General features: G+C 45.0%; 1 protein-coding gene across 1 annotated transcript; it reads left to right on the forward strand.

The window, feature by feature from the left end:
- The first annotated feature begins 10261 nt into the window (after positions 1 to 10261).
- On the forward strand, positions 10262 to 56507 carry LOC147426095 (chorismate mutase 1, chloroplastic-like). The gene is made up of 6 exons (XM_086498453.1): positions 10262 to 10571; positions 10940 to 11159; positions 54811 to 54897; positions 55529 to 55672; positions 55802 to 55894; positions 55972 to 56507. The coding sequence occupies exons 1-6, from the start codon at positions 10372 to 10374 to the stop codon at positions 56200 to 56202; spliced, it is 975 nt and encodes a 324-aa protein (XP_086354579.1). The 5' UTR covers positions 10262 to 10371; the 3' UTR covers positions 56203 to 56507.
- Positions 56508 to 64992: the final 8485 nt, after the last annotated feature.

A 64992-nucleotide genomic window follows, 5' to 3' on the forward strand; every position in this document is an offset into this window, starting at 1 on the left:
GTGTTCTCTCTGTTTAAAAGCATATATTTGTGAGACCGTATTGTGCTTAATCCCTCGTTTTGAGAATTCCTCAGCAAACTCTCTTAGCAAATGGTCAATGTCATGGAATCCCCCTATGTTCAGTGGTTGAAACCATGTCAATGCCGTACCTTCTAGAGTAAGACCAAATCCCTCGTATTGTGTATGGAAATCTGTTATCTGCTCAGCTCTTAAGACTTGCTTAAAGAGTGACACATGTGCATACGGATCTCCTGAACCACCATACTTCTTTGGCATACACTTCGCTACTTGAGATGGTCTCATACGTCTATGGTCTGCTACCAATCTCATTGCTCCTGTGTCTCGGCTAAAGCTTTCTCTAGCATCATGGACTTCATGGGTTACCCTTGTCGGTTCCCCTGCCCTGAATCTACTACTAGGAGGTAAATGTGATGGTTCCGCTTCGAACCTTGGACCTGGAGTGGTATATGTGGGGATTGGAACTGCACTACCTCGATTCGTATCCATTGACTCTCTGGAATGTAATGATCCCATTGGTCCGGGCTTCGAGTACTGAGGTTGACTGAAAGAGTCAGCAGCCTGAGTTCTTTGTCCTCCTGTCGTCATTGGGTTTTGCCTCCATTTGTTGGTGCTGGTCTTTGTGAGCTAGAAGTAACATAATACTGATGTAGTGGTCCCCCAAAGTATGTATATCCTTCTAATTCTTTCTTGCCCATTGTTGAGTATTGCCTCCCATACTTGTCGTAAGCGACAATTTTCACTTCCGATCCCTCTGTGTAGGTAAAGACATAAAGTCTTTTTTGGTCTGTCAACTCTCCGGTGTAGGGTTCTTCACATCTATAATAGAGATCTTGCTCCCCATTATTATATTTGTATAGCCCCACATAGATGTTATCAGTGTTGATCCTTGTAGTTTCATTCTCTCTTCTTAACCTCGCATCAGGGAAGTTCATTATTGGTGCTTTCTCCTCGAGTTCTTCATCTACTTTGGCTTTGGTGCCCATCAATCCCCACTTGTCCACAATGTTAGGGTTTAGGACTACCAAGTACATGGTACCCTCGTCATCTAGATATCTATCTCCGCTATAGCTCACAGGCACTAAGTCCTTGAACTCACTAGGTCTCTCCTCTATCTTTACACAATAGCGGTCCATTCCATCTTTGTAGATCTTGGCACCTTGCTCATTGTCGTACTGGTATTTTATGAACAATAGCTTCATTGTGGCGGAAGGGTTTGATGATCCTGCTGCCATATTTTCTCTGTTGTTCAGGTTCAAGTGTTCCAAGTGTTCGGTGAAAATCTCGTAAGATCTCTCCGAAGAAGTATCAGAAACACTTCCTTCAAAGATCGGCTCTAATGGTTGCACCCAACTTTGGTTTACACTTCCCTCGGTTGATATGACACTTGCTTGTTCCCCTTGTTTTGGTTGGTTATTCTGGAGGTTCCTGCCCGATCTCAAATTCATCAATTCCCCTAAAGGACTTTAACTTTTCCGTCTCGGCAATTTGTTTTCCCAAGTTTTTGTGGTCAGAATTGATCCAAACTGATTGATACTTGGTCAATTGTTTAATCTTGTCAGTTGGACAACTTCTGTTTCATCAAGTGAGAATTTTGTTGCAGTTATGCTGAAAAAGACATTATACGCGTATGATGTCTTTTTTCACAGATTTAGACTATTTTGGTTATGCTCACTCTCAGTAGCCCCCTTATGCTCTTTCCACTCACAAAATTCAGTTTGAACTCTGTTTGAGCAAGTTATGGCTAATTTAGGCTTTTCTTGGCAATTTTCCGCTTTTGACTTGTTTTGGGTCAATTGTGATCCAAATGGGATGAAACTTGAAATATAACCTCTAGACAGCTATTACAATGGATCTGTGTTGGCAAAGTATCAAAATATGTCCAAAATTAGGTCAAAGACATCATACGCGTATGATGTCTTTTTCATCAATTTGGGTCAAGACTTGATATTTATGCTTTCTACAGTGTTTGTAACAATCTTGTCAGGTCAGATATCAAAAATAAGCAGTGGATGTGCTAAAAGACATTATACGCGTATGATGTCTTTTGTCCCAGATTTTGACTATTCTTGGTTTTAAGCCTTCTCCAATGTTTATAATTGAGTTTCAAGTGTTTTTGTCAGGTTTGAATATAAAAACAAGATCTGAATCCAAAATTTTTTGTTCTTTGCGTTTCTTGGGCTCCGACTTGTCTTTTTGGGTTTCTTTGAGTGTTAATGCTCTTGTTTTAAGTTGAAATTAGGGTATAACCCCCCTTTTGAACACTCTGGTAAAGTCAAAATTTCTGTTTTGGTCTATGTTTGGTCATTTAGACATCATACGCGTATGATGTCTAAAGTTGCAGATTTCCAGTTTTTTGGCACAGAATCCTTCCTAAAGCTTCCTCTAGTGCTCAGCAACTCCCAGATACACAAAAAATTTCTCTGACTTTTGTTTATTGCAAGTTTCACTACTTACTCGACGGTTTAGTGATCTAACATGCAATCAACCATATCAAGCAAATACTCCAATGATTGCTAGCCCTAGATCAGGATCAAATGAAGTCCTACCTAAGCTATTCCTAATCATAAAATGGGTTTGGTAATTGTGATTTTAAAGAGATCCACTACCACTCACGGACTAGCAAATTCTTCTTCTATCAACAACTACTCAACACCAACAAAACAACAAACACATCTAAGCTAATCTAAAAATACTGTCAACACGGAAGACCCAGGAATACCCCACTTCCTAGTATCTCTCGAGATCTTCGGAGTCCACCACTCCTAGATCTTTTCTAACTAAAGTATACAAAGTAGTTTATACGACTCACCTCGTAGGATTAGTGTAAGGTCACCTACTTAGGGCTCTCGTCCCCGGCAGCGGCGCCAAATGTTAAGGCGGTTACGCCGCTAGCGGAAGCTAAATAGCGAGAACTCAACCAACAACAGAATTTGTCAGACGAGGACGGAGCTTGACCCGCAGGTGCATGGAAACAACTAGGTGGGTGTCAAATCACCTACTCGACCTTCTAATGACAATCACTACTAAGGAAATCAAATCTAAGTTCTAAAATACGCAAGTGACTGAAATCCGTACTACGAACGAATGCTATACGAAACAGGATCTAGAATCATTGAATCGATCTCAAACTCAAGGGGAAGTCTATACACTAGGTAAGAACAACACCCTAAAGACTTGAACAGCAAAATCAACCTATAATCACTCCGTGTGGTAAACGCGTATGAAGACAGGCCGAAAAATACAGGTGACCGAAACTTGACCCCGATGGTACTAATGCGTAGCTCTACTCGTTGTGGTTCTATAGATATGCTGCACGCTCCATTCCGACACACGAGTTGGAAGAAAACTCACACCGAAGCTCGTAGGAACTTACCACACATAGAAGCCGATAGCGCGCACTCTTGGTATCTGTGCGTAGCTCTCGCCGTTGCTAACACAATGGCGGTGTCGCTTCTCCAATGGCGGCTCCGTAGCTCGCGTAGCAAGTAGATAAGACTCTCTCTCTCTCTCTCTCTCTCTCTCTCTCTCTCTCTCTCTCTCTCTCTCTCAGACACAGTCACGGCGCTCCAAAAACTCACTTTGATTAATAAAATTGAATCCTCTTTTAGGTTACAAAAACTTTGGCTTATATACCTCAGCCTTGGAGGTGAGAACATCTCTAACTAATTACATCAGCGAGTGAAATTACTTCGGGATTACAAGCTGGAAACTCAATTGAGTCCCATTACTTAATGAATGGCTCAATTCAAAATCAATGTCGGAAAGACATTTATTACAATCAATGGTTACAAAAATGATGAGTGTGAGCAAAAATGTGGGTGTGATCCTCTGCTGGCTCAACAGTGGTTGACATGTGTTGGGACTGTTGCCAGAGAGAGAGAGAGAGAGAGAGAGAGAGAGAGAGAGAGAGAGAGAGAGAGAGAGAGGGGGGGGGGGGGGGGGGGGGGGGGGAGGGGGAGGGGGAGAGATAGAGATTCATACATCCATTTCTAGCATTGTATTAGTAATTGATTGCCCTCGCTTCCACTCATGCATGACTCTTGGACTCTCCCACCATGTGTACCCTATAATTGAGAGAATATTGTACATATGAGAGAGAGAGAGAGAGAGAGAGAGAGAGAGAGAGATCCATACATCCCATACCATAAATGTATTATTGATTGACTGGCCCCCAATACATTGTGAGAGATAAGCCCCCTTCACATAGAAGCATGACACAACTCTTGGAATCACCATTGCTTCCACTTGTGCACGACTTGTGAAGTCTCCCCCCATATAACAAAAACCTTATCTTTGCATTAGCATACTTAATAATACTACTTTTGATGTGTGTGCCTTTGAGATTTTCCTTCATCTTCTCGATCTTTGCATGCAAAACTATAGTTGTATTTGTGAGAATTGGTATGAAAGAAAGATTCAAAATTCCAAGACATGTTTTCATCACCCTCTTGGCTCACTTTCTTAGATTGAGGTGATAATTGGTGAGCATTTTCAAGGAAATGCATCCTCCGTGTCAACTCATAGAACCTAGTGGTATCATTAGAACTTTGATTTTTTCACTACAATAGGAGTGTGCAAGTAGTTCATGAGGTGCAATCACCCACCATGGCTGACAACAATGATGTTTCTGCATGTTTTCTCTTTGAGGACAAACTGAATTATGTCCAACTACCCACTTTGGGTATACATCATGTAAAATATTCTTGTTGCAAGGGGCATTTCAAACATTGTGTAGGGTTATGACATGAGACCGGATTCCTCCCCCCCTCCCCCCCCCCCCCCCCCCCCCCCCCCCCCATGTATAGCCTATAAGATATTGGCATGCCCAAGGGAATTGAATGACATTCAAAGAGGCCACAGATTACAATTACATCCCAAGATGTAATGATAGTACAATGCAACCATTTTGGGGTTGGAACCCATTATATCATGATAAATTTTTCAAAAATTACAAAAATTGAATCGCAAATACGATCGAGTAGATGTTACAAGCTTGGTTTACTCGCCACAACAATCTTGGAATTTTGCAATGCTATGCTAGGTTTGAGAGTTCTTGCCATCGCATCATCTCTGATTTCTCTAGGACACTACCTCCATTCGCTTCCGTGTACGGCCTTGTGTGAGACTCAGGGAACTTACCAATGTAAGACTGAGGGAAATGCCATAAAGGATTCTCCACCCTACTACCCATAATATATGCCCTTGGCCATCCATACTTAGAATCCCTGTCTGCACCTAGCAGCTGGCCCTTGGCATGGGTCCGTGACCCCCCCCTTGGTATTACATACTCTTGGTATTACATTACTCCCCCCTTGGAGAAGCGTTTTCATCCTCGAAAACAAAAGTGGTAAGTTCTTCTCAAGAACACTAAATTTTTCCACAATGGCACCTTCGGTCTAGCTATTCCAGTGACCAGTACATAGTTCAGTAAGAGGTTCAATGAAACAAGAGGAACATCTTGATTTTCCACATTGTTGTCCCTGTGCAATTGTTGATGTAACTGGCTTAAATCCAACATAGTGTGAGACTGAGGGAACTTACCGGTGTAAGACTAAGGGAACTTCCGTAAAGAATTCTCCGCCCTACCACCCATAATATAGGCCCTTGGCCATCCATACTTAGAATCCCTTGTCCGCACCTAGCAGCCGGCCCTTGGCCTGGGTCCATGACCCCCCTTGGGTTACGTATAACCTCAACAATTCTATACTTAGTACCCGACAATTTTTGGCCATTGAAATTGTTCTTGATACTGTGTGCTCAAAATGGTCAAACCAATGGATGTGACCAGCACCTAGGGACTCTGTCGCAACACATCATTAGGAAACAAGTGCCAATGTCAGTCCCAGAGACTCATATCTCTCCACGTGTGGAATATGTCTCAGAAGATGATGTCAAGAAAAGTGACATCTAGCAAGTACGAAATGTACTTGTGTGTGGAGATGATTACAAAGACTCAATGACATGAGCAAGAGGGACCCTCATATACTTTGCTTCACACTAGCTAAACCGAACTCCATGAGTTCTTGGACCATGTTGCACACCTTGTCACACTGACAACATGTGCCAAACAGAATGCTACCGTGTAGATCTGTAATTGTTGCAATAGGAGACGAACTCGTCATGATATCCTGATGAACATGTAAGAGAGAAAGTCACACTACTTTCCCAAAATGCTATGCTCTTACATGACCTTGTCATGTGATTGAAGAGCAAATACATCCCACTTGTAGAGTGTAACCAAACTTAACCAAATCAGATGCTTATGATGAGATTGAGTGTAACTAGATGGCCAGGGCATCTTTCCACTGGAAAGCTATATGACCAAAATTCCTTTGACTTGTAAACACTAAAAATAGAGATTAGTGAAGATATAGAAATGGGTGTTTCCTCGGCAATCCGAACCCCTTGGTTTGATCCTGGCAATCCAAATCCCTGGATGAGGGTCTGGAAGGAACTTATGACTACCCCTTGGAAGATTTTAAACGCCTTCTCTTGAAATTATAGTTGTAAAGAGGCCAATAAATGACCAACAACACATATAAAGTGATTTATACATCACAAGTGGGGTCATACCCCTATAAACTGTGCCCCTATAAATAAATCCAGTGCCTAGAAACACGAGATCCTTTCAAGTTGGAATTGTATTCACAATTGGATATGTACTAGACATAAAAGTGTATACCCTTGGGTTCTTGTGGATAGCCATATTGTTTGAAACACTTATCGCATCCATACACCGTGGTATAGAGAAGCCTATACGAATTTTACATCATCAAAAACTCAGCTTGATCTTTGTACTTAAAGTACGTGGTGCAAAAGTGACACCCATGCCATCCTTGCCTGTCCATTAGAAAGTGTTGTAAATTCAAATGGGTAGATCTAGTCAATCTTTAGAACAATCCCTGATGGATTACAAGCAGATGGCTCTTAGCCATTTTAAAATAGATAGCTAATAGCCCTTCGAAAATAGATGGCTCTTAGCCTTTGTCAATAGCCATCTATTTTTAAAGGGCTACAAGCTATCTATTTTGAAATGGCTAAGAGCCATTTTCTTGTAATCCATCAGGGATTGTTTTTTGAAGTGAGTATTCATTGGTCAATAGACCGAATACCATTCCTAAATAGATAGCTTGTAGCCCTTCAATTTGAAATTAGTATTCAGTCTATTGACATTGCCACCTTCTTGTTGAGAGTCAGAGCACCCTAGCTCATGACTACACACAACCAAAACATGCATCAAAGTCCTACTTAGAAGGTTATCATTAGTTTTTGAGAGAGAGAGAAAAGATGAAGAGAATGTTGGCTGAGGAACATTCCTTAAGTTATAATTGTGTGTACCCTTTGCGTATGATGTTGTGCATTGTATCCTTGGTTGGTAGCTTATCCTGTAAGCATACCACAATCTACTTATATGACACTCTCGTAGAGAGAGGTAACATAAGTCACATCCTGATCCACCTACCTTGTATGTGGTCGTGACTGTACTAGGGTGACTTAAGTATGGTACTTTGCCTGTAAATTAAGTTCCTGATTTAGGTTCCTTGTAGGGTTGTTGTTTGTTGACAACCACATGAAAAACATAAATACAAAATGTTTTAAAACATCAATAAATTATTTCGTCCTTGACAGAGTAAATAATGAGATGTAATTATGTCTACCTCACTAGCATGTCGTGCATGCAGAGGTGAAAGCCCTCGGCGACAATGACGGCCCCTACAGATTGAGCTGATACCATAAGTGCCTTGCACAATCGGCTATGGATACATCGCAATTCGTGGTTGTCAGGCGTAAATTGTGAGCTTATATCCTCACTTTGCCAAATCTCCACAACTGTGTGCCAACGTCGTTGAGTCAAAGTCAACAACAAGATATTGGCTTTGCATGAATACTGTCAAAGCACTTTGCTTTGTACAACAGAAAATCCTTTTCAAAAACTAAAGGTTTAAATACATAGAAATAGTAGAACTTGAAATTGTCTAACTTGATCGCCCCGATGTTATCAATTTTCTTGAACTCAAGAAATATTAGTTTGCTTGAGAGTGTATTTTAGTTCACTGTCTGGCATTGATCTGGCTCATAACCTCGGATTTTGAATGTAGAGTTGTCGTAAACCCCCTAAGTGTGGTTCATGCCAACACTCAGTAAAGTAACATATTGCTTGCAGACACATTGCGAAGTCTTCCCAAGTTTGTATGCTAATAGCATATTCCAAACTTTGGAATCCATTATTCAATATGCCCCAACTCGAAGCTTTGTTTCCTATACATATTGTTGTGCTCACAGCCAACAAATACTTCTGCTGTCGTACAAATCGCATGGTAAAGAGAATCAACCTTGTCAAACATGTACATATAATGGACCTGGTCTACTTATATAGTAGCTACTTAATGGTTGGTAAGGCTCAAAATCATTTTCAATTGTAATTGTTTATGGCCTATCACGGCCGTAGATAACTTGGAGCTACCAAAGGCTTACATATTGGTAGCACGATATTTTGTAACATTGCTAGCATGGTCTCAACAATAATTGACAACTCCTACAATAGTTCTTAGCATCAACAAACGCACATCTACTACCTTTTCTTCCAGCCGGTAAAGATTTACAACAATGCTCCTTAATGGATGACATATCATACAGTGGGGCCGTCATGGGCATTCGATATTGCGACATCGGCCCTAGTAATGGAAAAGTAGTGGCTATCACGACAATGACATTGGTATAGGAAACATCACCACCGTAGAAGCACATCCTCAACACCGTATGATAGGGCTTGTCACCGACATGCATGTAACGATTGACAATAGTCAATGGTTGATGGAAACATGACATCCCTTGTATCTTAACATCACGTGTTTGCCATACTCTAAGAGTTCATTTGCGCCTTCTTTTCCTAAGGGTATTTGAAATCAACTTTTGCATATGGAAGCTGTGACCTATCCTCCATGCTTTTGAGTTTCCCTAGCATCATAAGAATGAATAACAAAGATGGCGCTTAAACTTTTGCTCTTGTCTCACAAGATTCTTCAATAATCAATGCGCAACATAGCCTTTAGGATGTATGCCTCTAGCTACACCATGAGAATCAACTGTGGAGTATACCTACCAGGCTCCATTCTGTAAAGGCACTAGTCTTTGTAAACATTGTGTTTGCCGTGTGTTGGGACAGTAACAACTATTGCATTAGGTGTAATCACCCACCATGGCTGACAACACTGATGTTTCCACATGTCGACTCTCTGAGGACAAACTGAATGGGGACAACTATGAAATTTTTTAAGAACCTGTGAGAGGTAGTACCCACTTTGGGTATACATCATGCAACATGTTCTTGTTTGCAAAGGGCATTTGGAACATTGTGCAAGGTTGTGATATGAGACCAAGTTCTCTTGGTAAAGGTTTAAATGATGATGATAATGGATGATGATGCACACTCTAGTAATTCTAATGCTAGTTTTTTTGCATCTACTGATGAGCAGACATATTGGGATGCTAAAGATGCATGGGCTTATGTCTAAATTGTGCTTTCTATTAGGTATTCCATTATTCCACACACATGCTTAACAAAATAGAAAAATAGGCATGGGATAGGTGGGCGCCTTTGTATGGAGGGCCTAATCATACAAAATTTTCTTATCAAAGTTAGGAGTCAGAGTCACGGGGAGGATGGTATAAATTTCTTTCTTGAGAAGATTAAAGATCTCAAGGAGCATTTAATTGCCATTGGTTCCCTTGTGCACACAATTCTTGATGCATTGCCTTATTGGACTTTTGACTCTTCTTAGACCCTTGTGACAAACAAGAAATGTGATCATGTGAAGTTTGATGGTCTGACCGATTGGAAGACCGAAACACCTACGAGAAATTGAGCAACAATTAATATCAGGGGGTTATAAGGTATGGAAAAGCTCTTGTCTCTGTATTGTTGCAAGAAGAGACCCAACCTCAAAGGGCAACGCAACATGTTGCTAAACAAAAAATTGTGGCTGAAGAATACTGTAGTGTTGCTATCGCTAAATTCTAATGCTTCTTCAAGTAGTAGCCTGTCACAGATGCACAAAGCATAGGCCTACACACATCCCCGGGCCTCATTGGAGTTGAGGAGCTAACATGTGGCTTTGGCAATAAAAGTTGGTGCTCAGTGCTCATTGCTTTTGGAGGACAGTTTCACGTGTGACACGAAGCCATTTATCGCATTTTCAAACCAGCACTAGTACACTGGCGACTGGTCTAGCCTACCACATTGTTTCTTAAAGCAACGCGCAACCTTGAACACGGCAATGCGCAGAAACGCAGCACGGACCCCGACCTGAAGCGTTTGCTCACAGATCCTCCGACACCAATTACTCATTTATGGCTCTGAGATTCCCCCCTCTTCCCTCTATCTCTACACATCTACAGTCATCACCAGCCCCTGCCTCTTCTTCCTCCTCTTGTACTCGCTTGGCTGCTTCAATGGCATCCTTCAAGCACGAATATACTGCTCTTGCATGGGCTCCCATCCTGGCGAAGCCATCGCAAACGCCTTCTTCCAGCATTGGTGCTGCATCAGGGTATAGCTATGGCTTTTGCGTTTCCTTTTGCTTTTGCACTCAGGGTTTTTCCTTGAAACTACATTATGCACGGTGAATATCTTTTGCTTTTGCCCTCAGGGTTTTTCCTTGAAACTGCATTATGCACGGTGAATATTATGGTCCTTTGCGTTTGCATGGCGGCCCCCCCCCCCCCCCCCACACACACACACACACACACACACACACACACACACACACGTTTAGGGTATGCACGCGTCACACACAATTTTCTCAGTTTCAACGAGAGCGCTGGAGGCTTTTGTCATGCGTAGATTTGCATTTTCTAACGCATGTCTCGAAGCGGCTGGTTCTTAGGCCAGTTAATGTTATTCTGCTCTTAATTGCAGCCAAGTTGCCACTGCTATGGATGAGAGTGACACTTTGACCCTTGCAACCATTCGAGACTCTCTCATACGCCAAGAGGATAGCATCATCTTCAGCCTCATTGAAAGAGCTCAGTACAAAATTAACAACCGCACCTATGACGCCAACAGATTCTCTATTCCTGGATTTGAGGGATCTCTTGTAGAGTACATGCTTAAAGAGACTGAAAGCCTTCATGCCAAGGTGCGTTTTCAGATCTGAAAATTATCAATGCTTGGTTGGCCTTTACTTTCAGAAGTTGTTCGGCATTTTTAAATGTCAGAGGATGCTGCAATAGTGATCTTTATAATAGGCAATGAGCACTAGCAGCTGTCGATTTAGTGACATTGACTGTAGTACTTTTGTGAGGAGCTTCTTTGAAGATAGAAGTTGTCGTATGTAGTGATGAGTGTGGATGCAATTTATGACCCTTCAGAATTGGTCTTGCAATTTATGACCCATCAGAATTGGTCTTTTTGCATGAATATCCCGTCTGTACAATAGTATGATTAAAACTGAAGCTAGGGAGGCTTGAAATTTTTTTCCACTCTCTGTGGCTACATTTCCCTTACGCTTTCTACTGTACACATCTATGTATTCCCTTTTTTGTGACCATCAGGGTAGGTTTATATTAGAGTTAAATCTGTAGGTGATTTAGGTACAAAACGACCTGACAAAAATGTAACAAGAGAACATTTATGTTCAAAGATTTAAATAATTCACTTTACACTCTGAACTTAATTTTTGGTTCTACATAGAATTGAATAGTAAACTCTACGCTGATGCAGTGTACAATTTCAATTGAGAGCACTAATTTAATGGAACTGATGTTTGCTTGAATATATGTCTAATTTCACAGTACTACTTTGACGAGCTACAAAGTATTGTTCAAAATTTTGATCTTAGGAAAGTATGTGAAAATTATCTATTACACAAACAATTTGAGTTCCATTTTGAAGCATAGTGGAGAATTTGTTCTATGTGTGCAAAATTTATTAGAATGAAAGTTGTGCCCTGCCCCTTTCATCGTGAGTGGTCCTTTTTTGGTAAAGATTTGTACATTAGTTTGGATTTTGAAGGTTTGTGACATGACTTGGCGGCTCTCTTCATTGAGGGGAATTTATGTTCCTTATGTGTCCCTAGGGCATGACCTTTTTCTTTAGTGCAATCAACCTTAACAGGTAGGCTTTGAAATTGAGACAAGTTAAGAAATTGGAACTTCTCTTCAGTTTGGTGCTATGTACTTCATCTTGCTCATTTTGTTGCCTGTCTAGTTGCACTCCAGTTCATTGTGGCACACGTGGTGCAAACTCTGTCATGTAGCCTGCACATATTGTCTCGTCTCATGTTTTCTCTCTATCCTGCCATGGTGCCACCTCTCTTTCTTCCTGTGCTCACGGGCACACTTTTGAATGCACACTGACATGGTGTCAGATGTAGTGCGCACATGAAATAATCAGTCATGCGTCCGGTGGCATCATGAACACATCCTACCGGTTGTCACCTTGCACACATGAGCAGCGATGGTTGCCAGCTGACGGCTTACTCACGCACTATGTGCAGGCTGGAAGGTGCTGCATGTTTCCCACATCAGCCTGCTTGTAGCTTTTGCAGGCGACGACCCTTTCTCTTTTCTTCCCACGCAGTGAATGACTAGGCGTTGTAACAAACCTGGACTCTCCAAGTCAAGATTCTACCGCGACACAACAGAATTCACTTCAAACAATTCACAATTCACACTTGTGTCGACACGGCCCGACGTAGTTCCGTGCCTAGAGATATTGGCCCCAAAGAATGGCCCCCCTTTCGGTATTTCTTTTTGTATTAATCTGTGTTCAAAGTACAAGAGAGCGGGCAAGTGCTCACTCTTAGACTCTGCATCCAGATGCTCTGAGAAGTGAGGCCGTGCCCACTTATTTATTGGTACAAGGGATGCCCAAGAGCAGAGCCCCAAAAGCATTCATCTTTTAAAAGCTTTTAAAAGAAAGCAATTATCCAAAAGCTGCCAATTCAGCAAGTGAACTTCAGCCACCGTAAAGCAAGATTTCTGTACGACAGGCCACGTCAGCACTGTCAGCTTTTTTCACGCCACAAAATTTGGAGCAGTGCGTACAACCTGCCACGTCAACTTGCCGCCACGTTTTGCGGGCCTGTACCCTGCCTGCCAGCTTGTGTGAGTGTGTCTGGGGGCCTGCTGCCACGTCACCAGTTTGTGACATACTCCCTCCTTGAAAGCATTGTAATCGCCCTCGATTACGCCTGCAAAACAGACAGAGGCCATAAACTGTCTTAGCAGACACTGAATGTTAGTACTAACGCACTAGGAACAACACATCTAGCACATGTACCAATCGACAGTCACATCACAGGACATCACTTGACATCACATGTCAAATCACATTCAAAAATTCATTCCAAATCTGTAACAAACTTGGACACTCCAAGTCAAGATTTTGCCGCGACACAGCAGAGATTCACCTCAAAACAGTTCACAGTTTACAATTGATTCGACACGGCCCGGCGGAGTTCCGTGCCTAGAGATGTTGGCCCCAAAGACTAGCGTCCCTTTCGGTATTTCTTTTGTATTAATCTATGTTCAAAGTACAAGAGAGTGGGAGGGTTCTCACTCTCGGACTCTGCGTCCAGATGCTCTGAGTTGTGAGAGCCCTGCCCACACAATTAAAGGTTACAAGGGATGCCCAAAAGTAGAGCCCCAAAAGCTTTCAACTTAAAAGCTTATTAAAATAAAGCAACTGTTCCAAAAGCTATGCAATTAGCTTGCGTAGAATTTCAGCTGCACAAAAAGCAACTTTCTGTACAGCTGCCCGCAACGTCCTCCCGCGAAAGTGATGTCAAACTGCTGTATAAAAGACAAAGCCTTCGAAGCATCTTTGTATCCTGAAAAATTGTCAAATTTGATCGACTGTCCACCTTCCTTAAACTCTTGGACTTTCTTGCTTTTATCTTCCAGAAAGTCATACTGGTTGGCTTTATAAAAATTCTTCTTGTTCGCATAAAATTTTCCGTCATCGGAGTCTGAACTGTCTGTAGACCAGTCCTCTGTAGAACTGTCACTCACTGGGCGAACTTCTTTGCCTTTTTCTTGCCCTTACCGAAGCGTTGTTTCTTGCTTCGCTTTTTGCCTTTTCTGTCTTCTTTGCTCGAATCTGAAGAGCTAGAAGAACTGTCAGAAGAAGAAGAAGAAGAAGAAGAAGAAGAACTGGGTACTTCTTCAAATCGAACACGCTTCTTCTGTTTCTTTGCTTTGTCAAATGTCGACTAACGACCCAAATAACCTGGGAGGTCAGTGCCTTTCTTCTGCTTTTTGCCGTGCTTTTTGGCTTTCTTCTGTGCGTCAAAAAGTTGAGCAATCCGTGCATCAACCACCTCTTCTAATTCCTTCTCTGAATATTGCTTGTGATGAGAAGGTTTCTTGAGAGCAGGTTTTGGGGGTGGTGTGGTGGTTTTTTGCCACTGCGCATGCACTTCCTGAAAAGAAGTCTCGCTCATATATTTTGCCAATTTCGGATCCTTCGTAAAACTGAGCATCATCTTTTTTGCGTCGTCGATCAGTTGACGACGCTTCATATCTCTTTACTCCGCTTGAGTAGGCCGAGGCGGGCCATACTCTCTGCTGGAATCTTCGTTGTGATCCTTGCCCGCATCTTCGGATGTAGAGGGAGTCGACTGATCCTTGCATGAAGCCATAGGTGCCGCGGAAAAAAATTTGGGGATCGGATTTCCCGTAGAAGAGAAATCGGTTGTGCTCTGATACCACTGTAATAGACTTGGACACTTCAAGCAAGAATCAATCACGACGGCACCAAATAACCACTTCAAAACAATTCACAGATCACAATAGATTTGCACTGGCCCGGCGGAGTTCCGTGCCTAGAGATATTGGCCCCAAAGACTGGCGCCCCTTTCGGTATTTCTTTATGTATTAATCAATGTTCAAAGTACAAGAGAGCGGTTAGGGTTTCACTCTCAGACTCTGCGTCCAGATGCTCTGCAGAGTGTGTGTCCAAACCGCTTATTTAAAGTTTACAAGGGATGCCAAAAGCAGAGCCCCAAAAGCTTCCAATCAAAAGCAAACTCTGTTTCCCTCACAAGCTCTCTCTAGGGCTTTATTAAAAATAAAGCAATGCAATTCTCTCTCTCTCTCTCTCTCTCTCTCTCTCTCTCTCTCATTGCGTAGCCAAAATCTGACGCAAAAAGCTGAAAATCCGTCGTAAAATCCGGCACAAATCTCGGAAGTCCGTACTGTTGCCACGTGGCATTTCTACCACCAAAATTAGGGTTTCAGCCACAGTTAGGGTTTCAGTAGCAGTTAGGGTTAGGGTTTCCAAAATTAGGGATTCTGACAGAAATTAGGGTTTGCAGGTTTTAGGGTTTCTGCAGAGTAGCCACGTCATCACTTTGGGACAACAAACTAGAGCTAGCACTTTCTGGCAGATGAGGGAGCAGGAGCACTCGCTCAACATGCAACTTCTCAGCAGAACCCCCAAGAGGCCTAGCTTTTTTGCATCACAGCAGAAGGCTAGCGTTTTTGGACCAGATCAGCCAGCTTTTTGCTCTTGCAGATTCCTGGCAACAGCAGACCAAGTAGATGCCCGAGTGTTAGCAGATTCCCCACAGCAAGACCATTTTCAGCCCTAGCGTTTTTTCATCTGCAGGACACCTCAGCGTTTTTGCAGATTATCGCGACAGATTCAGCCATAGAACCAGCGTTTTCAGTTTTCAGCCTTTAGACACAGCAGAACAAGTCCCAAACCTCGCAGATCTCACCTCCCCGCAGCGGATCCTTGCCGCACCGCCAGATCCCGCGAAGTTTGCAGTTTCAGCCCGGAAAACGCAGATTTCAGCATCTGCGTTTTCAGCGCGTCGTCGTCATCGGCATCATCACCGACATAGAGTCAGAATTCAGCAGATAAAGATTTGCAAATTTCAGCCATTAGCATTTTCAGATTTCAGCCCGTCTCATCGTCGTCCTCATCGTCGTCGACATCGTCGGCAAGTCCATTGCATTGTAGAGATTTGTGCAATCATAAGTAGACCGCCCTTGCCATAGAGAGTGGGGCCTTCCGAGGAGGGTTTTGACAACATTCTGGTGTCGTATTCTTCTCTCTCTATCTCTCAATCTCAACACCTTCATTCACAGTGTTTATCCACTTTGTTTGTCCATTGCACTCTCTCACTAAAGGAACGGAAGGCTCTCCCTTCCGTAAGTAAAAGGAACCTTGAGCACAGTTCGGTGCACTCATCTTGAGCAAAGTTCAACATTCATTCCGTTGCACCTTACACCGGGTTATTTGGGTCATCAATCTACTTTTGCTTCGGCAAGAAAGCAGAAGAAGCATGTGCGATTTGAAGGAGTATCCAGTTCTTCTTCTTCTTCTTCTTCTGATAGTTCTTCTAGCTCTTTTGACTCGAGCAAAGAAGACAGGAAAGGGAAAAAGCGAAGCAAAAAGCAAAGCTTCGGAAAGGACAAGAAAAAGGCAAAGAAGCCTAAGTTTCGCCGAGTTTCTGACAGTTCTACAGAGGACTCGTCTTCAAATAGTTCGGACTCCGATGATCACAGATTTTATTCAAAGAAGAAACACTTCTACAAAGCCAACGAGTATGACTCTCTCGAGGATAAAAGCAAGAAAGTTCGAGAATTTAAAGAAGGTGGACAATCAATTAAATTTGACACTTTTTCTGGATTCCGAGATGCTTCGACGGCTTTGGCCTTCATACAACAGTTTGATATAGCTTTCTTTGGAAGGCATTACTCAGAGCACTCCAAGATTCGGAGGGCTATCTCTTACTTCAAGGGAAATGCTCGAACATGAAAGGCTTTTATTTCTTCTTATGCCAGAGATTCTGGAGCTCTTTTCTACTTGCTTCTTTATTTAAGGAGATCTCGTTTAAAGAACAGATTGAGCGGTTTAGCTGCGGACTTCCTACAGAGATCCGAGATCACTGCTTAGAATAAAAGTTAGATTCTATTGAAGAACTAATGAGTCATGCGAAATGGGGTTTTGCCATACATTCAAGCAGTCTGACTTACCCCACAGATAAGATCATGACGCAGAGAACCGAACAGACTTCTAAAAATGAAAGCAGAAAGAAGAAGAGCCCCCAAGAACAGAAAGATAAGGATGCACGACCCCTGCTCACTCTTCGGGAGAGAGCCAACTACATCAAAGAGGGGAAGTGTTTTGGATGCGGGGAACTTGGGCACATCTCCACGAAGTGCCCTAAACTCTCTGGCAGCTAAGGAACGTGGATGAAAGGCAAGATGAAAGTAAGACTGGTTCTAGATTGCATGGATACTGACCCAAGCACGATTGATGAGAGTACAGAACTTTGCCGAGCTTGGGGCAAAGTGAAAGATCAAGAAGCCCTGATTTTCTTTGATGGAGGAGCCAAGGCCAACTTCATTTCACCTGAATTGGCGGCGCGGCTCGAGATTACACCCGATCGGATGGGACCACAAGCAAAGGCAGTTCTAGCGGCACCCGACAAGGACAGGCCATTACACCTGTCATTGGCAAACTTCGGTTGCATTGTTAGGGGTATTTGGGGCACGAGGACTTTGACATAATGCCCTTGGAAGGTTGTGATGTTCTCCTGGGAGAACCTTGGTACCATAGGTGTCACAAACGAGAGCGCATAACAATATAAAATACATTCGGATAAATAGGATTTATCACTTATTACTGAAGCCAGAGGATATAGAGAGAAATAAATAGAGAGAGAGATAGAGAGTGAGAAGATCGACACAGTACTGGGGACCAGAAGATGGGTTGGTCCCCCCCCGTAATAGTATCTTTATTACTGAGGAGAAGTCTATACAAGCACTTGAACCGAACGTATTACCACGTTCGTTCTAGAATAAGACTTGATGGTTCCTGGAAGCCTTAGCTTCCGATTCCTAGGGCAAAACCCTATTCCAAGGAACTTCCGTTCCTTATTCCAAATCCTTGAGAACCAAGGTTCTCGCCTCTGGATCTCACCTTCCAAACTCAGGGCGTGACATCCCTGCAACTCTTTTCTACTCTCTTTCTAGAGTCCTCTTCCCGCAGAACAACTCTGCTTTCCCGGACACGAAGTCCTTACTTGGGAATCCCAACTTCTGGATCACAACTTGAGAGATTACCTCTCTCCGATCCGTGGATCTACTTCCCAAACTCGGGTACGAAACCCTTGGGTTGATCTGGCTCTAGTTCCTCAGAGCGCTTTTCTCCTGCAGAGGCTCATGCCTTCCTCTGCTCCTACTCCCTCACGAAGAGGAAGTACACCTGCAATCAAATACTCAAAGATTAGAACATGAAAATCGTTACCTTCAAAGTCTCGACGCTCGAAACGCAACTCCGTTCTCGAAAAAGCAATTCCCCGGAAGAGATCTCTCCATAGAAAATCCTCTCTTCCAATCCTACACACAAAAGAGGTGTGTTCTCGGGTTCCTTCTCGTAAATCAGCCCCGTCTACGACGTTTATGGGCTGAAAACAGAGAAAAACAGCAACTTGTCGTGATGGAAACACGATTCGTAGGCACTTCTTCGCGAGGGAACTCGTGCACTGGGTCTTGGCGACATCTGGTACACTTGGGGCAGCCATGGGCATCACCGGCAACGTCTTCTTTACGGCTGAAATCTGCAGCAGCATCTCCTCCTTGCAACGATTGGTCCTCCTCTCTGAGTGAGGGCATGTGATGCTTTTATAGCTCCTAGCCACGGGCACGAATAGCTGCTCGCGTCGAGATTGCGGCCGGGTTTTTTTTTTTTTTTTCAATTTTTTTTTCTGTTTTGCCAGAAAAAGAGAGAGAGAAAACGTTGGCTGATCTGTTGCCTTATTTATCAGATGGCTGCCCACTTATTAAGTGGGCGGCCAACGTATTTTAAAAATAGTCTGAACCTGCCCAAAACTCAATAAAACCTTATAAGTTAAAAACAATGCTTTCACAGCACTTCCTAGGCGTCCCTGGATGCAATCACATGCACAGTTGCAATGCAGACATAGACTTCCTCGCGAGAAAGCATCTGCTTTCCGGAAAGGCAATCCCGCTTTCTCAGAAAGCATCTGTTTTTCCTCAAAGTTTCCTTTGAACCCATCTTCATTCAAGTGCTTGCTTTTTCCTTGTGCACAATTCTAACACAGTTCGGAATTTCCTCCCGACTATGGATATTCCCTTTTCGATGCACCCGTCACCCACCTTGTGACGCATCAGGAATACTCATCACCTAGTCCTTTCCTACCGAACTTACGGTACAATCTCCTTCACGATGCTCTATGTCACCCATCCTACGACGCATCAGAGATGTCCGTTCCTGGATGGTCGGATACTTCTTTCCGATGCTCCCTGTCACCCATCCGATGTGACGCATCAGAAGTACCCGTTCCTGGTGGCCTTACAGATATTCCCGTTCTCAGTGCTTCCGTCATTACTTTAAACGACGCACTAGGAATACTCTGTACTCGGATGTCTCCAGTGAGAAAAACCCTCTCACTTAAAATTCCAATAATTCATTTAGAAATATTTTTCCTGTTGTTCCAAGCGAGAAAACCCTCTCACTTATAAATCCAATAATTCATTTAGAATTGTTTTCTTGTCAAATAAAGCCAGTTTAGCAACAATAGGAACAACGTCGTGGTCGATTATCGGGCGAAGAAAGCGACACTGACTATTGAAAAGGGCCGAATCATTGTACTTGATGTGAAACTTAAGGGCGAGTCTGTCCCTATTGTATCGGCTTCGGCCGTTTCGAAATTAATGAAATCCAATCTATTTGTTTACTCGATCTTTTTGAAAGAGTTGAATGATGAACATAGGACAAATATATCTGACCTTGATAAAGAACGCCAAGATTTTCTCCACACTCATGCCAATTGCTTCTCTGAGGGCCCGCACCAGCTCGTCTTGAGGATTATACCATTGATTTATACCTAGAAGTACACCACCGAACCGGCCACCTTTTATCCAGCCGAGTACTTCACCTTACTGCTCTCCGGTGTTGTTGGTTTTGAAGAAAGACGGATCTTGGAGAATGTGCATTGATTACAAAGCTCTCAACAAAATCACCATCAAGAACAGATTTCCGATTCCTAGGATCGATGATATTCTAGACCGACTACAGGGATCCTCTTGTTTCAGCAGGATCACTTTGAAGAGCGGATATCATCAAATCCGAATCGCGTCAGGAGATGTCTACAAGACAGCTTTTCGGACGACCTTCGGTTTATTCGAATTTTTGGTGATGCCTTTTGGGCTTACCAATGCTCCAACGACTTTTAACCCAATGATGAACAAGATTTTCAGAGAGTACAGATATTTTGTGGGCACTTTCTTTGATGACATGATTGTCTTCTCCAAGGATGAGGCAAACCATAGAGAACATCTACTACATGTTAGGTGCAGCGGAATGATTGTTTGCGCTTTGCTCAAGATGAGTGCTCCGAACTGTGCTCAAGGTTCCTTTTAGTTCTTATGGAAGGGAGAGCCTTCCGTTTTTTAATGGAAAGTGCTATGATCACAACAAAGTGAATGGACACTGTGCGTGCAAGTGTATGAGATGAGAGATAGAGAGAGAAGAGAGATACGACACCAAAGACGTAAAACCTTCCTCCGAAGGCCCCACTCTTGTCGGCTAGAGAGGTCTACTTATGATTGCACAAAGTGGTACAATGCGGATGCAATGGACTGATGCAACTTGGGACTATGCCGACGACGACGATGGGGATGACGACTTTAGGGCTGAAATTTGTGGTCTTCTATTTGCTGAATTTTGGGACTGTTTCGGTGGCTGAAAATGACTGTTTTGGCTGCGTTTTCGAGGGCTAAAAATGGGGATCTTCTGCAACCAACTAGGGCTAAATCTGCTGCTTCTAATGCATGCTGAAAACGCCGAGTCTTCTCCCGCAAAAGGGTTGAAAACCAAAAACGCTGGGCTGCCTTGTAGCGTTAGTAAAAACACTATGCAAATCTGGGACTGCGGCTGGCATTGTCAGGAGTTTTTTGGAGCAAGGGATTGCGCATATGTACATATACATGCATGGTGCATCAAATAAAGAATTGCCCATTTTTCAGAGCCAGGTGGTTACGTGGGGCCCACATGTGTACAGGTAGGACAGGGTGTACATAGTGCAACGATTTTCACTATTACCAGTACCAGTGTGTTTTTTCTACAATAAGGAGTTGGTAGCGCGTAAAACTTCTCGAAGAAGCTATCTGCGGGCCGACGACATGAGGTAAGCAGGTGCGTCAGATGGCATCTAGTGGCGTCAGGACGGCGAATGGGGTCAATACTTGCACGTGGAGAAGTACGGACACAACGTGGATGTTTTCTTGTGATAGTTATGCAGAAAGGTCATCATTAGGACCACTTTTTGGGGCCACTTCACGTGGTTGCGAGACGCATTATTGAAAAGAAATGAGTGCCAGGTGTGCGGATGATGCAAAAAGGTGATAAGTATTCACTGCGAGGTCAGTTTTTGGCCTGTTCGGGGTCCGTTTGAGGTCATCTAAAAGGCCAAGGGTGCCCAACTAATAAAGCTAAGTGTGGGAACTGGAGAAACAGAGAGAAGACCAGAAAAAACGTGGAGAAGAGAGGAGGAACAGCCGCAGGTGTGTGTTTGGGGTTTTTGGAGCGTGTTTTGGCCGAGGTCGGATTTGAGCACTTTGACATTGTAGACTGGGGTTTTGGGCCGTTCCGGACGCGATGGCGCTGTCTATTTTGCCAAATTCCTCACTCTTTTTCTGCTATTTTGGTTGTTTAAGTTTCTCCTATGAGCAAAGCTTCTGCTCCAATTTGTGATTGTATCTGGTATCTTTTACCCATATTGTGTGAGCTATTTGTCCCATTGGTGTTGGCCTAAGCTCAATTGTATCTAAACATCAGAAATTCTCCTCTTTTCAACTGAGTGTTTTGGGTGTGTGTGTGTGTGTGTCTGTGTGGAGTGGGCAAGTGGATAGTCTCTCTCCTCTCACTCCAGAGGTGTGTTCCTTGTCTCGGCCAGGTGTGTTGTGTAAGCCGAGTGGTGCCCCATAGTGTGTGTGTATCATTCCAAGAGTGTGTCGGGTCGTTATAGAGGCGCTGTGTGTGTTTTCATCCCGCTCACAGCGTTAGTGAATGTTGATGCAACCGCTAAGGATCAGGCACTGTGGCAATCATGGGAAAGCTGGAAACGTGAGGCTTGTGGAGGTGCTGAGGCTATGCAAAAACGGTAGGGCTAAGAGGAAACCAAAACGCTAGGGCTAGGTGTTGGTGCGGGAAGGTGCTTGAGGGGTTCTTGTTGAGAAGGTGTCTGTTGAGCGGGAAGCTCCTGCTACCTCTTCTGCTAACTTGGGTTTACTTATATATTAACTTAGCAAAATTGCCCTACCTACTTTTGTTGGAAAGTCACTTAAAAATAATAAGTGAAAAATGTCAAAAATAGGGAAAATAGGCTAAATGCACTGGAAAATTCCCCTGACTGAATCTGATGGATTCTGAAGGGAATACTGATGATCATGCTGTGTGCAACTGGAGGATATGCATCTATACCAAGTGACTGGGCATGCACGGTCTACGAATAGACTCACAAAAGTGCCAGATCACTTCTAATCTAGACTGATTGAATTGACTGAACCCTGGTCATGCTGTAGCTTGTCCACGGACACATAGGGCTGGATGTGTCACGTGACATCCCCTCCTTTTCAAAGTGAGGTACTGGTACCAAACTGTATGGCGTCGAGGGAGATCGCCAATAGCATCTGGAATCCTGGAAGGGACTCTTCGCCGGCCCACTCTAATGTGTGGGTCGTGCGGTACTTGAACTTCATAAAGGTCTGGAACGCTTGCTTCTTTGGGCTGCGCCGAAAGCGACACAAAGTCTTCTGTGGCTCCTTCCTTGCTTCAACTTCGTCTAGAGACCTGCTTCTTTCGTCTTCAAGAATCTCCATGGCTGAAAATTCCTGAAACCATTTTCAACACAAAACCATGAACATACCCATTCCATGTAAAGTGAAGGAAAAAAATATTGTCTTCTCTAAAGACTGTGTATTCAATGTAGATGAACATAGAGACGGAGTGACAATCCGTTCATGAAACACATGTAAACAATAAGATCGAATCTTTTCTGTTTGATCGAAATCAATCAACTGTGGCAAATCACAACGGAAATACCCATGCTTGGTGCTCATACTTTCATGTGCTCGTTCGGAAACTGTCATGCCAAGGAAGAGACATAGAATGTGACTTCCTTACATACATACTTTTCAGCTTTTCATGAAAAATCTGCATACATTCGTGCTCATCCATAAGAGAAACGTGCTCAACATACAATATGTCATGCCTAGGAAAAGGGATCTAAAATATAGGAAACGATCACGAATGAAACTCTTGAACAATGCGTGCGTATCAATCATGCGAACACATAATACTTCCTGTGAGGGTTCTTGAAACCTAGGCTCGAGAGCCAAGATCGATCCTTCGTGATTGATCGAATCTGCAACGAGGTTAGCTTCGCTAGAAAAAGCATCAACTAACACATCATCCTGGTGAACAATCACATCTTCTTCATGCAACTCATCATGCTTGCCTTTATCATCCAAATCATCATGTAAATCATTATCATTCAAATCATCATGCTTCTCATAATCATGCAAATTTTGTGTGTCATGTTGTGGAGAAAAAGAGACTTGAGAAAGTCTCCTTCTCCTGAATCCTTTCAATCTTATCCTGCATATTAGCAATAAGAGATGGAGAATGAACAATGTCCTCTCCATGAATGACAATAGGAGAATTAGAGTGTTAGAGTGTTAGCCACAAAATTCATGAGAGTGTCATTATCACGAAACCATCGAATGCCCAAAATCATCACATCCTGAGAGAGGAGAAACAACAAATCTTCTAGTGAAGGCAGCTTGTGGAATTTCAAACAACACATCAAGGCACTCCTCCGTGATGAGAACGTCCATACCGGGACGAAAGCGAGAGACCTCGATAGGAGATCTCGGACTAACTTCGAGGCGGGCTTTCTCAACAAGAGAGGGATTGATCACATCATGCATACTAACTGGGTCAAACAATCTGACAAAACGCTGCCCCGACGTACGACCATAACATTTAATGAGAGAATCATCAATGGGAGGGTCAGGAGAAACGTGGGGCACACTCGTGTTATCATTCATTGCATTGACAGAGAAAGCGGGTTCTGTGGATTCTTTAGATTCATTCGATTCAAGCTTAGGACATGTTCTTTTTATGTGACTCTTAATGTGACAATGAAAGCAACGGCCTTCCTTAGAATAAGTGCTTTGCTCTTTCTACGTGATGTATCCTCCTACAATTCCTTGTGCTACCTTTTCATCTGGAGTAAGCTTAGGTTTAGCAATTGTGTTAGCCTTACCCTTAGATTCATTGGAAGAATTCTTTTCTGAGAGACTGTTGGAAGATTGGTTAGAAGAGTTACCATTCTTACCATGCTTACCGTTCTTACCGTTTTGAGAAGTCTTCCAGGTACTTGTGGAAGTCTTGTTCTCCTTAGGCTTTCCCTTGTTGTGCTTCATCTCCTGTGCGAGAGCAATCGCTACCGCCTTGTTGAGATCGATTGCATCGAGAACCTCGACATCGTACTTGATATACTCGTCCAATCCAAAGAGAAAAGCCTCTTTGCGCTCATCATCCGATTTTCGTAATTGGGTACCTAGCTGCAAAACACGATTAGAAAAAGACATAACTGGCATACCATTTTGCTTGAGAGCGTGCCAATTGTCCTTCAATCGTGCGAGGTACAGAGGTGGCATAAACCGCTCCTTGAGCTTGTCTTGGAAATCAGCCCAATTGAAGGAAAGGGGCGTGAATTCATCGGCTTCCTCTAGGTGCGCGGCTAGCTGTGCCTCTTGCCATGCGTTGTACCAATTGATGGCATCACCGGCAAGGTACATAGCTGTCGTCAAAACTTTGCTATTTTCTGTCTTCTTAGTTGTCGCAAAATAAGCATTAAATTGATGCAACCAAGAATGAATAACCGTAGCATCCATCTTACCGTCATACTTACTGAAGGTCAACTTCTCTATGATTGGATGGTTGGAATCTGCATCGTGGCTTGCATCACTTGAGGAACTCCCACGATCCTTGGGTGGTTTGGATTTCGAGGCAAGTACTTGTCGAAGCAATTCTTGAGTCCGTAGTTCTTGTTGAGCCTCACGCTCGATCTCCAAAGCCACTCTCTGAGCTTCACGCTCGGTCTCCCAAGCCAATCTTTGAGTTGTACGCTCGGCCTCCAAGGCCGCGCTTCTTGCCGTCTCTTCCGCCTTTCTTTGTTGTTTTCGTTCTTTGCGTGCGTCGCGCTCGCGTTCTAAAGCAAGGTGATTGTCTTCTTGTTGTGCGGCAAGTCTTGCGTCTCTTTCGTCGCGCTCACGTTCCTTAGCAAGGCGATTTGCTTCTTGCTCACGGTCCCTAGCAAGGCGATTTGCTTCTTGTTTGTCCATCATGGCCATCATCTGCTTGACTATCATCTCCATAGGAGTTAGTACAACTCGTGGCGTAGATGGCGAAGGGGGAGGGTCGAAAAAGTCTCCTGGTGGGGAAATTTCTTCGTCGCCTCTCTCATGCTCATCACCTGTATGCGAAGTATCCATTCCGCTTCGGGTGACTACCATGCACTATGATCTTTGGTTCTTGAGGGTCTTGGGTTCTTGGGTTCTTAAGGATCTTGAGGTTCTTGAGGGTCTTGAGGTTTTCTTTCGCTTGCAAATCGCGTTTGAGAAGGATCTTCTCTTCACCCGAGTTCTACTCTTTTCTGCGGGCGCACCCCTTGGCGGCCTTGCGCTCACACCAAGGTTGCTTTTTCTCACCTCACGTCGATTGGCCGGCCGCTAAGTGCACGGTCCGCTCTCAGTGAGTGAAAAGAGACACAAGGGGAGGTTGGATAAGCCCTTCTTTCTTGGGATTCCTGTCACTCTTCAACAAAACACGATTAGGAATCGACACGCCCAAGCGAACTTGGGTTCGTGCGACCTCAACAAGCAAAAAAAATAAATTCTTGTGGTTCTTTCCTTGAGTGATACAGAACACTGCCAAAGCTCTGATACCAATGTTAGGTGCAGCGGAATGATTGTTTGCGCTTTGCTCAAGATGAGTGCTCCGAACTGTGCTCAAGGTTCCTTTTAGTTCTTATGAAAGGGAGAGCCTTCCGTTTCTTAATGGAAAGTGCTATGATCACAACAAAGTGAATGGACACTGTGCGTGCAAGTGTATGAGATTGAGAGATAGAGAGAGAAGAGAGATACGACACCAGAGACGTTGTAAAACCCTCCTCCGCAGGCCCCAGTCTCGTCGGCGAGAGTGGTCTACTTGTGATTGCACAAAGTGGTACAATGCGGATGCAATGGACTGATGCAACTTGGGACTATGCCGATGACGACGACGACTTTAGGGTTGAAATCTGTGGTCTTCTATCTGCTGAATTTTGGGACTGTTTCGGTGGCTGAAAATGACTGTTTTGGCTGCGTTTTCGAGGGCTGAAAATGGGGATCTTCTGCAACCAACTAGGGCTAAATCTGCTGCTTCTAATGCATGCTGAAAACGTTGAGTCTTCTGTTGCAAAAGGGCTGAAAACCAAAAACGCTGGGCTGCCTTGTAGCGTTAGTAAAAATGCTATGCAAATCTGGGATTGCTGCTGGCGTTAGTGAATGTTGATGCAACCGCTAAGGATCTGGTCCTGTGGCGATCATGGGAAAGCTGGAAAGGCCAGGCTTGTGGAGGTGCTGAGGCTATGCAAAAACGCCAGGGCTGAGAGGAAACCAAAACGCTAGGGCTAGGTGTTGGTGCGGGAAGGTGCTTGAAGGGTTCTTGCTGAGAAGGTGCCTGTTGAGTGGGAAGCTCCTGCTGCCTCTTTTGCCAGAAAGTGCTAACTTGGGTTTGCGTATATATTAACTTAGCAAAATTGCCCTACCTACTTTTGTTGGAAAGTCACTTAAAAATAATAAGTGAAAAATGTCAAAAATAGGGAAAATAGGCTAAATGCACTGGAAAATTCCCTTGACTGAATCTAATGGATTCTGAAGGGAATACTGATGATCATGCTGTGTGCAACCGGAGGATATGCATCTATACCAAGTGACTGGGCATGCACGGTCTACGAATAGACTCACAAAAGTGCCAGATCACTTCTAATTTAGACTCACTGAACTGATTGAACCTTGGTCATGCTGTAGCTTTTCCACGGACACATAGGGCTGGATGTGTCACCTGACACTACAGGTCTTTCAGGCATTGCGAAATCACAAGTTGGTGATTAATGCAAAGAAGAGTGAATTTTTCCTACCAGAGATAACACTTTTTGGGACACATCGTCTCAGCAGCAGCAGGAGTGCAGTGACCTGGCCAAGATTGAGACTATTCGTGATGGGCCCGATTTCAAGAATGTCCATGAAGTTAGAAGCTTCTTGGGCTTATGTTCTTACTATCGGTGGTTCATTAGAAAGTTTCTGGACGTTGCTTCCCCTTTGCATATCTTGACGCAGAAAGAAGTCCCTTTCTCGTGGGGACCCACAGAGGTGACTGCCTTTCAGACATTGATAGAGACATTGACTACAAGACCAGTATTGACTTTGGCGGATTTGCAAAAGTCATTCGAAGTATATTGTGATGCTTTTGGTCGTAGCCTGGGTGCGGTCTTAATGCAAGAAGGCCATGTCATTGCCTATGAGAGCCGATTGTTCTCAAGGCTGGAATTGACAGCACAAATATATGAGAAAGAGCTTTTGGCGGTTATCCATGCTCTTACTCAGTGGAGACATTACCTACTCGGAGCCGATTTTACGGTCTTCACAGATCACTAGAGTTTACGCTACTTCTTGTCACGAAAGCAACTATCAGAAAAGCAGATGCGGTGGGCGAACATCTTGTCACTGTTTCACTTCCAGATTGTCCATGTGTAGGGACAGAAGAACTCGGTGGCAGATGCTTTGTCCCGGAAGTCGTTGGTTTTGGCTATTTCCGCGATACACAATAGAAGCTTCGAGGATATGGTCGATCAGTATGCCACAGACAGATTTTTCAGATATTTTTAGTCGAATACAGAATGAGGAGGTAGTAGCGGGATATTCCATTCGGGATGGCTACTTGATGAAGAAAACGATGGTTACATAGCCGTTGAGGGAAAAGGTTTTAACCGAATGCCACTGTCCACAATTTACAGGTCACCGCGGCATTGATACCACCTTGAAAGGTGTGGAGAAATACTTCTTTTGGCCGAGACTCAAGAAGGATGTGGACAATTTTGTACGCAGTTGCTTGGTATGCTAGAAGGTCAAGTTTGATAGGCATAAAGCACATGGATTGTAACAGCCTTTACCCATACCCACCCGCCCCTGCAATGGATTTCATTTTTTATCTCCCGAAAACACAGAGCGGGTACGATGGTATCTGGACTGTTATTGACAGATTTAGCAAGCAAGCTCATTTCATTCCAATGAAGAAGACAGTCAAGCCGGATCACTTAGCGAGACTGTTCATTGCCCAGACATTCAGATTACATGGCATGCCTGAGACAATTGTCTCTGATAGAGATCCCCGATTCACGAGTTTGTTTTGGAAGGCTATTTGAGAGAACATTGGCAGCGATTGCAGTTCTCGTCATCTTTCCACCCGCAGACAGATGGGCAATCTGAGATTGCAAATTCAGTCGTACGGGATTTATTGAAGTTCTACCTTTCGGATTAGAAGACTCAATGGGAAAAGTATTTGCCCTTGGTGAAATTTGCCTACAATAACACGATACACTCTTCGACGGGGAAGGCGCCATTTGAGATTATTGAAGGTGCTACGAAGGTTCCACCCTTCCTAAGCATGAAAGATAAGATTTTTGAAGCCGACCAGTACACACACAAGGGACTTGGACACTGCTTTTGCCAAGGTCCGGGAGGCTTTGCAGAAATCTCAAGAAAGACATAAAAAGGCAGCAAATCGACATCGTTGCGATTTGAAATTAAAGGAGAACGATTGGGTGCTCTTACGTTTTGAGAAGGCACGCCTAAGAAAGAAAAAGGGAAAGGAGCGGATTTTTCCAAAGCTTAGCATGAGATGCTATGGACCTTTCCAGATAAAAGAAAAGATAAATGATGTCTCCTTTAGGCTGAAGCTGCCCGATACTTGGAGAATTCACAATGCTTTTCATGTGAGTCTCCTGAAGCCTTTTAAAGGCGATTTGCCCGATGATGGGCAGATGAGCAACCCGAAGTGGAGGAAAATCGTTCCAGAACAAATATTGACACATAAAGATAGAAAGATAAAAGGTAAAGCGATAAGGCGGTTCTTGGTTATATTCAAGAACTATCCTGCATTGGATGCGAAGTGGATGGAGGAGGAGGACCTGGCAGATACTCCTCAAATTGCGAACCTTTACCTTGAAGCGTTCGGTTTAGCATAGTCTACTCCGATAGAGCCCCGATTTCAGCATGGGCGAATCTAGTGCAGTGGGTATGCACAAGAGGGGAGTCACTCCACTTCTTTGTCGACAGATTGTCCCGATACCTTAATTTGATATAGAGTCACTGATGTCCCTTTGGGTTTTAGGGATACTGTTGAGCTAACAATATTCTGCTGTATGACTTTATGAACTAGAATTCCTGATAATATGATACTGATTTGTACTTGACTTGTTTGAGTGCAGGAACTGATAGACAAAATAACTGCAGCATTTCGGTCTGATAAATCTCTATAGACATGATTGCAATAAGGATTAGTCAATTGGGTATCTGAGAGGTCCCGACTGGATCTAGATGCGACTGCTAAATACGTTGCCGATTAATCATGATCTGAGATTGGAATGATTGTTGAATGTGATTTGTCATGTGATGTCAAGTGATGTCCTGTGATGTGACTGTCGATTCGTACATGTGCTAGATGTGTTGTTCCTAGTGCGTCGGTACTAACAATGAGTGTCTGCTAAGACAATTTCTGGCCTCTCTGTTTTGCAGGCATAACCGAGGGCGATTACAATGCTTTCAAGAGGTGGGTTATGTCACAAACTAGTGACGTGGCTGGCCCTTGGACACACTTTGAGTGGGTAGCAGATACACACACCCCGGCTGGCAGCACCAAGAAAAGCGGGAGCTGCCTCTTACTTTAAGATGAATGCTCGAACTTGGTGGTCCACGCTTCTTTTAAACAAGACTCCGCCAGTTAAATGGCTGAAATTTAAGAAGCTTTTTATTTCTTCTTGGTTGACGCAAGAGTATGAACGCGATTTATGAGCTGCTTGGAACCATCTTCGGATGACCAAGAGAGATACAGTGAATGCTTACTGTGAGAGATTTTGGAGCTCTTTTCTACCCGCCTCTTCATTCAAGAAGATCTCGTTCAGAGAACAGATTGAGCGGTTCACCTTGGGTCTACCTACAGAGATCCCAGATCATTGCTTGGAACAAATGTTAGCTTCTATTCAGGAGTTGATGAGTCATGCAAAGCGGGGCTTTGCCATTCACTCTGGCAGTCTGACCTACCCCACTGATGAGGTCATGACACAATGAGCCGAATCGACTTCTGGGAATGAAAGTAGAAAGAGAAAGAGCAACCCAGAGAAGAAGGATGCACAGCCCAAGCTTACTCCTCAGGAGCGAGCTCGCTTCATCAGAGAGGGGAAGTGCTTTGGATGCAGGGAACATGGACATATCTCCGGGAAGTGCCCTAAAAAGGCACAATGTCACAAAAATACGGAAGCGTAAACTGACTTTTAATTGTACTTCAAATACTCAAGAGAATTAGAGAGAGAGAGAGAGAGAGAGAGAGAGAGAGAGAGAGAGAGAGAGAGAGAGAGAGAGAGAGAGAGAGAGAGAGAGAGAGAGAGAGAGAGAGAGAGAGAGAGAGAGAGAGAGAGAGAGAGAAACTTTGACACTTCATTGGGGACCAAAGATGGGCTGGTCCCCCCCCATAAAGAGATTATCTTTATTACTAAGGGAGAATCTTTACAAGCACAGGAACGAGGCAATTGCCCGTCCTCTATTCTTTCTTTTCTGCTTCTGACTGAGAGAGTGCGAAAGCTACTCTTAGAATACTAAGAGGATTTCCCCTCTGCTATGAGATTTTGGGAAGCTCTCGAAAACGAGTCTATGTCACCAGCGTGTGACTACTATCTATCCTTTTTGTTGATTTCTTTCCTATTATTTATTTATTTCCACTTTTTGGAAAATGCCCCTCGGGAAATCTAACTGCCCTGCATTGCATAGCTAGTGTGGAACTGTTCAGTGGGAGTCCAGGCCTCAGGGCAAGAGAGCACTAAGGTTGGACAAGGACTATGGTTAGCCAAGTGGGGTCATTGACTAGCCAAACTGGAATCCTTTGTTACAAAGGCTACATTTCAGTTCTGGGTGTGGCTGTAGTGTACAAAGAGGGTCGGATGACCTAGAAAGATACAATGGCAACATCTCCTAAAATTTAGGGAATTGCTATTTTGAGACCTGAAAATGTCTTCGCGTCATTACGTGCAGTTTGACATGGGGATCATTTTGTTACTCTGTGGCCAAGTCAACAGAGGCTGCAGGTGAGATATTTTTAGACCCGAGGGTCTAAAGCGGGAAAATGCACAAATGAGTGACACTTGGCACTTTGAGGCCAGTTTATTACTTATAGAGAAGGCAAAAACGTGATTTTCAGCTGTGAGCTCATTTTCAGATTTTGTCACAGGTTAAGAGCTATGGAGTGCTGTCACAAAGTGATGACGTGGACAGCAGAAATCCTAATTTTTGCCAAAAACCCTAATTTTCGGAAATCACGGAGGTTAATTTTTATTTTTATTTTATAGAAAGATGAGCGACGTAAATTTTGCTTTTTCTCTACCTAATGAGAAAGAGAGAGAGAATGCTTTTGCTTTTAAGTTTTGACTCTCTGTGAGAGAGAGAGAGCAATTGCTTTTGATTTGAAGCTTTTGGGGCTCTGCTTTTGGGCATCCCTTGTAACCTTTAAATTAGTGGTGAGGGCCTCACTTCTCAGAGCATCTGGACGCAGAGTCTGAGAGTGAAACCCTAGCCACTCTCTTGTACTTTGATTTGATTAATATAAAAAGAAATACCGAAAGGGGCGCCAGTCTTTGGGGCCAATATCTCTAGGCACGGAACTCCACCGGGCCAGTGTACATCTATTGTGATCTGTGACTTGTTTTGAAGTGGTTATTTGGTGCTGTCGTGGTTGATTCTTGACTTGGAGTGTCCAAGTCTGTTACAATTGTATAAGAGCACGGCCGATTTCTCTTCTACGGGAAATCTGATCCCCGATTTTTTTTTTCCGCGGCACCTATGGCTTCAGGCAATGATCAGTCGACTCCCTCTGCATCTGGAGATACGGGCAGGGATCACAACGAAGATTCCGACAGAGTATGGCCCGCCTTGGCCTACTTAGGCAGAGCGGCGAGAGATGGAGCGTCGCCAGTTGATCGGCGATGCAACAAAGATGATGCTCAATTTTGCCAAGGACCCGAAGATGGCAAAATATATGAACCAGACCTCTTTGGAAGAGGTACAGACAGAGTGGCAGAGAACCACAACACCACTCCCGAAACCCGCTCTCAAGAAACCTTCTGCCTCCAAGAAAATATACGGAGAAGGAACTGGAGAATGTGGTTGATGCACGGATTGCTCAGCTTTTTGACGCGCAAAAGAAAGCCAAAAAGCACGGCAAAAAGCAGAAGAAAAGCAATGACTTTCCAGGTTATTTGGGTCGTCAGTCGACTTTTGACAAGGCAAAGAAACAAAAGAAGCGTGTTCGATATGAAGGAGTACCCAGTTCTTCTTCTTCTTCTTCTTCTTCTTCTTCTGATAGTTCTTCTAGCTCCTCGGATTCGAGCGAAGAAGACAGAAAAGGTAAAAAGCGAAGCAAGTAACAAAGCTTCGGAAAGGGCAAGAAAAAGGCAAAGAAGGCTACATCTCGCCCAGAGACTGACAGTTCTACTGAGGACTCGTCTACAGACAACTCAAATTCCGATGACGGAAAGTTTTATGCGAACAAGAAGAATTTTTACAAAGCCAACCAGTATGACTTTCTGGAAGATAAAAGCAAGAAAGTCCGAGAGTTTAAGGAAGGTGGCCACTCGATCAAGTTTGATACTTTTCAGGATACTCAGATGCTTCGAAGGCTTTGTCTTTTATACAGCAGTTTGACATTGCTTTCGCGGGAGGACGCTATTCAGAGCACTCCAAGATTCGGAGAGCTACCTTAAGGGGAATGCTCGTACTTGGTGGTCCACGCTTCTTTTAACAAGACTGCGCCAGTTAAATGGTTGAAATTTAAGAAGCTTTTTATTTCTTCTTGGTTGACGCAAGAATATGAAAGAGATATACGAGCTGCTTGGAACCATCTTCGGATGACCAAGAAAGATACAATCAATGCTTATTGTGAAAGATTCTGGAGCTCTTTTCTACCCGCCTCTTCATTCAAGAAGAACTCGTTCAGAGAACAGATTGAGCGGTTTACCTTGGGTCTACCTATAGAGATCCAAGATCACTGCTTGGAACAGAAGTCAGCTTCTATTCAGGAGTTGATGAGTCATGCGAAGCGGGGCTTTGCCATTCACTCTGGCAGTCTGACCTACCCCACAGATGAGGCCATGACACAACGAGCCGAACAGACTTTTTTTTTAATTTAGAAAAAGATCCTTCTATTAGTTAATGAAAACTGCCCATAGGGCTACATCCACCTCTGCAAGAGAGGGCTACAACAAGCATGGTGGGGAGACTCTCCCAATGAAAAAACAGCATATGTACAATGGGGCTAAATCAAGAGATGGGAGGAGGGAAAAGCCACACAGGTGGACAGTAGTGCCATCTGAGCACCCCCTGGACCATGGAGTAGAACGGCCCAGGGCGCCAGAGTCGAAGGAAAGCCTCGCGGCGCTCTCGCATGCGGTCGGAGCTGCCCTGTAGTCCCTCAAGCTGTCCTCTGAGAGTATGGATCAGCTCTAGCCAAAAGTCACGAACAGTCTCTGCTGGTGGTACAAGGCGAGCCTCAAAGATGCAGAAACAACGGGCCCGCCAGATGAACCAGAGAGCTAGGCCTCCTGTGGAGTAAGGTCTGTAGCAGGCTGGAGTGTAGGTCGACCCCCCCGTATCACTATCATCCTGCTGGTGGAAGATAGCTCAAACTGAAGTGCCGGGCCCGTGAGGGTGGACCAAGCCGCTGCCCCCCAAGTGTACTGTCGAGCCGTGGAGAGGGCAGGCATCAGCCGAAGAACTCGTAGCCACACCTGCTGGGCCGAGGGACAGTCCCAAAAACAGTGACGCTGACTCTCCACCAACTGGTCACAGGCTGTACATGCGGCCGAGAGACCACTATGTACAAGCCAGCTCCCTACTGCTGTGGCTCTGTGTGCAACGTTGCCAACCACTGGAACAAGGTGACGCGCCTCGGCTGTCTGGAGTCCCACAGCCTCTGCCAAAAAGCTGCCAAGAACTCAACTATGAGACCCTCCTCCTGCCAATGACGTGCTGCAGCGGGGTGGGCCTCACTCTGTGCTGCCAGTATATGACGTCCAAGCCGAACAGTGTACTGAAAGAAAGGGACTCCTGGGCGGTCTGCAGAAGAGAATGGGTCCCTCCATAGCCACTCACCAGGATCCCACTGTACTCGTGCCAGTGGATAGCACTCCCAAGCCCATAGCCTCCAGTGTCCTGTCTCAAGAGCTGCTGGGTCAGGGTCTATGACGCAAGTCCTCCCACAGATGCCCACAACTCGGATCCTCTGGAAACAACACTCTGCTACCTGCGGGGCCTCTATTGCAACTCTCTGTAGTCGTCCCCCACCCTGAAGCTCGAAGAACAGGGTTGGGACAGTCTCTCAGCAAGCCCTGACTGAAATGAGAACCTCCAGTCGTGTGAAGGCTCTCATCCACCGGGGTGCCACTGGCTCGAGAGGCGTGAGCCAGTCAGCCTGAGATGTCCTGACACATGCTCTGAACCCCTCTCATGCCCTGTAGCTGGACAACCTGCACCTCCTCTGACAAACCTGTGAACTCTAGCCAGTCACCTAGAGAGCGCGCTGGACCTGCTGCCATGGGACCCCAAGAAACATGAGGCCTACTCCCAACCAAGTGGCCTCGCTGAGTGCTAACCATGGGGTTCCAGACGAGGGACTGCCGTAGGCGCTCCTCCGTGCACGTCGGCTGTCTCTGCTCTAGGCCACGTCGTAATAGCTCCCAAGAACGAAGTAGACTCACAGCGAATCGGTCCTCCAGTCTCCTGCTCAAACCAACTCGACGCAACTCTGTAAAGATCCATCTGGTCGAAGGTTGCCAAGGGCCTCCTGACTGAGGCACCCTGGCACGAAGCCTCTGCAACAAGAACTCCTTCCAGGGCTCCTCGCCTGGAAGAAGTCCTCTGACGACGAACTTCCCAAGAAGGGCTCTGCTCTGCTGTGCTGGATCAATGATCCCAAGCCCTCCCTGAGAACAAGGAAGTGTGATGACCGACCAAGCCACCTTGGCTCGGGCAATCTGAGTGTCGCGACCTGACCAAAGGAAGTTCCTGATCAGCCTCTGTACCTGGCTGATGCAAGAACTCGAGAAGATCCAGCAAGAAGTGATGTACCACATAGTCGCCAACAACACCTGGTTGGCAACTACTACTCTACCAGCCAGCGAAAGTCGGGTTGAGCTCCAGTGTAACAGCTTTCTCCTGATGGACAGGAGAAGAGGAGCAATCTGCTGCTTGGGGGACAAATCCAAACCAACCTGACAACCCAAGTACCGAACTGCAGTCCTTGGAGGAATCCACCTGAAACCCTCTCCTGGCATCCAATCTGGCACATGAGCACTACCAACCGAGAAAGCCACCGTCTTTCTCCAGTTGATCAGTGCGCCCGATGCACAGCAGAAGGTCTCCAAAGCCTGCCCACATCTGTGTAAATTGGCCTCCTGGCCCTCTAAGTACAAGGCTGAGTCGTCGGCAAATTCAGCGTCCAGAAGCTCATCTCCCCGTAGAGGGAGTGCTAAGCCCCTCAAACCAACCTGCTGTGACACTAAAAATCTGCTCATCGCCTCCGCATAGAACAGAAAGAGAAAGGGGGCAAGAGGACAACCCTGTCTGACCGATCGTGTGAGCATGAAGCGCTCACCTCTACCTCCTGCCAAAAGCACCTGACTGTGAGCCTGTCTGTACAAAGCTGACACCCCTCTGATCCAAGCCTCTGAGAAGCCCATCCTGCGTAGCGTGCCCTCTAGAAAGTCCCAGTCGACTCTGTCGTATGCCTTCTCAAAATCGAGAAGAAGAATCACAAGGTCCTCCCCACGGAGCCGTGCAAGGGCAGAAGCCTCCCAAAAAGTGAAGATGTTGTCAAGGATACTGCGTTCCTTGACAAAACCCGTCTGAGTCCCATGTATAAGGCTCTCCAAAAGTGGCTGAATCCTCAAACTCAAAGCCTTGGCAAGAATTTTGTAGGATGAGTTGAGAATGGTGATGGGGCGCCACTGTCGAATCTCATCCAAGGAGCCACCCTCCTTTGGAATGAGGTAAATCAGGCCCTCACTCATGCTATCCGGCATCACTCCAGTGTGCAGAATGTACTGAAAGGCACTACAAAGATCTGGGCCAAGCAGGTCCCAGTACTCCAAGAAGAAGCTGGGAGTCAGCCCATCCTCACCTGGACAGCTACCACGAGGGAGGGCCCTAAGAGCCGTGTGCAGCTCCTCAAGCTGAAGAGGTAACTCAAGCCTCTGCCGCATCTCCTGAGACACAAGACAGGGCATCTGTGCCCAAACCTGCTCCCTGCATACATCCTGTCTCTCTGACTCGGGCTCAGCCGACAATAGCTCACGGTAAAAGTGAGTAGCGACTGCACGCATATCCTCAGGCTCACAAACAACTGACCCATCGGGTCTCCTCAACTGATTGACCTTGGCATGCGAGTGCCGAGGTCCCACTGTCTCAAAAAAACCACCTGTCACCCTGTCACCCACCTGAGTCCATTGAGATGCCTGTCGATGAAAGGCAAACTCATGGCGCCTCTCCTCTGTGCAAGCAAGCTCCTGTCGAGCCTGCTGTAACTGCTCCTCCAACCATGGACTGTCTGGATGCTGCTCCTGCATCCTCTGTAGTGAAGCAATGCCTCGTCTGAGACGCTGCTCCTCCTCTCTCGCTGCAGCCCGTCGAGCCAGAGACTCCTGGAGAAAGAAGTGGCTAAGCTGAGCTAGGCCTGAGGCCACTCTGTCTGCAGGTGGAGCCTGGCTGTCCATGCCCTCTGTCCATAGAGCCTCGACCCTCTCTCTGAGTGCTGAGTCCAACAAGACCCGCTCTGGGATGCGAAGCATCGTGCTCCCACTCCTCTGCCTATCTGCCACTGTGAGAATCACTGGTGCATGGTCCGAGAAGGATGTCCCTGCCAGGATGCCCACTGATCCCCCCAAGTCACTGAAGTGGTCACTAGTGTAGAAGCGATCTATGCGCGATAGATTCACTCCTCCCACTCTGCGGTCCGATCTAGAGAAGGCAAGACTCTCTGGAGGCCTCACAAAGCCAGAGTGCTGCCATGTATCCGAGACCCTCAGCGTCATACAAAACCTCTCCCAAGCTGCTAACTCGACTCCATGCACAGTAGCATGGTTGCCTCCGATCCTGTCAGAAGGGTCCTCCAACATGTTGAAGTCCCCTCCTACACACCACTGGTCAACCTGTGGCAAAGACTCAACAATCTGTAACCAAAACTCTGCACGAGCACTCGCCACATTGGGCGCATAGATGTTCAGGAAACCCACAAGGCTACCCTGAACCTGCATAGTAATCCACTGAGCCCTGCCTGGTACAATAATCCCTCTGCCCACAATGGCCTGCTGTAGTGAGTCCGCAATAGTCATACATACCCCACCCTGGATGCCTCCAGGTCCAAAAGCAGCTGACCAAAAGGTATCATAGCGTCCACGCAAAATCTGACCACATCGCCGAATGCGGCTCTCAGACAAATGGTGCTCCTGAAGCATAAGGAGATCAATCTCTCCTCCCACAAGGCAACGCTAAAGCTCCTGACGCAATCGGCCCCGCTGTCGCTGAAACTGGGGCCCACCTAGTCCCTGCACGTTCCACGAGACGATCCTCATGGGGAGCGAGAGAGAACAGATGCTGCCGCAGCAGCAAGACGAGCTATCTTCGAAGCAGGCTTGGATGGGGAGTAATCCGCATCCGAGCGTCCTCTAGATAGGCGAGACTGCAGTGAGTGCCTGGTCCAAGCCCAAGCAGAGCGAGCCGTGCGTAAAGCAACCTCCTCTGTCCAGGAGTCCTCATGAATGAATACATAGCAAGGCAAACACTGCGTATCAGCAAAAAAGTACACCACAATGTGTCTACATCCTGCCGAGTCTGGGGGTGTCACCGCAAACTTGGCCAGTGGCCACAACGTCTGCAGCAAATCTGTAACGCGAAGTTCTCCCATGTGGTGAGAGAACTCGAGAACCTGTGTATGCAACCATCCCACCACTGAGTCGAGGGACCACTCTGTCTCAGTCCTGCCACAGAGGGGGAAGGAGAAACCAACTGCTGAGTCCAAGGCCTTTGTCCCCCTAGCGGCGAGGAACAAAGCGTGGACTCTGAAGCAGGCTGCCTCGTGGTCTGCTGCGGAGTCGCCAAGAAAACGAGTAAACCCGTAATCGAAGAAATCCCAGCGGCGTCGGAGGTCAATGCTCGTCAAACCACGCGGGATAGCTGCAAGAGAAGATGTCTGAATCTGCAGAGGGGGCCGCATGAAGGGCTGACCCTCTCTCGCTAGGCGACTCGTGGCAAAGGCGCTGCCAAGAGATCTCCTAGCCGCCGGCGAGGGTCCAGTCTCTTGAGCCGACTGAGGTACTAAAGCAGGAGGAGGGGGAGAAGGGGCTGGGGGGGGCGGGGGAGAGGAGAAGCGGGGTGGGGCGGCAGAGACATGGGGGGGGGGGGGGCGAGGTGGGGGGTGAGCGGTAGCAGAGGGCGGGGGAGGGCATGAGGAGGAGGAGGGAAGATCGGAAGGCGGAGCGGCTGGCGAGGGCGAAGGAGGCTCCTCTTGCTCAAGAGGCCCAAAGCGGTTCCCCGTGGGAACCCATTGCTGCTGAGTAGGCACCTGGGGGCCACTCTGAGTGCCAGGCTGACGCTGTGGCCCTTGGCGTCGACGGCCACGGGCCTGCTGCCACCCCTCCTCCGCTGGAGCCCCAGGCTCGGAGGGTGGCGCTGAATCTGTGCTCTGTGTCGCTGGCTGTGGCTGCGGCCCAGCCTTGGCAGGTTGGGGCTGAGGCTAGGGTGCGGGTCGTGGTCTCCTCCGTGGACAGGCCTTCGCTAGGTGGCCCATCTGTCTGCAAATGAAGCACTGGTTCGGGAGACCCGAGTACTCCACACTCTGTCGAAACCAACCCCCACTCACCCGAGACAAAAGGATGACCTTCGGGAGCGTGTGGGTATCTCTGACCAAAACTCGAACTGAAGGGATGCCAGCCGCCTTGGCAGCTATTGATGCTGCCGTACGAGGTGTCTCCAAGACTGTCCCGATGGCGGAGCCAATCCTGGAGAGAAGTGGAAGGTACTCCCTCCGTAAACCCGGAAAGCAGACTGAGATGGGGATGTCTGCCTCCTCTACTAGCACATCCGAAGTCGGGTCAAAACCATGTCGCCACTGTCGAAAGTGGGCGCGTGATGCTCGGATGGCCAGTGGACTCATAGCAATGACCTTGGAAGCCATCTCCGAAGTCTCGAACTCAATCTGGTAGTACCCCCGTCCGAGAATCTGGACATCCAAGATCTTGCCCACCTCTGAGAGAAGGCGGGCCTGGAGAAGGTCTCGCAGCCCTCCTCTGCTAGGTCGAGTGCCGAGAACCTTGCAGATGACCGAAGTCGCCTGCAATCTCTCTACCTCTGCGGCAAGGCTCGCTTGCTCTGTAGGCGAGAGAGCAAGTCGAATGGTGGGCTCAGCAGGGTCGGGCGAGGGGGCTTCATCAGAGTCCCTCTGTGGCGAAGCTGGAGCCTCCATTTGTGTCTGTTGCTGTAGGGGAGGGACGGAGAAACGTAGTCGAAAAACGAAGCTTTTGCAGGACCGAACCCGTCACTGGTACTGGCGAGGCCCGACAAGCAGGATGGCCGTCGTGAGGTAGGATTGGGAGGTGGGGTTGGGGGGCTGAGGCAGAAAACGGGGCGGCAGGCGGGAGTGGGGGAAAGTCGGCGAGCAGGTGGGCATGGCGGGCATAGGGCTGCGGGCAGGTTGGGCAGCGCGCTGGCGTACGCGCAGCAGGTGCGGGCGGCGAGGGCAGGGAATTACGTCCGACAGACTGACGCCACAGACGGAGGTAGTTCGATTGGCACCCGGATGGGATGTTGCCATTACACCGAGCATCGCAAACTTCGTTTGCAATTAACAGGGGTGTTCATGGCACGCGAGTGACGTTCTACTCAGGATCCCTTGGTACCACAAGAACTACGCCGTGGTTGACTACTTTGCCGAGAAAGCGACTTTGATAAATGAAGGGCTTAGAGATTGTACTTGATGAACTTCAGTTTCTTACTCATTCTTTTGGGAGAGAACTGAATGATGGATAAAGGTTGAATTTGTTTTGACCTGATCAAAAGAACGCCAAGATTTTTCTCCACACTCATGCCGATTGCTTTTCAAAGGGCATGAAGATCAAACCATTGATCTGATACCTGGAAGCACGCCACCGAATCGGCCACCTTACCGTGTGAGCCGAGTACAGAATGAAAAGATTATGAACCCAGTGAAAGACCTCTTGGAAAAGGGTCTTGTCCAGCCTAGTACTTCACCATATTGCTCTCTAGTGTTGTTGGTTTTGAAGAAAGACGGATCTTGGAGAATGTGCATCGATTATAGCACTCTCAACGAAATCACCATCAAGAACAGATTTTCGATTCCTAGGATCGATGATATACTCGACAGGTTACAGGGATCCTCGTGCTTTAGCAGGATTGACTTGAAGAGTGGATATCATCAGATCAGGATATCGCCAGGAGATGTCTACAAGACAGCTTTTCGGACGACTTTTGGGTTATTTGAGTTTTTGGTGATGCCTTTAAGCTTAACCAATGCTCCTACGACATTTAACCGGATGATGTATAGGATTTTTCGAGAGTACAGGCTATTTGTTGGCACTTTCTTTGACGACATCATTGTTTTCTCTAAGAATGAGGCAGAACACAGAGATCATCTGCTTCAAGTCTTTCAGGCATTTGGCAATCCCCACGGTGTTTAAAAATCTGGGTTAGAAATATTCTAGCCATGTGATCAGCTTTGATCGTCTTCTTTACTGGAAGGAAATGTGCTTGCTTATTGAATCTGTCTACTATAGTCTAGATTGCATCATTTCCATTCTTGGATCTAGGAAGATCTGTAATAAAATCCATGGCAATACTTTCCCATGGCGTGTTAGGAACAGGGAGTGGTTGAAGCTTGCCATAAACTTTATGTCTGTCATATTGTACTTTTTGGCAGAGTAAACACTCACGTACATGTTTTTCAATGTCCGCACAGAGTGTTGGCCAAAAGAAATACCTTTCGAGGGCACTAGTGGTAGTAGCAATTCTCCGATGCTCGGCATAAGGAGAATTATGTGCTTGATCCATCACCTTCTGTCGTAAGGGCTGAGCTATGCATATTGCTTGTTGACGATAGAGCGTATTCCTAATGGCATAAGGTGGCCTTGAGTGACCAGCTTGAAGATCTACCCAAATTGTAGCGAAGTCGGGATCTTGAGGATACATGTCACTGAGAGATTCTAGTTCCTCATGATAAATTGTTGTCAGTGCATTGATCTTTGGACGCCTGGAGAGAGCAACTGCAATTGCATTCTTTATTCCAGAAGTGTGTAAAATTTGAAAATGGAACATTGAAAGAAAGTTGGCCCATCTCATCTTCTTTTCTGATAAATTTCTCTGTGTGAGAAAGTAGCGAAGACTTTGATGATCTGTCTTGATAATAAAATCAACTCCTAACAGATAGTCTTCCCAAATGGAAAGAGCATGAATTACTGCCATTAGCTCTTTCTCGTATATGGAAACATGGAACTCTGTATCTTTAAGGCACCGACTTTCGTAGGCTATGGCGTGACCCTCTTGGTTCAAAACTGCTCCTACACAATCTCTAGATGCATCGCAGTATACCTCGAGAGGTTTGCGAAGATCAGGGACGGTGAGAATAGGTCCGTGATTGAGTAGATACTTAAGCTTTTCAAAAGCCTGTTTTTGTCCAGACCCCCAATGGAATGGAATCCGCTTTCTTGTCAGGTCATGGAGGGGACCTGCTATAGCGGCAAAGGCTCGAATGAAACGCCGATAATATGAACAGAAGCCGAGGAAACTTCGTACATCATGTACTGTAGTTGGCGTAGGCCATTCTACGACTGCTTGAATCTTATCAGGGTCCATTCTCACCTGGTTGTGAGATACTATATGGCCCAAATAGTGGATTTCTTTTAGAAAGAACTCGCTCTTCTTAGCATTCACAAATAATTTGTGTTTGCGTAGTTCTTCAAACACTAATGTGAGATGCTTATATTGTTCGTCTTCTGTCTCTGAGAAGATTAAGACGTCATCGAAGAAAACGCCTGTAAAGCTTCTATATGAGTGGAAGATTCTATCCATCATTCTGTTGAATGTGGCTGGTACATTAGTGAGTCCAAAAGGCATTACTAGAAATTCATACAACCTGAAGGTTGTTCTAAATGAAGTCTTATGCACATCCTGAGGAGCTATGCAGATTTGATGATAGCCGCTCTTCAAGTCTATACGACTAAAGACACTTGCTCCTTGTAACTTGTCAAGAATGTCGTCAATCCGAGGGATTGGAAATCGATTCTTGATTGTGATCTTGTTTAGAGATCTATAGTCTATGCACATGCGGAATGTGCCATCCTTTTTTTGTACTAGCAATACAGGTGAACAATATGGAGAAGTACTAGGCCTTATTAAGCCCTTTTCCAAAAGTTCGTTAACCTGCTTGAGAATTTCCTCTTGCTGCATTAGACTAACTCGATAAGGGGGCTGATTTGGAGGAGAACTTCCTGGGATCAAATCAATTGTATGATCCTCAGGTCGAGAAGGTGGGAGTTCATTTGGAAGTTCATCTGCGAAACAATCTTTAAAACTGTCTAATAACTTAAGTCTTTTTTGCTCTAAAGAGGAAGAAAGTTGTGAAGCAGACACATCTCTCTCTCTTGCAAAAATCAAGTACGCTGAAACACACTTTCATTATTTTCTTGATGGCAATGTGATTGGCGATAGGGATACGCCAATCACCGGCATTTGCAAGTACAAGATACTCCTTTCCTTTATGATCAAAGGATGAGTTTTTTCTGAATATAGTCAGGAATGGGATGCATCTTGTAGTGCCAAGGCATTCCTAAGATAACATCGCATCCTTCAAGTGAAGCTAGTAAGAAAGACTCTTGATCTTTGTAGTTGTCGACCTATAAAATTCAGCTTCCTTATGATTGGAGTAGAGTTAGAGTTCTGCCCTTTAAAAGCCGATTGTGCTTGAATAAAAACTCCAAAACGGTTGGGCTGTAAATTCAGGTCATCGGCTAGCTTTGTAGAGATGAAGTTGTCTGTACTGCTAGGGTCAAACAGAATAAGAGCCCGTTGGTTGTTGATGCTACCCCATGCTTTGAGAAGAGCTCTTTCTTTTCCATCCTTGGTTGTACCTCCCTGTACATCTGGGACTACATTGGAAGAGGGTGGTTGCGGTGTTTTGGTAGGACAATCACCCTTCATATGTCCAACTTGTCCACACTTGAAGCATCTTCCTTCGTTGATGTAGGTTCTCAATTCATTAGGAGAGAAATATCTCCCTTTCTTGGGCTGATTTGGCTTTGCTTCTACTTCAGAGGCGGTTCTTTTCTTCTTTTGAGAAGAAGAAGTAGAGGTAGGCTGCTCATGGAGAGCCTTCTGCTTGGCATGATAGGTGCTTTGCTCCATCTTCCTAGGAGTACCCTTGTCATGTAGTCCATCAGCTATGCGAGTTGATTCCATAAGTATCTGCAAGTTACCCCGAGGGTAAAGCTTCATAGCCTTTTGCAAGGCTTCATGCAATCCTTCTTCAAACTTGCGTATCTTCTTCGAATCGTCAATCTTCTTGAATGGAGTGACTTTCAAGAGAACGTCCCAAAACCTATCCACATAGCGTGGAACAGTTTCGTTCTTTGACTGTGAGAGTCGATCCCATTCTTTCTTTACCTCTTCCTCATAGTCTGGAGGAAGGAACTGTGCGTAGAACTCCTTGAAATTAGTCCAATCTTGGGGTTTGCGAGTTTCCAAGATCAGGGTTAACCACCAACTGCTGGCGGTACCTTTCAGGTACATACTGACATGGCGAAGTTTGGATCTTTCTTTAAAACTCCCTTATGCAAATGCAACTTCAAATTGGCGGATGAAAGCCAAAGCTTTGTCATTATCATGCCGTCCATTGCAGGTGTCGAATTTCACATCTTTGTCTCCCGACTTAAATGTTTTCTGCCTGTGGTGTTTCTTCTTATGGTGCTCCTTCTTTCTATGCTTAGACTCCTTGTGGACAGGAGTCCTTTCCCTTGAATGCACTTCTTGCTGCGACGGATCGTCAAGAAACATGTCTTTTGAAGCGACTATGTCATCCAGATCCTTCATGAAAGAAAACTGAGGAGAATCAGGAGGATCCTGCTCTTGAACCTTTGGATCAAACCGCACATGACGTTTTGGAGGTTTCCTGTGCCTCTCGTGCATGCGGGAGGTTCCAATTAAAGGATCTTTCCTTGGTTCTGGTGCCTTTGGGTTCTGCGGGATTTCTCTCGACCCCATCGGCACTTTCTCCTTCCCTTTCTCAAGAGTATGGAGAATCTTTTGGACTTCTTGATGGGAGAGAGTTTTTTGCAACTCTACCACCTGCTGTTGAAGGAGAGAGAACTCTATCTCGCGTCCTCTGATTTCTGCAGTCTGCCAAGAGTCGTCAATCCCTTAAGGAAGAGAGAGATGACCTTGCTTTGATACCACTGTCACAAAAATACGGAAGCGTAAACTGACTTTTAATTGTACTTCAAATACTCAAGAGAATTAGAGAGAGAGAGAGAGAGAGAGAGAGAGAGAGAGAGAGAGAGAGAGAGAGAGAGAGAGAGAGAGAGAGAAAGCTTGACACTTCATTGGGGACCAGAAGATGGGCTGGTCCCTCCCATAAAGAGATTATCTTTATTACTAAGGGAGAATCTTTACAAGCACAGGAACGGGGCAATTGCCCGTCCTCTATTCTTTCTTTTCTGCTTCTGACTGAGAGAGTGCGAAAGCTACTCTCAGAATACTAAGAGGATTTTCCCTCTGCTATGAGATTTTGGAAAGCTCTCGAAAACGAGAGTCTATCTTCCACCAAAACTCAACGGAAGCTCTCGAAAATGAGAGGCTACTTTTCGCTAACTGTGTCCCTTTTTGCATAATCATTCCTGCAACAAAAACAAGGGAGAAACACGCAAAATGCACGCACACATGCTTGCTGTAATTTTCTGCACATAACCTGAAAATGTTACCTGAGCACCTTCCAAAGCCGAAATAGAGACCTTTTTAGTGATGGAATCGCACCAAACTTTGTGTATGTGTAGTGTAGGTAGAGAAAAACTAGATTCTATGTGTATTTTGTTGAAATTTACCCTAAAAGAGATGATTAGGGGCTGAAAACAGAGAATTTACAGCCCCCACACTTTACGAAGAGAGTGCCCGCTGTAACTTCTCGTGATGAAACTTTACCGAAAGCTGGCTATGGCTATGAGAACCCTTGTTCTAGACAATGGGAGCACGAGGCAACCACATATGTCGCAAGGGGCTGCTCTCAAGCTTCCATGTAGGGCTCCAATGCGTAGAGTATACTCACAATAGGGGGGGTAGGAGCACTGCCAACACTGAGAAATGGGAGAGGGGGTGCTCCTAAATAGCCATCAGGGAGAGGGGGCGCTAGGAAGAGAGAGAGGGTGAGAGAGAGTGAGAGAGGTAGTTTTGCATTGGTTAGTGTGTCACTTGGCACACTTACTTAATAACTTAAAAAACCCTTCAACTTTCACTTTTAAAAGTCCCTAGGCTATTAATGAAATGTGCAAATTAACTCACAACTGCACACACAGATGCTACTAATGAAATTGTTAGCTGCTCCCCAGCGCAATGCCTTAACAACATTGCTCTGGCATTACCTGTTCGCACTTGTCCGGCCATTTGGTCCAGCGTAGACAATTTAAAATAATTTAATTTGACTTATCCTAAGGCCATAAAATAATTCAGGCCTTAGGATTACTGTTGTTCTAAGGACCCATCTCATTCCTGTGCTTGCACTAGCGCGTGTAATTTTCTGAGCCTGAAATCTGAGGCTACTGCTTACCCCTTCATTGAAGAACCGATTTCCCAATCACTAGGTCTTCAAGGTATTTTTCTGCTAGAGTCTCCTTGAGGTACACTGGCCCAAACTCGGGCGCACGTGAGGTCCTAGAATTGATAGATCTATTTTGATGTGTACACAACTAATTAAATAATTCTTTTCTCGTAAATACATTAATTATTTACAAAGTCTGACATAGTTACACACAGAAAGAACAAAATGATCAGGACGACGACAGGCCTGAGAGTTTGAGTGCAGCTGAGGAACGTGGAAGAAAAGGCAAGATGAAAACATGACTGGTTCCAGATTGTGTGGGTACCGATCCCAACACCATGGACGAGAGTACAGAACTTTGCCTAGCTTGGGGCAAAGTGAAAGATCAAGAGGCCTTGATCTTCTTTGATGGAGGAGCCAAGGCCAACTTCATTTCACTGGAATTGGCGGCGCGGCTCGAGATCACTCCCGATCGGATGGGACCACTTGCGGAGGCAGTTCTAGCGGCATCCAGCAGGGACGTAGCCATTACACCTGTCATTGGCAAACTTCGGTTGCATTGTGAGGGGTATTGGGACATGAGGACTTTTTCATAATGCCTTTGGAGGGTTGTGATGTTCTCTTAGGGATTCCCTAGTACCACAAGAACAACGCCGTGGTCGATTATCGGGCGAGGAAAGCGACATTAACTACAGAGAAGGGCAAAACCATTGTACTTGATATTACACTGAAGGGCGAGTGTGTCCCTGTTGTATCGGCTTCGGCCATTTCTAAATTAATGAAATCAAGTCTGTTTGTTTACTCGATCTTTATGAAAGAATTGAGCGATAAGGATAGGACAAATATGTCTAAACTTGATAAAGAACGCTAAGATTTTCTCCACTCTCATGCCGATTGCTTCTCAGAGGGCCTACTAGGCGAGTTACCACCTGCTCGTCCTGAAGATCATACATTGATGTGATACCTGGAAGCACACCATCGAACCGGCCACCTTATTGTGTGAGCCGAGCACAGAATGGAGAGATTATGAACCAAGTGAAAGTCCTCTTGGAAAAGGGTCTTGTTCAGCCTAGTACTTCACCGCATTGCTCTCCAGTGTTGTTGGTTTTGAAGAAAGACGGATCTTGGAGAATGTGCATCGATTATAGAGCTCTCAACAAAATCCCCATCAAGAACAAATTTCCGATTCCTAGGATCGATGATATACTCGATAGATTACAGGGATCCTCGTGCTTTAGCAGGATTGATTTGAAGAGTGGATATCATCAGATCAGGATCGCGTCGAGAGACGTCTAGAAGACAGCTTTTCGGACGACTTTTGGGTTATTTGAGTTTTTGGTGATGCCTTTTGGCTTAACCAATGCTCTTGCGACATTTACCCGGATGATGGACAAGATTTTTCGCGAGTACAGGCACTTTCTTTGACGACATCATTGTTTTCTCCAAGAATGAGGCAAAACATAGAGATCATCTGCTTCAGGTCTTTCAGGCATTACGAGATCACAAGTTAGTGATTATTGCAAAGAAAAGTGAATTTTTCCTACCAGAGATACACTTTTTGGGACACATTGTCTCAGTAGCAGGAGTGCAAATGGATCCGGCCAAGATAGAGACTATCCGCGATTGGCCCGATTGAAAGAATGTCCATGAAGTTAGAAGCTTCTTGGGACTGTGTTCGTACTACAGGCGGTTCATTCGAAAGTTTGCAAAGGTGCTTCCCCTTTGCATATCTTGACACAGAAAGGAGTCCCTTTCTCGTAGGGACCCACAGAGGTGACTGCCTTTCAGACATTGAAAGAGAAATTGACTGTGGGACCAGTTTTGACTTTGTCGGACTTGCAGAAGTCATTTGAAGTATATTGTGATGCTTGTGGTCGTAGTTTGGGTGTGGTCTTAATGCAAGAAGGCCATGTCATTGCTTACGAGAGCCGATTGTTCTCAAGGCCGGAGATGACAACACAGATCTATGAGAAAGAGCTTTTGGCGGTTATCCATGCTCTTACTCGGTGGCGGCATTACCTGCTCGGAGCGGATTTTACTGTCTTTACAGAACACCAGAGTTTGCGCTACTTCTTGTCACAGAAGCAGCTTTTGGAAAAGGAGATGCTGTGGGCGAACAACTTGTCACAGTTTCACTTCCAGATTGTCCATGTGTAGGGACAAAAGAATGTGGTGGTAGATGCTTTGTCCCGGAAGCCGTTGGTTCTGGCTATTTCCACGATACATCATAGGAGCTTCGAGGATATGGTCGACCAATATGCCACAGATACAGATTTTGCAGACGTTTTCACACGGATACGGGATGGGGAGACAGTAGCAGGATATTCCATTCGGGATGGCTACTTGATGAGAAAAACCATGTTGTGCATTACACAACCGTTGAGGGAAAAGGTTATGACTGGATGCCACTGTTGCTCATTATGAGCCACCGGTCTACATGTGCTCTCCCATATGTATCCAGGCACCCTCTGGAGTGTGCTCTTTTGGCTCTGATACATCTTTGAATAGAAAATGATGTCCCTCCCTCTGATGGAATCCTCGAAGGCTCCGCCATCCAATCGTAACGAGCCTTTGCAATTCCATACCGCAAGCTTTAGGTTGGTCCCATTGGTCGTGGAACGTCATGCGGTGCGTTTGTCAATTACTATGAGATAGATAGATAGATAGACATATATTTATCGTCCACGGAGGTCAGATATGACCTATGGGACCATCACAAAAACATTACATCGACTCGTTGCTTCTTAGTGAGGCCATCAAATACATATTAGTTAAGGACTAAGGGTCCAATCGTCAGGGTAAAAAAGGAAAAAGGAAAAAGGAAAAAGGAAACAAGACCTAAGGAGGGTTGGGTAGAGCCTTTTTGGGGCCTCGGAACTCTTGGATGATGGTTTTACCACCTCGATATACTGCCCATTTATCTTGCTTGCGGGCTTCGTGCATCTTCTTGAGCTCACTCTTTTTTAGCTTTAGTTGATTTGTTGTCAGCTCCTCATTGATCCAAATCTTTGTCCCTTTGAGGAGTCGAGATTGCCGCAGCAATTGCATGCCGTAGCAATTGCATCTTATCCTCTTTGTCCTTGAAAGTGAGAAGGCAATGCTCAGGCGGCACTTGCCTATGTGTGTCGTTGATCCAAGAAACCATTTCAGGTTTGATGTTAATTGGTTGAAGGATGTCGTTGAGCTTGTTGGTCGCTTCTTTGAGAGTGTCCTCGGCGGTGTACCATATGGCGAGGGGAGCCCACCAATGCGGACCTTGAGGGCGTTTTCTTCTTGGAGTCTTTCCGTTGTAACGCAAGTCTGGACTTTGGCAAAGGTGGCCGATTGAGCTTGAGTTACCTTTGCTTCGACTTCTTTTACTTTGTCAATGGCGAGATGAAGCATGGAGTCAAAGCTTGCCTCAAGCTTGCTAAGGCGAGCTTTGAGGTCGCGATTCTCCTCCATGACCCGATCAAGGGGTGCTTGAAGCTGTCCGATCTGAGTGAGCTTGCTAGGAGCCGCTACGACAACCGCAAAGCTCGGCCGGACCCTTGCGGTGATCTTTGGGGTATTCATGCTTGAAGGTGAATCAAGCTACAGTGTGAACAAACGCTCAGGCAAAATGACTTTGAGGTAAACGTGTTCCAAAAGAGGTTTTTTTGCAGAGCCATTGGCGACGAGCAGGGGATGTGTAGAGCACGACGGCCACGAGGGTGTGCAGACGAGGACTAGGTGGCGGGGCAGGCTCTGCCGATCTGCAGAAAATGCAGGCTTTGCCGAGGACCAGGTGGCGAGGCTTTGGCGTGCAACACGAGCAGGAAAACGAAACTGCCGGGAGCAAAAAACGCAGGCTCTGCCGATCTGCAGAAACGCAGGCTTTGCTGAGGACCAGGTGGCAGGGCTTTGCCTTGGCTTAACACCCCCCACACGGCTGCCCTCGCCCAAGGGGAGACAAGAAGGGTAGTGTAAAGTTTAGGTTTAGACGAGAGAGAGAGAGAGAGAGAGAGAGAGAGAGAGAGAGAGAGAGAGAGAGAGAGAGAGAGAGAGAGAGAGAGAGAGAGAGAGAGAGAGAGAGAGAGAGCCGCATGTGCTCTACTTGGCCGCCTTCACGAGATATCTGCTCCTCTCTTATGTCGCTCGTGATGGTTTCTTTCCTTTCCTTGCCTTTCGTTTGTTGTGCTTACGTAGGTATTGTTCTTTGTTTCTCATGGTTTCTGTTTGTTTTGCTTGCTTGCTTGTATGCGCCATATTTCTTTTGTGTGTGATGCTTGTGCTTGTGGATCTGCATGTGCTTGGGGTGAGTGTTCTGCATGCCCGTGCTGCCTGTTTACTGCTTGTTCTTCTTTGTTTTTCCTCTTGTTTGATGGGTGATTTAGGTTTGGAATTGGTTTGGTGTTTGTGGGCTGGTGAGTGTGTTGGGTGGTTCTTACCTTGTCTTCAGATTTGCACCATATATTGTTTCTGCTTGCAAGCTGAAGAATGTCATAGCCCTATTGATCATCGCCTCGGATGGCTAGAGGCTCTCTCTCTCTCTCTCTCTCTCTCTCTCTCTCTCTCTCTCTCTCTCTCTCTCTCTCTCTCTCTCGGTTTTTCCCCCATGGTTTGTAATCATTGAATATCACTATCAGATCTGCTGTGTGTGTTGCCTACGGGCTGATGTAATGCCTTCGGGTTGTAATTTAGATTACGTAATACAAAAGGGGTACCAAGACCCACTTTTTTGGAGAGAGAGAGAGAGAGAGAGAGAGAGAGAGAGAGAGAGAGAGAGAGAGAGAGAGAGAGAGAGAGAGAGAGAGAGAGAGAGAGAGAGAGAGAGAGAGAGAGAGAGAGCCTCTAGCCTGCTCTAGGCATTCATGGACAGAGTTGCGGTGTATGCATTTCAGTGGGGCCACGCTACTTGGCCTCAGTTCAGCAGCATGGCACCCTTGTTGCTGGTAGAGCAATCTACGTGTCTCTTCGGATTCAGGACTCTATCATTGGTTTTATGTCAGTCTACGCACCTACTACTCCTCGGGAGAGGGCTACCTTTTGGGCCTCTTTGGCTATTGTTCTACCTGCTGTAGACTCTTGGGTTGTAGGAGGCGACTTCAACAATGTCGAAAGCGACTCTGATTGGCGATCCATCACTCCTCCTGTTCTATCATCCATCTCTTCCGATGAGCAGTCTGATTGGGATCGATTTCTTCTAGCTATTGAAGGTGTTGATGCATGGCACATACCCTCTTTTGGTCATCACCCTGCTACACTTCATTACTCGTGGGGGTTTCAGAGACAGCAGGGGAGATTATTAGAGTGACTTGATCGTTTTTACATTGGCCCTTGGGCAGTAGCTCTAGGTGGATTTACTAATATTTGGAGAGGGACCAGCCTCTCAGATCACTTACCCATCTCATTGTTTATCTCCTTCACTAGATCCTCTGCACAGAGACGGGGCTGCCGCATACCTGACAGTGTTCTCACCACTGAAGTTTTGCAGCAACAGATTCGTGACTTATGGTCCACGGGTGCTTCGTATTGTGGTCCCCCTGGAGAGTTCCTTGCTCATTGCATTACTCAGTCTAGTATTTACTGCCGTGATCAGACTGCTATTATTCATCGACAGTTGAGAGTACGTGAGTCTGATCTTCACATTCCTCTTGGTTCCACACAGCGCTTGCTTGAGGAGTGGCCTCAGGATGCTTATCTCGTTGCTAGACTGACAGAGCTCACAGAGGAAATTCGACGCGTACAGGAGGCTAGGTCTGAGTTCACTCATCATGCTTCAGTATCTCATTGGATAGCTAAAGCTGATCGAATGAATAAAGCCTTCTTCGCTGCGCATAAAGAGCGCCCTCCTGGCACCACCCTTGGGACTTTGTGCGATGCTCAGGGGACACTTCATATGCATCCTGATGTTATTCTTGATATGTCTGCAGATTATTTTGAGGCATTGTTCATTGCTGATGTATGCACTATTGAGGTTTTACTTGCCCGTGAGCAGATCTGGCATCACACTCGACGCCGTTGTACAGATACTATGGACGAGATCTTGTTGGCACCCTTCACACTTGCAGAGCTTCATGCTGCTATCGAGAATCTAGATCCATCCTCCTGCCCAGGAGAGGATGGCCTCACTAGAGCTTTCTTTTTGACTTATTGGGATGTATTGCATATACCACTGCTTCGCGGTTGTCAGGACATCTTTGCATTAGGATATATGCATCCGGATCTTTGCTCAGGTCTCATATCTCTTATTCCGAAAGGGGGTGACACAACTCAGCCCCGCCAGTGGAGACCTATTACCCTACTCCCTTCGGTCTATAAGATATTAGCGTTACTGATTAGCCATCGCTTGCGACCGTTCTTACCAGATATTATTCATACTTCTCAGACAGGCTTTGTCATGGATCGATGCATACTGGATAATATCTTCACTTTTTATGAGGCAGTAGAGTGGGCCAGATCATCTTCTGAACCTCTCGCTTTTTTCATTCTTGACTTTGAGAAAGCATACGACCGTGTTGAGTGGGACTTTCTCGAAGGATCATTAGCCAGGATGGGTTTCCCCTCGCGATGGATCGTAGGCATTTCCGCTCTCTTCAGGACTGCCAGCAGTGCTATTACTATTGGTGGTCATGTCAGTCGCAGTTTTGAGCTCTCTCGATCTGTCCGACAGGGATGTCCTTTAGCAGCATATCTGTATCTGTTTGTTGGAGAGACTATGTCAGATTTTCTTCGTGCTCAGAGTCATGTATTTCGTGGCTTGACCATGCCAGTACATTCGGCTCCGGACCTTATCGATCAGGAGTTCGCTGATGACACTATGCTGATGTTGCACTATTTGCTAGCAGCTCTTGATGCCATGCGGGAGGCCTTGACGGTTTTTTGCATTGCCAGTGGTGCACGTATTAATTGGCATAAATCCTATGGGTTACTGGTTGGCAGTGATGACATACCTACTTGGGGGGTAGCTGATGGTTTCACATGGCTGCAGCCGGGTCAGACATGCAGATATCTGGGCTTTCAGGTTGGATTTGACGTTTCCTCACAGCAGCAGTTTGCACCCGTTCTACAGTCTATTCGCAGGAAGCTATGTCATTGGTCTTCACGTTATCTGTCGTTGGCTGGCCGTGCATTGGTCGTCAACCAGGTCATTCTGGCTACAGTATGGTACACGGCCTCTTGTTGGATGCTACATTCTGGAGTGATAGCTCAGCTCCGCAGACTAGTGCGGAACTTTTTATGGGGTGGCACAGATGGACTACTGATACTCGTGCTCGAGTTCGCTGGTCCACGATTATTCGAACTCGGTCAGAGGGCGGCCTTGGCATTATTGATCCAGAATTATAGAGTCGCGCCCTTCTTACCAAGCTTATTGTTCGAGGTCTTTTTTCCGGCCAAGAACCTTGGAAGATGCTTCTTCAGGCCGCTATTTGCACAGCAACTCCACGCCTCGGCACTAGAGATGGTCATACTTGGCGTACAGGGTATCGTTTTCTCTTTACGGATGCCCCCTTGTCCACCAGCACTCTCTCACCCTTCATCCGATCACTCCTTCAGATTTGGGTTTCCATGCGCCGAGCTCTCATACGCTCACCTCCCTCATGCCGTGAGGAGATTGAGCGCCAGCCTCTCATTTGGAATGATGCAGTTCTTGATTCTTCGGTTAACCCACCCCGTTAGCTTGGAGAGAGGACTCACATTGATTGGGCTGCTTGGGGCACTGGCCCTGCTGCCTCTATGCGGTTGTTTCATGAGACGCGTATGCTGGATGCAGATTTTGTAGTAGAACATTATGACATTGGTCGCGAGGTGACAGACAGACTTCTTGAGATTGACTCCGCCATTCCTTCACAGTGGGACGCAGTCATGCGAGGCACGGTTCAGATGCCTCCACATAGTGGTTGGGAAGGTCTCTTTGCTCAGAGCACTCTCTTATTAGTTCGTTTAGACACCATGCTGTTCACAGTTGATTCAGACTCCTCTCAGGGGATTCATGCTAGATTGACATTTGCTACCACCTCTCTGCACCTTGTCCACCCCGGCGCTCGATGGGAGGCCATACGAGTAGTTGGCTCTTGCGGAAAGCGTCGTTGTGTTGACCCCCGTTTCGCATCCGCTGATGCCGCCCTTTGGAGGCTTTGGGTGTGGGAGGGTCGTGCCTTATCTCAGCGTTATTGGGACCCAGGAGAGTGGCATTGGCCTCACTCTAACCCCACCGGTGCACATGTATCATTTTTTTCACACTTACATGTGGTCAGATTATATGGCATTATGCCCCCCCTCAGTGGTTTCTACTCTTTTTCACACTTACATGTGGTCAGATTATATGGCATTATGCCCCCCCTCAGTGGTTTCTACTCCACTCATCACACAGACCACCATGAGATTGTACTAGCCGAGTTGTCACTATAGTGGCTCTCACCCTTACATTCAGTTTGTACACCCCACGTGACAGGCTATTTTGGCATCCGTTGGGGATCATATTGTACTCAGTAATATATAGCCCTGATTTTTCCAAAAAAAGAGAGAGAGAGAGAGAGAGAGAGAGAGAGAGAGAGAGAGAGAGAGAGAGAGAGAGAGAGAGAGAGATTTTTCTTCTTTTGCAGGTACGGAGATTCCAAAGTCCCGATGAGCACCCATTTTTCCCTGATCTGCTTCCAGCCCCACTTTTACCTCCTTTGCATTATCCTCAGGTTCGTGTAGATGTTTTTCTTTGGTGTTTTTTTGTTTGTTTTTTTTTTGGGGGGGGGGGGGGGGGGGGGGGGGGGGGATAGTATCAGGCCTATTATTCAATGAAGTTGCTTATACTTTGGTATGGATGCAATGTTGAGGCCTGTTCAATGGCCTTTTGAATTCAGACATTACCAGGTAGCAGGAGTGTTAGCTGTTATGAAATGTGCATTGATTAGGCAGTAGAAAAGGAGAAAGGCATTTTACTGGAATTTAATGATAGTCGGTTTGCCATTGGCCAATCAAGGGTATGATGTTCCATGTAGAGGGATCACTCACGTTCTTGCATACACTACTGATTTCTTTAGTGGCTTTCTTCTTTTTGTCTAAGGTCTGTCTCTTTCTCAAGTGTAATGCTTTTGCACTCTCTAGCATGTTTCTAACCAAGGAGTTATGCCATCAGGACCTCCTAGTCCCATGCACTTGACTCTACAAACTGGGGCTACTGCTACTGTTGGATTCTCTCTCTCTCTCTCTCTCTCTCTCTCTCTCTCTCTCTCTTTGTACTTTCATGGTGGTATTTCACAAGTGATCTCAAAATTCTTCTGGCTCATGATAATGACAGCAGTCAACATATTTGACATTGTTGGCCAGGTTTTGCATGATTGCGCTTCAACTATCAATATCAACCCTCTCATTTGGAAGCTTTATTTTGACGAGCTTTTGCCTCGTTTTTCTTCGAAAGGAGATGATGGAAATTATGGTTCGACAGCAGTTTGTGATGTTCTGTGCTTGCAAGTAAGTGATGCCTTTGTCTTATAAAACCCGATCATGGTTCAACCAGTTGCACAGCCTCGATCAATACATTTGTTTGATCATATGGGTTATGGTGCAATCTTGAAATAATGGATAAAGTGGTTCTTTTAGGCTCTGTCAAAGAGAATCCACTATGGAAAGTTTGTGGCTGAAGCTAAGTTCCGAGAATCTCCAGAATTGTTTGAATCAGCCATCCGTGCGAAGGTACGTTATGTGAATAAAGAGCTAATGGTGTTCTCCAAGAAGGGGTGTTTGTAAGTATTCTAGGCTGTGTCTGACAGGACGAGGAAGCATTGATGCGCATAATTACTTATGAGGCTGTGGAAGAGAAGGTTCAAAAGCGAGTGGAGGAGAAAGCCAGAACATATGGCCAGGAAGTAGACTCTAATGGAATCAACCCCTCTCCTCACTACAAAATTGAGCCGTCGCAAGTGGCTCACCTGTATGGAAAATGGGTAATGCCACTGACAAAAAAGGTCCAAGTTCAGTATCTCCTTCAACGTCTCGATTGATATATGAAGGATTTAATGTCTCTTTCAACCAGCAAAGTCATGATGATAAATCTGAGGATCAAATAAAATTCTGGAAACGCCTCAACATTATTATGAGGCTCTGCCTTCAATGAGGGCAAGTCTTTGTCAACACAGCTGTGAGGGTTTACACATGGCATGCTGAGTGCTTGCTGTGTATCCCTTTGAAAGTAACTGATTAACCAGGGAAAGCCTGAGAAGGTGATTATTTTTTGTATGTTGTAATTGGCTGCTGATGTATTTATACAACGTAAAAATGTCAATGCTAGTCTAGACAGGTTTGCTCATGTTGTGTGCTGTCCGTGATGAGAAGCAGGAGCCAGCTCATGCTAACCTATGGACTTGCTATTAGAGATGTGCACTTTTTTGTGTGGTTTGCTGAAGCCAATACGTTGGCTTGCTATTTGTACAATGATTTTGTTCAGGATATGCTGGCTTGGTACCATATGAGGACCAGAATGCATGAGGGCCTTTTTATATTGTCTCCTAGAATTTGTGAGGAGGTTCTTGTTTCTTTGTTTGAGGTGGGGTAATCGAGCATGAGAGGCATCTCAGGGATCATGATATGAAAGTTGTAGGGGGTGCTAGACACCGTCTCAAGGGTCATGATATGTAGGGGGCACTGCCTTATCCATGGGGTAGGTCATTTTTTAGGCCTTGTAGCCGACCCAGGTATAGCCCTTAGTCATGGAGTAATTTGTAGATATTTTTAATGGTGTTGGGAGGCTGTTTTAGGAAACACCGTTTTTATCCAAATTGTAGGTTATAATCTGAAATACAATGTATTTTATCATACGTAACCGTAATGTACTTCACCTAACGACCATATGCTGACAACTGGCCTTACCAAATGTAACAAATATATTAGAGAACACAACTCCCACCTATAGTATCTATTTGAAGTTTTTTGTGGCTGATTGTGAGTTTCAATAGTCACCATGCCAAAGTCCTCCGATGATGTGTTTTGTTTGCCTTGATGAAACACCAAACCCTAAACCTCTCCTTTACTTGCATTGGAAAGGACTTTAGGCTGTATCCAATAACTTGGTCCTTCAAAGCATTGTGAAAAGATCATGTAATATTAAAGTTTGCATGTTCAATTTATGTGGTGTGCAATAGTGACACTCTTGGCATTGTTAGAAGTGATGTTTACAGGGAGGAAGGCCAACACAAGAACTATTAAATGCATGTTTGGATGTAGGCCATCATATAAGTACTCACTTATGGTAGAATGTGATAAAACAAATACAATGCTTGGCTGGCTCAGGATCATCTTCGTTCTGATCTTGTTGTAAAGTGATCCTATTTTTGGTGGCGGGTCCTGCATGGCTGGTGATGGAGCTTCGGGCTCCCCCCTTCTTGTGACTGGATGCTTGTGTTCCTTCCTGATTTGTCGAGGGTGGCTCCTTGTTCAGCCTGAATATGCTGATGTAAGTGCTGTTCTCCTTGTTGGTTTTATCGGGGTGGCTCCCCGTGTTAGCTGATGTATCTCATCTCAAGATAGGTTGTGTGGTGATGCCATGGCTCATATTGAGCATGGCTGCTGGTTGTAATTTTTTGGTTTTGTTGAAAAAGAAAGAAAGACAAATGCAATGCTTCATCCGAAAATAAATAGTTGTGCGAGACTTGCTTGATCCAATTGTAGATAAGCCTTTATGATTGCTTTGTAGCAAAGTTCACTGGGTTTGAAGCCCATTTACTACTTGGTCTCATGTACATTTCTTTCTAATATATACCTGAGATCTTCCTCCCGGAGAGCTTGAAGGCCACTTAGTAAGTGGTCGTTGACACTTATCTTGCCATATGCTTAAACTTAAGATAGGGTATGACATTGCAACATTGGACTCTAGCGACTTCCTTATGGTGATTGTATGCTTGTCCTTACATCGAGACTTTTGATCCTTTCTTAATGGTTTTGAAAGAGGGTATGTATGCTACATGTGCATAATCTGGTATCCAGGTGAGATAGATGACGCATGTACCAAAATAACTTTGAACTTCAGTTATAGTTATATGTGTTCTCATCCTCTGGAGTGTATCCACCTTTACTGATGTGACTGTTTATCAGCATTGTTCCCCCTCCCTCTTTCCTTCATTGCACATTTTTCGTCGCTTGTAGTGTGTTTCCTTTCCATTTTTTTCTTTGAATGCACATCTCTTTTTGTTGCTTGCTTGTTTGTCTGCCTGTGCCTTTTTGTTTTTGTGTCTGCTTTGGTTTTCCTGTTTGTTGCTTGTGTGGTATGATTATTTGCTTGTGGGGGCTATGTGTGTTTGCTGCGTCGTTGCTTGTTTTACTGTTTATTCCCTTGTATTTGGGATAGAGTGGTGGTGGAAAGGGTGTGGGTTTGGTTGTGGTTGGGATCATCATGGTCACTTTCAGCTTGTGCTGGTTTGAGCGTAAGGTAAAGCCACCTCACTTGTCACATATATTTTGTGTGGACTTTATTGTATATATGGAGCCATAATCTGTGACTAAGAAGGATCCCAGTGTGTATTTTACTTTGCTCATGTTGAGTTGTATGCTAATTTGAGTCCCTGAGTCAACCTTGGAATCTATATGTTGTGCTTTCGGTTGAGTAGCACTTGTGAGCTCCATTGCACTTACCATTGCATGCTTCTTTCTGCCCTAATCTTTTCAACCCAATTTGATGGTGCTTGGGTCCCATGCGCATAGGTTTGCCAAAGCAGCCTCTACACCCCTTTGTATCTCTCTTGGTTGGTAGTGTTGAGCTGGAGCTGAGCATCGTGTATGAGATTTCTGTGTGAGCAATAGAGCTATGGTTCATGGTCTGTATTGTGGCCTCTGTTGTGCATATTTCAATAGTCTTGTTAATTAATGAGCATGTGACCAAGCCTAAAGAGGAGCTTGAGGCTGCTCTCAAACCTTATTGAAATGACCCTTATACCCATTCAGGGTATCAAATGTATGTGGGTCAATCTCCAGCTAAATCTACTACAACAGTGGTGCTAAAATCTAACTACTAATGTCCCCAAAGAGTTGGTCAAACGGGAAGGCTTTAGCCTCTCAACCTACAGGTTGTGGGTTCAAATCCTCCGTTGGCTCACACTCTAGAGGGGACACTCGAGTGCATCCTCCTCCTTGGGTGGGTCACCCACGGAGGAGGTTCCTAGGTGGTTGCTACGAGTTCTCTCCGTCATTCCCAGCACTTGGTGCATCAATTAGGTGGCCATGGTGATGCCTATGTGCGGCTCTTGCCCGATGGTACGCGGCCCTTGCCCGACCATGTAACATGACTAATATTTGGAAGGAAATAAGCACCTTCCCTGTGGGCCCTCTGGTGTGTCGAAAAAAATATCTATCTACTAATACAAAGTGGAAGACCGTATTACATGGAGATTAACTTAAAAATGTCTTTACAGTAATCCAATACGTTTGAAAAATGACAGCAAAACTGGGCATTGTGTGGTCCAAGCCTTCAACACTAGATCTCCTTCCAAACCCTGAGCTAAGAGGCTGTTTATGTGACTAAATGTTATGCCATGCTGTTCGTTCTAGAGATTACGGCCAGCATGTATTGCTTCTTCACTTCGGTTGGTACTCATTCTGAGATTTGAAGTCAAATATTGTTCCATTTGGAGGGCCATTACATTCCATCTCAACAATTCTACAAAGATTACAATCTTCCTTCTTTCAATGTCTGTTTATTGTTGTTAGCTTATTAAGTTTCAATTCATGGAACTGGTCTATGATATAGGTTAGTAAATTCTCGAAACACACTCTCTCTAGATTTTTGATGTTTTGTGATTTTTGGCACACAAAATTATGCGTTTCTTGCCTAGGTGTTAAAGTGCATGCCAAGATGTTAAAGTTTTGATGACTTCGTAAAGTTTTTGCCACCAAAAGAAATATGGAATCTTTGGATGAAGCTCAAAACCTCCTTAGCGGCTTCAAATGTTCCATCATAGGTCGAGAAAGTTTTGTACTTTTGAGAGGTTCCTAGTTGGTTTCTACTACTAGTTCTCTCCGTCGTTCCCAATATGTGGTGCATCAATTAGGTGGCCATGGTGATGGTCCTCATGACTAAGTGACACGGAGCTTTTAAGAGGGGGGGAGTGAGGGGATAAAGGGATGGACCTCCCTGCGTAGTCGATCCCCTTACCCGTCCCCACGTGGACCCCCGTGTCACTTAGTAATGGTACGCGGCCCTAGCGGCTAATATTTGGAAGGGATAAGCACCTCCCCCTGTGGGCCCTCCGGTGTGTCAAAAAAGAAAAAAAAGTCTTGGTTTGCATAAGGAGAAGAGTCAACGCTAGATTCTTTGGTTTTCTTGGGAGGAAGAGGAGGCCTATATGTTTTAGAAGGACATGATGACCTTGTAGGATGGCATCACCTTGGTAGAGTCATCAGAAGATTCATGCCATACTTGTGAGATCTCACTCTAGAGACGCTTACAAGGAGAGTCTAGAGAACATCTTCGCTTACAAGAGACGCTGTCCGCCTTCCCTGAAAGACTCTTCCTGTCTTAAGAGAGTGCCACTTTTGCTCATTCACCGAGTTTCCTCTTGTAGAAGTCTCCCTTCTTGTAGACCTCTCATGAACACCCCATGAACAAATTTTGAAGAAAGATTTATTGTGGCCTCTTCTAATCAATAAGTCACATATTTAATAGCCTGTATTCCAGAAGAAATGGCCTCAACATGGATAAAATCAAAACAAGAAAAATTAATCTCTCTTCCCTCCTTATTGGACATGATGCTTGTGTCTGTTTTTTGTTTGGGTAATCCTACTTGAAAAGTGCTAAGGGGACTCATATTTTGGGTTTCTAATAAATCATTTAAGGGATTAAATATTACCCAAAATGGGTTTCTAATAAAAAATCTCAGGGATTAAATACTACCTAAAACTGTTCACTTCTGCCTTTGTGAGTGTGACAAACTAGCCAAATTGGGTATGGGAAGTATCCTAAGTGTGGCGGATGAACTCTTAAATATCCACACACAACTCCAATGTAGTTGGATTTTAAGATGGGATTTTATGAGACTCCTTTTGGCATATAATTTTTTAGATATGTAGGATAAGCACCTCCCCCCGTGGGCCCCCTAGTGTGTTGTTTTGAAAAAACAACAGATGGAAAATTTAGCTAGAAATGACTTCATCTACAAATTCTTGAGTAGCTAAAGTGGAAAAAAAATGCAAGTTATTACTACAGAGCACAAGGTGTGCAACCTCAACGCTTCAAAGAGCAAGGTTTTTCAATTTCCCAAGGCTCACTCTCCTCTCTCATTGTCTTGCCTCCATATCTATCATGCTTTTGTGCTTTACTATGCTACTTTTTCTTTCTCTCACTATAAAAATTTCAAAAAGTTTACCGCAGTCATTTACTGCGTTTTGTAGAGAGAGAGAGAGAGAGAGAGAGAGAGAGAGAGAGAGAGAGAGAGTCCAAAATGGGGTGGCCAAAGAGGAGAGAGGGGGACAGAAAGAAGTTGTTTTTCTAAATTAAAGATTATCTCGTGTATCGTTACACTTTCTATTGCTGTTATTACCATGTACATTACCGCCAACATTATTGCAAACATTACGGCCCTCTGTTTTTGGTGCTAAAATATTCAAATTTGGGTACTTCTTCTATTTCACATAAATTTTTTCAGAAAAAAAGAACATGATATTTTCATAAAAAATGGACAAAAAAATGGTATTGAGGCATGAAACGATGGTTATTTGGATAGATTAGCTTATGCAAGGCATCTGGCCGCTTCGTCATGAATGATGGTCCGTAAGTAGGACACACATTGTGGCTGTGGACAACCTTGCATGAAAGCACAAAACAAAAGAGGCTCGCACTCTTCTCCAAAACACCGCATGCATTTCACCCAAGCGACTACATCCTTGAAGTCACGGTATATTCTGAAAGGCTTTACACTGTGGTGGTGATGGTGAGCTCTCTTGCTGAGAAGAGATGCTAAGGAAGGAGAAAAGTTTCCTAATCTCACCAATGATGTATCATTAGGCTGTGGAGGATGAAGCCTTAGCTTGACTATGGTGTTAGGGTTAGGGTCAGAGACATGGAGATTAGGATTAGTTTACACCAAGAGAAAGAGCATAGAGAGAGAGTATAGACACAATAATAATAGCTCAAAGTGCAAATGCTTCATTAGAGAGTATAGACACAATGATGATAGCTCAAAGTACAAATGATTCATTAGAGAGTAGCTTTTTGAATAGGATTTGTGATTTACCGTATCACTGGGTAGAGAAGTTGCATCCTCTTGCTATTGGACCATGTGAGAATCTATCCTTTCTGAGGTGGTTAGAGGGCTTTGCCATATGGTGCCACAAGTTGGTCTTACCCTAACAATCGTCCCCTTAAGCCAAAATTGGGATTTTGTAAAGACTTCATGTGTTTTGGATTTTTCATATATAGTTCATGTCATGGTGTACTCCTAAGCTAACATGATTCATCTACTTGATACATGATGACATTTCAGTTTGATTCATCAAATGGTTCAATGTCCCATGTACATCATAGTGGTTCTCAATTGAATTCATCGCTATGGTTCACAAGTGAGACTTAGTAGGTTCACTAGTAGTCTTGCGTAGTACAAACTAATTGATTCATTCATTCATGCGTGAAGAGGTCATCATGTGTGTCCTCTTCAAAATTGTCTTCATTTCATTGTCATCATCATTTTTTTTTGTCGTCGTCGTCTTCTTCATCTTCATTTTGTTGGATTTATATATCGTCATCTTCATGTTGTCATTTGTTACTTCATTTGTATGTTGAATTCCTTGATCAACTCGGCATAGATCCATATCCATGTTAATTGATTTTTCCTTTATACTTGACAAGTGTGAAGTCATCCTTGCATCCTCCTCAACCGACCACATGTGAAGCATAGAGGGATCAATAGAAGTCAAATACTCTGAAATAAATACAAATGCCTCTTGCATGATCCATCTATGCCTGCTTGTGGGTGGACCTGTAGTCACACAAAATTTGTGAGTGTCTTTAAAAGCCTCTCTAAAAAGAACATCCATTAAATAATTCACATATAGCTATCTCCTCAACCACATGAACCAGGAGGTGGACTTCACTAACAAGAACAGATCGAGAAAATGCATCCTCAATGGCACACACTGTTTGCATGACAAGCGTTTGAGCAGCATGGATGAAATCTATTTCAATTTCTTTGGAGTTTACAAATCTACAAGATAAATACACTAGTACATTAAGTGCACATTGAGGATTTAGTGTATATAGAAAAATGTAGTGGAATAGAGATATGATGTACTTTACTAACTTGCTGAGTTTGAAGATAGCTTCCCTTACTTTCTTGTCCCCACATATATACATACTCTCACATGCAAAACGAACTACAATGTCAAAAGATTAAGACAAGATATTATCTTAGACATAAACAAAATTCAATATCTAAACTAAATGAGAGATCACAACATAAAAATTGAAGAATCACCTGTAACACCTTGTGCCAATCATTAGACTTCAACCCATACAATTGAACGCTTCCAAATTTCTTTGCCTTTGTGAAAGCTCACTTTAGTAGTCTCATGTATCTTGTTGGTGTGCAAATAGAGGCAATTGAACCCTTCACTTGATAAGGCTCATCTTTGGTTAGAATCCATGGGATCAAAGAGAAGAACAATCTTTCCATTGGGGCCTCGACATTGAGTGATGGATGCGGGGAGACGGTTCAAGGCCCTCACATCCTCCTTCACCCCCAATGAATCTCTTTTGCTCGCAATGTGGTCCCAAAGGGTGTGAGCAACAATTTTAAATATATACATGGGATCAAGAAGTGTTTATTCTTACTTCAGTTCAATATGGAAGTCTTAAATATGTGGAGTATCTTGACATACCTTTTGGTGAAGTAGACAGGGGTGGATGACTGATGTAGTGCTTTTTCCAAATGCTTGCCCAATCTATCATTGTGAACTTTAGAGGTGTCTTCGTATTTTTTGGAGCCTTGTATTTGCTATGACTTTGGAATAGGAAATGATGGTTGTTTGGAATCTACATACCTCTCTCTACACCTCCTCCATCTACCTTTGCCTCTATGCCCCTTTTATCTACCTTGATGTACCTCCCTCTCTAGGATATGTTAGTTCAACGAGCCAAAACACCCAAGATAGACCAGATGTACTTGGAGCTGGTCCCCTCTCCAAAAGGCATTTGTATTATAGATTCTCTCATCAAGAGAGACTTAGTACAATACAATCTTTGTGTTCCTTGTGACCTTGGTGATGCTATGAAGATGGAAAGCTTTATGCATCACGAACACAACATAAACTTTGCAAAAAGCATTAACTATCCCAAGCCTCAGACCCAAGGCCTCAAACACATTCGAAGGTGGAGAGAGCTAGCGGGGAATGAGGGTAGGAAAGAGGAAGAAGAATCATCCATAGGAAAAAGAAATAGTTTCTCACTTATTATCACTTTTCTTGCTTAGCATAGCATAATAGCATAGTAAGAAGATGGCAAGCTTAAGCATTGAAGCATGCCTCTTGGTTGGATTTTCATTTCATAGCCAAGATTGTTGGTGTAGGCTCTCAATTTCTCAAGAAGCTTGGAGGAGGAGATGGAGTTCTTGCACTTTGCACTCCACACAATGAGAGAATGTGTGTGTGTGTGGGAGAGTTAAACCCCTTTCAAGCTTGGTCCACCCCTCTCTTTCTCTCTTTCTCTCTCTCTCTCTCTCTTATTATTTAATTATATCATTTGAACATGTGTCCTCTTTTTCTACTTTGAGAGAAAGAACTTAACTATTTATTTTTATGAATCTAAATTCTCATTG

Source organism: Adiantum capillus-veneris, chromosome 24 (genome assembly GCF_014529385.1).
Source record: "Adiantum capillus-veneris isolate H3 chromosome 24, ASM1452938v2, whole genome shotgun sequence".
Classification (NCBI taxonomy): domain Eukaryota; kingdom Viridiplantae; phylum Streptophyta; class Polypodiopsida; order Polypodiales; family Pteridaceae; genus Adiantum; species Adiantum capillus-veneris.

Excerpts from the sequence above, each read along its gene's own strand:
- LOC147426095 (XM_086498453.1), top strand. The coding sequence starts at position 10,372 with ATGGCTCTGAGATTCCCCCCTCTTCCCTCTATCTCTACACATCTACAG. Across the intron at positions 54,898-55,528 it reads CTCCTTTGCATTATCCTCAG|GTTTTGCATGATTGCGCTTC; the intron begins GTTCGTGTAGAT and ends ATTGTTGGCCAG. Across the intron at positions 55,895-55,971 it reads AATCAGCCATCCGTGCGAAG|GACGAGGAAGCATTGATGCG; the intron begins GTACGTTATGTG and ends TGTGTCTGACAG.